Source organism: Anolis sagrei, chromosome 5 (assembly GCF_037176765.1).
Source record: "Anolis sagrei isolate rAnoSag1 chromosome 5, rAnoSag1.mat, whole genome shotgun sequence".
NCBI lineage: Eukaryota > Metazoa > Chordata > Lepidosauria > Squamata > Dactyloidae > Anolis > Anolis sagrei.
Window position 1 is genome coordinate 101940811 of NC_090025.1, and position 72089 is coordinate 102012899.

The following is a 72089-nucleotide window of genomic DNA, read 5'->3' on the forward strand; positions in this document are numbered from 1 at the left end:
GAATTTGATTCAAATGAGAATAAAACAAGGATCACAATGTAAGTTTATAAAGACTGGCAAAGTAAGGATAACACCGAGGACCAGGCAGGGAAGTAGTTTTCTTTTGACCATTGACTCATGCCGTGATGTGTCGCAGTGAAATTAATGAGGTTCTGTATGAAGCAACAGAACCAACCCCCTTTTGCAGCAGAAGCATTCCCCCTTTGGTTAAGGAGCAGACATACACAACTTGTCTTTGTAGTAGATAAGACTTTATACAAGGAATATTTACAGTATAGCAGAAGACCAGGACTCTTCTCACACCTTTCTTCCAGACACTCCCAGGTAGTTGAAAACTTCTTACTTGCAAAAAGCTCTCACTGGTCTTGTTCTCCAATTCTTCTGTATCTTTGCAGGTTTCTCTCTAATAGCAACTCTTCATCAACACAACTCCTTCAACACCAATCCTCAACAACAGAGAAGCTTTGTGCTCCTTTAGTATCTTTACAGCTACTTCACCCTAGGTGTAAATTACACAAGGCTAACCAGGGGGCTTGATTCTTCATGCTTACAGAATGGTTGGGCTTGGTCCTTACACTTACTTACATTTTCTTATTGTTATTTAAAAATGACATACTGAAAAACTAACAAAAGTATGGGCTAATTTGGGGGGGGGGGGAGTGTAAATAATAGGGTTCTTTTTAAGATGTGATTTTTTTTAGTATGTCTATGTTTTATGGAGTCCCCGGTGGTGCAGTGGGTTAAAGTGCTTAGCTGCTGAGCTTGTTGACCGAAAGGTCAGTGGTCAGAATCCGGGAAGTGGTGTGAGCTTCCGCTGTCAGCCCCAGCTTCTACCAACCTAGAAGTTCAAAAACATGCAAATGTGAGTAGATCAATAGATACTGCTCTGACAGGAAGGTAACGACGCTCCATGCAGTGACAGACTTTGTATTTCTAGGTGCAAAGATTACTGCAGACACAGACTGCAGCCAGGAAATCGGGAGACGCTTACTTCTTGGGAGGAGAGCAATGTCTATGGGAGCCCCTGGTGGCACAGTAGGATAATGCGCTGAGCTGCTGAGCTTGTTGACCAAAACGGGGAGTGGCGTGAGCTTCTGCTGTCAACCCTAGCTTCTGCCAACCTAGCAGTTCAAAAACATGCAAATGTGAGTAGATCAATAGATACTGCTCTGACGGGAAGGTAACGACGCTCCATGCAGTCATGCCGGCCACATGACCTTGGAGTTGTCTACGGACAATGCTAGCTCTTCGGCTTAGAAATGGAGATGAGCACTACACCCCAGAGTCGGACATGACTGGACTTAATGTCAGGGGAAAACCTTTACCTTTACCTTTACCTATGACTATGTTTAAAATGGGTGTGTGCCTTCAAGTCAATTCTGATTTATGGCAAGATTTCTTAGAGTTTTGCCATTGCTTTCTCTAAGGATCAGAGGGTGAAACTCTCTCAAAGTCACGAAGTGCATTTCCATGACTGAACAGGGATTTGAACCATAGTGTCTTGAAGGCCTAGTTCAAAATGCAAATTGTTACACCATGCTGGTAATCATATTGAAAGTACAGGTCGCATCCAAAATGCATGGGGCCAAGTTTTGGATTTTGGAATATCTGCATATATATAATAATGCATTTTGGATATGTGACCGAAGTCTAAACATGACATTCATTTATCTTTCATGTACACTTTGTACACATGGCCTAAAGGCAATTTTATACACAATACTTTTAACAATTTTATGCATGAAACATGTCTGTGTACACTGAACCATCAGAAAGCAAAGGCCACCCACGTGAACAATTTGGATTTTGGAGCATGACAGATTTTGGAATTCCAGCTATAGGATGCTCAACCTGTATAGAATATCAGTCAAAGCTCCTTCCTTGGAGACTTTTAAACAGAGGCTTGATATCCATTTGTCAGGGGTGTTTTGATTGTGCTTTCCCTGCATGGCAGAAGGCTGAACTAGATGGCCCATGTGGTCTCTTCCAATTCTATGATTCTATGATTTACCTACTCTCTGGGCCCTTCCAAGACAGCCCTATATCGCAGAATATCAAGGCAGAAAATCCCACAAGATCTGCTCTGAACTGGGTCATCTAAGTCCACACTCAGATAATGTGGGATTTTCTGCATTGATATAAGGTTGTGTGGTAGGGTCCTGAGTCTCTCTTTCCCTGCTTGGATTTCTTCCCTGTCCCCCAAGTCCTCTCTGGCTTTACCCCCCCCCCCCCACCATCCGCACATCCCTTGGGCTTATTCCCCACCTCTCAAGTCCTCTCAGTTTCACCCCTGTTCCTGAAGTAGCTTCCCATTTTGAATTACATTATTACACAAATGTAATGCACATCCTAATTTTGGCAACATAATTTAGCCAAAAAAGGTGCACATTACACTTAAGTAAATATGGTAAGTCTGTAATCCAACAGAATTCCCTATGGAAAAACAGCAGCACAGAAGCAGCACTTCTTGGGCCAAGCCTACATAAACATAAGAAGCACCTACTAACCCTGCTTAAATAAGCTTGAGTCTATTGGGAATGAATAACATGGAGTTCTGTCTTGTTAAACTGAGGTAACTAAAAGCACAATCAACAACATGTCATATCACTATGGCCACATCTTCCACATTGCCATAAAATCCAGACTATCAAAGCAGATAATCCAGGTTATCTGCTTTGAACTGGATTATATGAGTTTATACTGCCAAAAAATCAAGTTTGAAGCAGATAATCTGAATTTTATATAGCCATGTACACTGCAAGTGGGAAGTCACATTCACCTACAGGAGAAAAACATAGGAAAAAAGCAAGCCAGACAAAATACCATTAGATCCTTTCTCCTTTAAATACTATTTTTCTATGTATAGGGAACTGTTTATATAGGAATCTGTTCAGGCTTATAATTACCAGCAATATGAAGTCATAGAAGTGCATATTCCTGCTGATATCATAATTAGCATGATGTAAAGTCTAACTCTATATGCAAAAAAAACATAAAATGCAAAATTGTGGGAATTTTTAAACAACCAAATTAAGGATACAGTATGCCAACTTAATTTTAAAAACACGATAATCACCCTAAAATGAAAGCATTGGTATTAAATACATGAAAAGACAATATGCAACAACACATAATGGCACTCACAATCTGTTCGTACGCAGTATGTTGAATGTTTAATCTTATACTGAACAATATCCACTGAGATGTCCCTGGCCCCTTCTTCACTGCCATATAATCCAGATTATCAAAGCAGATAATCCATGTTATTTGATTTGAACTGGATTATATGAGTCTACACTGCCATATAATCCAGTTAAAAGCAGATAATCTGGATTTTACATGGCAGTTTAGAAAGGGTCCCTCTACAAATAGCTGTGCTTTTTCTAGACCTTTCACTTTTTAAAGATATGAGGTTATTTGGTTTAATTTTGCTCTAATAAGAATTTTCACTGTTCTAAAAAAATTAATCAGATTATATTTTCTGTGACATTCCCTCCTCAAGGACACCTCATCATAGTTGTTCTATGAATACCCATTTCAAAAATGTTCTATAAGCTTGGACAATCCTTTTTCAAAACAGTGAGATTTGGACCCATTGCATGATGCTCCTTTCTTCAATGTGATTTTCTTTACTGGAGTTTTCATGTCCATTCTGATCTTCTTGGTTGCACAATAATCTGGTAAAATTAAATAATAACATGAATAATTAGAAAGTACACAGCAATATTCTCAGGCCAACCATACAAAAGAAAGGAGTTGTTAGATTTTTGGGCAACATTGCTTTAGACTGCATTCATAAAATTAAACATTTTTCAATCTGACGCCCCCCCCCCCCCCCCAATTTAAGAAAACCTCTAATTATATGAAACACAAGAATAGCATAGAGAAAACTAAAACACCTTTTCTTGGTGCTTTAGCTTACTCCCTGCAGGAAACTGATCTGGGGGAAGATTTAGCAATATGAAACGATTTGCAGAGCAATGGAATAATATTCAGAATTCCATCACCTTATAAAATCATAGTTGGAGAAGGCTCATGGGTCAAACTACAAATCCTAGGATTCCATAGCACTGAGCCATTGAAGTTAAAGTGATGTCAAGCTGCATTAATTATACAGTTTAGATGCATGCTGAGTAACAAACTCCAAGAAGAAACAAAGCTTCAGCAACTACTACTAATGTCTAATAATACAATTGTGGAATTTGCTGTACAGTACTTTAAAAAGTGTAGCCTCTGGTGGCACAGTGGGTTAAACTGCTGAGCTGCTGAACTTGCTGATCAAAAGGTCAGTGGTCCAAATCTGGGGAGCGGGTGAGCTCCCACTGTTAGCCCCAGCTTCTGCCAACCTAGCAGTTAGAAAACATGCAAATGCGAGTAGATCAATAGGTACTGCTCCAGTGGGAAGATCACCAAAGAATTGTATATATAGTTTTGTGTGTGTGTGTGTGTGGGGGGTGCTTTTTCTTTTTCTTCTCCCCCCCCCTCTTTTTGGCGATTTTATTGTATTGTAGTTTGTGTTTATTGGAAAAGTTAATAAAATTTCTATATAAAAAAAATATGTACCGCTCCGGTGAAAAAATAATGGCACTCCATGCAGTCTTGCCAGCCACATGACTTTGGACACATCTACGGACAACGCTTAGAAATGAAGATGTGCACCACCCTCAGAGTAGGACACGACTAGACTTAATGTCAAGGGGAAACCTTTGCCTTACTTTAAAAAAAAATCTCTAGTAAGAAAGGTGCAAATGTTTTGCTTCCTATAATTTATGAAACTAATCTGCTTAGCAATGCAAATCATTTTGGAAGCTAATTCATTATTTGGATCTAGGCAAAGCACTGAACTCCTCTGCCGTTAAAAACCGTTATCAAACCATCTTGCTGGCATCACAGATGTCGTGTGCCATTTTTCAATCTGAATCCCTGGCACAGACAGTCCATGCGATATCTACAAAACCAGGAAAAACTTGAACTGATTTGTGGAGGAAGAAAATGCCCATGCTCATTTCTTTTAGCCCTTAATATGAAAAACATCTGCAACTGTGTATTGCCATATAAACAGCAACAACACATTTTTCTACTGCTGCTTAACGTCTATAAAACTTATGCCAAGTTCTGAGGTTCTTGATACCTATTTTTACCTCATCTCTATTAGTATTGCAGGTAAAAGGATTTAAATGGAGAGCTGAGGCTGTTTCCTCCCTTCCTCATCTCCCACATTGAAACAAAAAGAGTCTGCTTTCTTATGCTAATATTGCATGCAGGCCTGTAGCGAGAGGGTGGTTTTAGGGGTTCAACCCCCCCCCCAAATGTTTCAGATTTTTTTTTTAAAAAAACTGGTTTACTCATTAATTTTAACTGGTTAACCAAATCCCCATGCTAAGTCTATGAGATGCAAAAAATTAAGAGTCCCTCCAGAACTGCAAGCACTATCTCAAGCAAATATTGACAATGTATTCACACTGTCATTACTTGCAGCAATAGCTGATGTAGTGAAGCAACCAAGTTGGGGGTGTGTTTGTTGAATGCTCTCATTAAGGAGTCCAGACTTGGTGGAGGTGATTGACAGCGGCAGAGCTGCAGGCTATTGAAGGTTGCTCTGCCCCCTGCTGTGCTCTTTGCTTCAGTGTGAGCTAGGAGGCAGGTTTCAACCCCCCCCCAAAATTGTCAACCCTCCCCGAAATTTTCAACCTCCCCCCCGAAATTGTCAACCCTCCCCAAAAATTTTTCTGCCTACGGCCCTGATTTCATGTGCATGGAAGCTGGCATAAAAAGGACAAACACCATCTCCTCGATAATTATGAGGTTTCTCTATCTCAGGAAAAGTGCAGGAGCAAGTAGAATTATTTCCACATTGTTAAAACCAGATAGATAAATAAGTCTTGAGTTTGGTGTATCAAAACCCTAACACACTGGACAGCTCTTTTCATCATGTCAGAAGCAAATTGAGAAACTGCAAGTCGCTTCTGGTGTGAGAGAATTGGCTGTCTGCAAGGATGTTGCCCTGAAGATGCCCGGATGGTTTACCATCCTGTGGGAGGCTTCTCTCATGTCCCCACATGGGAAGCTGGAGCTAACAGATGGGAGCTCACCCCATCTTGTGGATTCAAACTGCCGACCTTAAGGTCAGCAGTTCAGCCAGCACAAGGGTTTAACCCATTGCACCACTGCACAGCAGAAAATAACATGGTAGCATTTGGGAGGGACTGAAGTGCATTCTATAAATGCCAAGAAGGGCTTTGCTGGCAATGAAATCATCCTTGCCACCACAAACAACATAGACATTTTTTTTTATACAGGACTGCCTTGTTACAAATCAATAGAAATGAAAACATGTAGTCAAATAATGGCAAATTGTCAAAGTAGCAAAATAGTTCTAAAAAGGAACAGAGATGGAAGCTTTTCCCATGATTATTTAGCCACCAGTATCCCAAGCAACTCTATTGGCAATGAATTAATTCAGCATTCCTTTGGCAGCTGAAGACTTGCATTTGCTCCAAGGAAACATGTTATTGGCAGGTGCCCCAGAACTCTACGAGATTTGCAATGTCTATTTAATTAAGTTCACTCCATCACCAATTTGTGATGGGGGATAAGGTGTACACTGGTGACCCATGTATTGCTGAGAAGCAAAACAAACATGCCCTGTAGTTAACATGAGCATTCATCATGAGGTCTCTAGAAGGCAAAAAAGAGGAAGAAGAGAAAGAGGGAACAAAACAATATTTTTAAAGGGATCTCACATCTCAATCCACTGTTATTTTGTGTGGGCTCAAGAATGCTAGTGATTGAGAGGGAGAGGAAGATGTATGATTTTCATACATGCTGCATAACAGATGGTGTTACTGTAGGAAGAGGTTCAGCACTACTCCCTGGTATCCACTAGTTCATCACACAAGGCAAGCAAATTGCAATTACAGCAAGACAATAGCATCTTTTCCTTGGACTTATTACATAATGCTGTTCCTTTCCTCCACTCTCCCAGTGGGAAACAGCTTGGAAGTGTTTCTTTTACAACCACAAATCTTTCCTCGACAACCTTCTATTGTAAAAGAAACACTTTTCCAATGGTTTCCCATTGGGAGAGTGGCTGGAAAAGAACAGTGTCATGTGATAAATCCAAGGAAAAAAATGCTGTTATCCTGCTGTAAATGTGGTGTCTCTGCCTCATATGATAAATTTTTAAGAAGAAACTCTTAGGCCTGTGCTACACTGCCATATAAAATCCAGATTATCTGCTTTATTATTATTATTATATTATAACTTTATTTGTACCCCGCTAGCATCTCCCAAAGGATTCGATGCGGCTTACAGTAGGTCGAAGCCCAAACAATACAACAATACAACAATACAATACCTAGCAAACAAAAACAGTTAAGCAAAAAGCAACCAAATAGCAATATACATTATTAAAACATTATTAAAAAACTGAGCCGGCCAGAGTGGGGTACAGGGTTAAAAGTGCTGATGTGTCGGAGGGATATGGGATTATAGTATATAAGTGCGGTGTGCAAAGTGCGGTGATCTTGGTTCTGCTAAAGTGCTTCTGGTATTTGGTAGTGGGGTTCCTAATCTGAAAAGGCACATTGGAACAGCCAGGTTTTCAATTTCTTTCTGAAGACTGCCAATATAGGGGCTTGTCTGAGGTCTTTCGGGAGGGTGTTCCAGAGGCGGGGGGCCACCACAGAGAAGGCCCTGTCTCACGTCCCAACCAAACGCGCTTGTGACGCGGGCGGGATCACGAGATGGGTCTCTCCCGATGATCGAAGTGAGCGTTTGGGTTCGTAGACAGCGATACGGTCACGCAGGTAGGATGGTCCCAAACCGTTCAGGGCTTTGTAGGTAAGCACCTGCACCTTAAATTGGGCTCGGAAGACAAACGGCAGCCAGTGGAGCTCCTTGAACAGGAGGGTTGACCTCTCTCTGTAATGGGCCCCAGTTAACATCCTGGCTGCTGCCCGTTGGACTAATTGGAATTTCCGAGCCGTTTTTAAGGGCAGCTCCACGTAGAGTGCATTGCAGTAATCCAGTCTAGAGGCTTTGAACTGGATTATATGACAGTGTAGACTAATATAATCTAGTTCAAATCAAATAATGTGGATTATCTGATTTGATAATTTGAATTACAGGACAATGATTTGTTTATTTATTTATATGCCACTCTTCTCACCCTGAAGGGGACTCAGAGCGGCTTACAAGTAATATGTAAATACAATATATTATTACCATAGCACAATATAAGTATTACATTTTACTATATTGTATGATACCATTATACTATAATATTATTAGTAATATTACATGTAATATAAAATATAATTATAACATATAATATATATATTATAATATAAAATATATAATTATAAAATATATATTATATAATATAATAAATATAATATATTATTATTAGTAGTATTATATTGTATTATATTATAAAATTATCAATATTATATGTATATACAATATATATTATGTTATATTATTAGCATAGTGTAGAAGGGCCTCGGGATTTGTTTATTCGTGCAGTTGCTTCCAACTCTTCATGACCTGGACCAATCCATACCAGAGCTCTCTGTCAGCCGTGGCCACCCCCAGCTCCTTCAAGGTCAAGCCAATCACTTCAAGGATGCCATCCATCCATCTTGCCCTTGGTCAGCCCCTCTTCCTTTTTCCTTCCATTTTCCAAGGCATCATTGTCTTCTCCAAGCTTTCCTGCCTTCTCAATATGTGGCCAAAGTAAAAAGGGCTTTGAGATCACATTCTCAGAATCAACTACAACCAGTCATCTCCTTCCCACACTGTTCCTGGGAACATGGCTGTTCCTGCCTTAACAGTCACCTAAAGTACAAGATACTTTACCTACCAGTCAAAGATGTCTGCCTTCGTTTCTTTCCTACGAAACACTTTTTCTTTGCCACATTTTTGATATGCCTCTGTTTCTCCAACACTTCACCACTGTGATGCATTTTCAATTTCTTTCCAAGATCCCGTTTCACAGGCTGGTAAGTCTGTCCAACCCTACAAGTGTGATAAAAAGTGGGGACCTCATGGTTTGGTAGTTTTTCCCACTGAAGAAGACCTTCTGCTGGAGTATCTTGCAAGAAGTCGAAGTTCCACCTCCACGTGGCTCTTTCCATGCCAGCATTCAACATGCTCTGGAAGTCCTGCTGGAGACCATCATGATTCACAGGACCAAAAAGATTCTTCCTAGCATGGTTTGTTTTTCTTGGCCTCATCTCCATTCTTCTTCCATTCAACTTCCCCCCTATGACAAAAGAAAGCAGTAATTCCCTGGCAAGCGCAGAAGTACACAGAAGTATTTTATCACATGAGCAAAAATACAAAGACAGGCAGCCACAGGAGTATGTGAAGCATTAAACCAGGAGTGTCTAACTGTTTTTCATCAAGGGCCACATCAGCATTCTGGTTGCCTTCAAAGGGCCGTTGAATCCATGGTTGGAGAATTATTTTATATAGTGGTAAGTACCTACTCTTTAGTCTTTACAGAGTTTGGGTCCCCAAAAGTTATTGAATGACAACTTCCACTGCTTTTGATTATCCACCATGTAGGCTGGGGATAATGGGAATTGCAACAGCACAGGCATGTAGCCGGGGGGGGGGGGGCCTCGGGGGGCTTCAGCCCCCCCCCCCCCCGAAATTTTCATGGTGGTTCGCGAAAAGGCCTTATTGGTGCATTATTTAAACTGTTATGTTTATTCATATCATGATCTGATCACCATACTCAATATATCCCATATGCATGGGGGTATTGGGGTAATGATACAAAAGGTTGCTAGGCTAGATCCTCTTTCACTCAGACTCAGCCCCCCCCCCCGAAACTCAGCCCCCCCCGAAACCCCCCCCTGAAAAAAAATTCAGCCCCCCCCCCCGAAACGAAATCCTGGCTACGGGCCTGCAACAGCACTTGTGGCTCTGAGGTTGAGGAAAGGTTAAACGATATTTTAAAGTCACACACAATCTTCCCAAGCCTTGTATCTAACTTCAAACCCCACTCCCCTGACTAAACAGAACAAACTGCAGCCTTCTAGATTTTATTGCGTTACAATGTAATGTATTTTTTGTGTTTTGGCTTTTTAAATCCCTTCTGTGTTTTTCAGTGTTTTTATGAGTGATGGCCACTCATTGGCCTGATAGGTGTATTGTGTCCAAATTTGGTGTCAATTCGTCCAGTGGTTTCTAAGTTTTGTTAATCCCACAAACGAACATTACATTTTTAATTTATATAGATTTATTTTAATCTGTTGTTTGCTGTATGTTGTTTTAGACTTTATCATGAGCATTGAATCCTTGCTGTTAGCCGGTCTGAGTCCCTCTACGGAGGTAGAGAAGATCGGGATATAAAAGTTTTTAATAAATAAATAAATAAATAATACAGGGTGAGGCGGCATAACTTCCTTTTTAAAAATGCGCACCATTCAGTCGGTTGAAGACGTAGTGGAGCGCTAGTGGTCTCGTTCAAGAGGCGGGAATATAACATTTTGTCCTGACACAGTTCAGTCGCCATCATGCGTTGGAACAGTGAGGAGCGTGCTTTTGCCATTGAGGCCTACTTTTCGAGTGGATTTGGAGTGGCTGGCCCGCTCTCTAGATTTGGCCCCTTGTGATTTTTTCTATGGGGTTTTTTGAAATCCCGTGTTTATGTGAACTACAAGATTTGAAGACCAACATCCAGGAAGAAATTGCCAACATAATGCCTGCTATGCTGGCAAGAGTCATGACAAACGCCAGACATCGGTTTACTCAGTGTATGGAGAATGGGGGACTTCACCTACCCAAATAGATCTTCAAAACTACGTAAAACAAAACTTTAGGTATGCGCCTACATTATAAAAAAAATTCTTATTCATATAATGGGTTTTATTAAGTTTTGAAAAAAAGAAGTTATGCTGCTTCACCCTGTAGAAAGTCTGGGGTGGGAGAAAGAACTCTTGTCTGTTGGAGCTAGGTGGGAACAACCTCTGAGGCTGTCTGCCATAGATGCACGTGAAACGTCAGGAGAGAATGCTTCTAGAACATGGCCATATAGCCCGAATATCCTACAACAACCCAAAGAGAAGATTGACTCAAGTGAGTTTTTATCTCTTCTCAGGGAGATCATTATTAATAAAAGGTTACAATTGCTAACAAGGTCATGTTTTTCCAAAGATTGATTATTCCAGATAGTGTGAATGCCAATTAATCTCCAAAAGGGTCATGCTTCCAAAATCCCGTAGCCAGGATTTTGATTCGGGGGGGCGGGCACCTCAGGATCTACCCTAGCAAGCCCCTCAAGCCCCCCCTGGCTATGGGCCTGGCCCGTGGAGATTTCTGGTTTTCCCAGTCATCTACAGCAGTGGTTCTCAATCTGTGGGTCCCAGGCCCGTAGCCAGGATTTTGCCTTTGAAGACTGTTCGGAAACTCCAACTAGTCCAGCGGGAGGCAGCCAGAGTACTTACAGGAGCGTCATACAGGGAGCATACCACCCCCCTGTTGTGTCAGCTCCACTGGCTGCCGATCCAATTCCGAGCTCAATTCAAAGTGCTGGTTTTGACCTACAAAACCCTATACGGTTCCGGCCCAGTGTATCTGTCCGAACGGATCTCCCTCTACATTCCTCCTTGGAGTCTAAGATTGTCTGGGGAGGCCCTGCTCTCGACTCCGCCTCTATCACAAGTGAGACTGGCGGGGACGAGGAGCAGGGCCTTCTCAGTGGTGACCCCTCACCTGTGGAATCCACTCCCCGGGGAAATTAGATCAGCGACATCCCTCCTTGCCTTTAGAAAAAAATTGAAAACATGGATTTGGGACCAGGAATTCGGACAATCTGGCAGATCAAGAAAGGACCTTGACGATGGACAGGAATTGACTAAGTGGAATGGAATTATGGAACTCTGAAAGACCAACGCTGACCATGAGATTAGTTTTATTGATTGTGTTGTATACTGACTATTTTAACTGTGATAATTGTTTTTAACTGCTGTTTTGTATGTATATGTATTTTGTGTAGGCATCAAATTGTGCCTTTTTGTAAGCCGCCCTGAGTCCCCCCTCGGGGGTTGAGAAGGGGGGGGGTAGAAGCACTCGAAATAAATAATAATAAATAATAAATTTGTTTCGGGGGGGCTGAGTTTGGTTCGGGGGAGCTGAGTCTGAGTGAAAGAGGGTCTACCCTAGCAAACCTTTTGTATCATTACCTCAATACCCCCATGCATATGGGATATATTGAGTATAGTGATCAGATCATATGAATAAACATAACCGTTTAAATAATGCACCAGTATGGCCTTCTTGCGGACCACCATCAGAATTTGCATGGTGGGTCCCCAGATGTTTTGGCCTTCAACTCCCAGAAATCCTAACAGCTAGTAAACTAGCTGGGATTTTGGGGAATTGTAGGCCAAAACCACCACTCCTACACTGACAATTTAATGTGTTTTCCAACTGGTATGGAAGAAGGTGGATGTGAGAATAGGAAAGGGGAGAAATATACTCTTGTGTGTGTGTATGTCTTCAAGTTGTATGTCCACCTACAAGGAGCTCATGTATTCCAGTGTTTTCTTAGGCAAGAGAGACTCAGAGGCGGTTTTACCAATTCCTTCCCTGAAATTGGCGGCCTCCCACCCAGGCCCTAACCAGGGCTGACCCTGCTCACCTTTCCAAGCCAATGAGGCGATCTGGTGCTTGTAACCAAGGTGACATGACATGCCCTGTTCAAAGGCGCGCTCCAGGGTGCTGAAAGGAACGCTGAATGGGGCAGAAGTGGAGCTAGTGAGTGCATCAACGCTATGGGATGCTGGGCCTTGTCCCTTGGCCAACTGCACCACCCAGGATTCCCACTGCCATCATGATGCCGTGAGGAAAGCAGCCTTCCTCTTTAGGCGTCTGGGAATGTTGACGTTAAGGCAGGTTTCCTTCCTAGTATTGTTTTCAACAGGCCGCCCGCTTTCCCGTTGAGGACCACAGGGCCCACGGCAAGCACTTACGGTTCAGCGGGTTTCAAACTTGGCGGGCCTCTCGTGGTGTCCCACTCCCCTCCTCCCGCCCGGCGCTTCTGAACTGCCGCCTTCAGGGAGAGGCCACGCCCCCGGGGAGAGGCCACGCCCCCTCATCCCGCTGCCAAGTCCGTTGCTTCGCTCCCCGCCCGCTTCACCCTCGCGCGCCGGGCTCTCCTCTGGCACGTGGATTTGCAACGTGACTTTCTTCCCCTCTTCGAAACTTTTGCCCAAACACGCAAAAGGGAGGGGGGAGGGGGAGCAGCAGCAGACAAGCACGCGCATGCGCACAGGCGTCCGCAGCGCTTCTCAAACCTCGTCAGGCAAGGAAGTCAAGAAGGCCAGGTGAAAACAAGAGTGGAAGGGTCCCTCCAGCAGTCTCATTCAGGGGTCCTCAAACTTTTTAAACAGAGGCCCAGGTCACAGTACCTCAAACTGTTGGAGGGCCAGATTATAATTTGGAAAAAAAAAACCATGAATGAATTCTTATGCACACTGCACATATCTTATTTGTAGTGCAAAGTACAGTACACTTAAAAACAATACAATAAATATCTCCCTAAGTATTTCAATGGGAAGTGTGGGCTAGCTTTTGGCTGATGCGATAGGGTTCTTGTGTGCTTTCAAGTCATTTCAGACTTAGGTTGACTCTGAGTGAGGGCCAGGTAAATGACCTTGGAAGGCTGTATTCGATCCCCAGGCCTTAGTTTGGGGGTCTAATTAGCAGGCCTGTAGCGAGGGGGTGGTTTTAGGGGTTCAACCCCCCCCCCCTGAAATGTTTCAGATTTTTTTAAAAAACCTGGTTTACTCATGAATTTTAACTGGTTAACCAAATCCCCATGCTAAGTCTATGAGATGCAAACAATTAAGAGTCCCTCCAGAACTGTAAGCACTATCTCAAGCAAATATTGACAATTTATTCACACTGTCATTACTTGCAGCAATAGCCGATGTAGTGAAGCAACCAAATTGTGTGTGTGTGTGTTGAATGCTCTCATTAAGGAGGCCAAACTTGGTGGAGGTGGTTGACAGGGGCGGAGCTGCAGGCTATTGAAGGTTGCTCTGCCCCCTGCTGTGCTCTTTGCTTCAGCGTGAGCTAGGAGGTAGGTTTCAACCCCCCCCTTCGCTGAAATTTTCAACTCACCCCGAAATTTTCAAACCCCCCCCCCCAAATTGTCAACCCTCCCCAAAAAAATTTTCTGGCTACGGCCCTGCTAATTAGTAGTTGCTGAACATGGGTCCATAGAACAATGTTTCTCAACCTTCCTAATGCCATGACCCCTTAATACAGTTCCAACCAGTCCATACATCAGGAAATAAAGCTTGACTGCTCATTGGAGGGAAGGATATTAGAGGCAAAGATGAAGTACTTTGGCCACATCATGAGAAGACGGGAAAGCTTAGAGAAGAGTATGATGCTGGGGAAAATGGAAGGAAAAAGGAAGAGGGGCCGACCAAGAACAAGATGGATGGATGGGAAGTGACTGGCTTGACTCTGAAGGAGCTGGGGGTGGTGACGGCTTACAGAGAGCTCTGGCGTGGGCTGGTCCATGAGATCAGAAAGAGTTGGAAGCGACTGAATGAATAAACAACAAAACACATAAACTACCATGTCCATCTTCCCAGGTCCATCCCCCCCAAACACTACCAGTAAAGTTGATCATGATGGGTATATGTACAAACTGTAGTGCAGATTCATCATCGTTGGGGTTCACAGTAGTCTCTGGATGTGGGTGAACCGCATCTCCCATCATCCGGGTTCAGTCCCTGTCTCCAAATCCCTCCAGTACTTCAAGTTGGCCATGAGGGGTATATGTGCCAAGTTTGGTCCAGATCCTTCATCAGCGGGGTTCACAGTGCTCCCTGGAATTTCTCCCTGGATGTGCGGTGAACAGTAGTTAACATCATCCAGGAACAATGTGTTGTGGGATGTATTGTTTTCCTCCAGTCCAGAATCTTTTCATGAAATGACATTAGTTATATTGTGTATTCAATCTTGAAGAGAAAGAAAAGCAAATATATCCCAACTGAATTTCCCATCTAGAGAAAAATAAAGGGGGAAAGATGGAAGAGCTTTCCCACTGAAAAATCTCCCAGACTTTATCATAATTTAAATATGAGTAAGCACTTTAGAAAAAGGGACTATTCCAAGTGCTCAAGCTAAGTCTGTATTCCCTGCCCTGGGAAAGACCGTGCCATTGTAAGCATGCGGGCCTGCGACTCTGGTCAGGAATGGACTTGATCTCAGAAGGCTTTGCTCCTGGAGGAAATGTTTGTGAAGGACGTCATTGTTCGTGGAAAAGGTCTAGGGGGATGCATTCCATCCCTGACAATGAAGGATGCTCTCCTGAACTCCAGGGAGTAATCCTCAGCCTTAGTGGGCTTTGAAGGTAGAAAAGTGGAATGCAACTCAAAGGACTTCTAGCAGGAAGAAACTGGTTTCATATGTAGAAGCTGACTGAGGCCTGTTGCTAGAGGATTGATGTGTATTTGCCAATTGCCTCAATTCCTGTTACCCTACCACGTGTGATTACTACAGTGAGCACTTTCCCAGGTTGGTACCTGTCAAACTTTCATAAGCTCTGGAACTGAGCTTGTAAGGTTTTAAGCTCTTGCAAGCACCTTAAACATTTCAGGTTTGCCCCTCCATGCCTGCTATAAACTATGTTTTTTTGAGCCGCACTCATCTGAAGAAGTTTATGGTTATGAAAAAACCTACGTAACTACCATCTTGTCAATTGGAAAATTTCTGCCCTGTTTGTTTTACTCTCCATGCTAGACAATCTAGCAATCTTTGGCTGCCGTCCCATTTCTTCCCGGGCTTTTTTCCCCCAATTCAAATGGAGCAATGATATAATCCCATTTTAGAAAATGTAGGTCAGAGAAACTGAAACAAATATTTGGCAACTGTTTAGAGTGGGAGGAGAAGCACCAACTCACACTAGAAACAGTGCCTTTGAATGGGATGTCCTCTCCTGAGCTAACCGCTTTGGTAAGAGCATCCAAAAAACCTGAAGCCAAAAATAACAAGAGGATCTCAGAATGGAAAGAAGGGAGGGTGGGCCAAGCTCAGTCACACTCCTAAGACCTTCCTTCTCTTGAGGAGTCTGAAGGTGAGGATTTAAAAAATATATTTCCTCTGGTCCTAGTCCTCCCTCCTGTGATGCTGAGCCAAAAACTTTCTGGAGAATCTGAGTCATTTGCAAAGGCTGCAGATGGAGAAAAAAGAGGAAGAGAACAGATTTCAAGCTGTATCTGTTGCTGCCTTTGAACCAGTGGTGGAAAATGGCAGGTATCAACAGAAGTGGAGTAGCAGCATGCAGTTTAGACTTATTAAGACTATCACCATAAGATATAATGCCTGAAAATTCAAAAGACAGTTTTTTAACTGTACAGAACATCACTATGGTTTGCTTAGGCGTACTGCAACTTAAATTCAAAATTTAGTCATGAAGTGCAGTCATTACTCCTTCTGCATAAAGCATTCTGGTGTTGGATATTAGCCTACCCATCCGTGACAATAAATTGAATTGGTTTACTGGTTGTTGGCTTCAATGGCCTTTTATACAGTGTTATAATGTGTTTTATTTTGTTATATTGTTGTTTTGCATATTAATGTGTTACATTTTAACTGTGTTTTTTGAGCTTGGGCCCATGTAAGCTGCCCTGAGTCCCCTCGGGGAGATGGAGGTAGGGTATAAAAGTAAAATAATAATAATTATTTTACTGACACAAAAACACAGTATGTCACAGCAAACAAGATCTATGTGCTGGATTTCGTACCACAAAATCACAAGCCGAACACTTCCCAAGGACCCATTTTGATTAGTTTGTTATGGCTTTATTATAGTTAGATTAAGACCCATGCTTTTAAGAGCACTAATAAAATCACCGGCTAATTCAAATGATTTGCAAGAATGGATCTTGTAGCCCAGAACTTTTTCTTACTTTGAAAGGCATGTGTTACTGAAATAAGTAAATCTGTTTGTCTCTTTGGATGTTTTCTTTTCCTGTACTTTGCAATTTAGAGTGACATCTAGTGTTTACACTATGCAAATGATCTCGTTTTCTAGTAGTATGACTAAATAGATCTCTTTCATCAACACCTTTTTTTGGTCTGAGTTAGATGGAAATGCTCATTGTAGAAATACTTATCATGTTTTGTTGAAGGCTTTCATAGCCAGAATCACTGGGTTGTTGTAGGTTTTTTCGGGCTATATGGCCATGTTCTAGAGGCATTCTCTCCTGATGTTTCGCCTGCAGCTATGACAAGCATCCTCACTACCTCTGAGGATGCTTGCCATAGATGCAGGCGAAACGTCAGGAGGGAATGCCTCTAGAACATGGCCATATAGCCCAAAAAAACCTACAACAACCCACTTACCGTGTTTCTTTATGAACTTTAAGCAAAATGTTCTAAACAAATATTACTAGTACAAATTAGATAAGTCAATAGGTCATTAGTCAGGGAAGCAATCAAGAGAAAAGAAGTAAATAAAGGAGTAGGGAAGATAGCATATGAGAAGGGAGATACTGTACAGTAGACAACTAGGGAGGGTGATGATTTTGGATTTCCACAAAGCTGGGCTTTATGGAAGACTGGCAAGAAGAGAGTCATTGCAGAAATATAACAATATTGCTAAAAGGTGTGTGGGACACATAGCAAACCAGCAGGAAAAGGTTCTCTGTTTCAAGTGAGACCAAAATTGATCATGTTGGTCTTGTCTCAAAACACTCTGTGTGATACAAAACCAACAGTGCTCACTGTTGAGAACATCCCATGATAAAACGTGACGGGAAACCGATCAGGATTGCAGGCAGTTTTGAGGGAACCACATATTGGGCTATTCTAGAGGGAAACCTATTTTATTCTGCAGTCTTTGAAGAACATTTTAAAAGTTCATTTCTTTTCTGTGTATTTTTGTCTGTTTCCTCCAGAATCTACAAGAGGAAACATCTTTTGCCTTTTTAAAAGAAGCACTACTACATAGACTGTAGTATTATCATATCATTGCTTTATTCATATCCCAAACCATCCAAATATCTGTACCTTTAGCCAGCTTGTCATTTTTGTCAATGTCATTTTTTCACATTTCATAACTATCTTTTTGGTCTGCAAACAACAACAAGAACAACAACAACAAGTTGATTTCCTACCCTATGCCCTATCTCCCCAAGGGGACTCAGGGCGGTTGCCTAAAAAATAGTCTCTTTAAAGCTCCATCTTAAATGATCTCTAAATGAATGCTACTAGATCTGAAAATATCTTTGGTAGTTCATCTTTTTTTTTTTTTACCCTTGATAGCAAGGTTTTCAACATCCAATCCATATATATATTCTTGAGAAAACTCTATGCTTTTTAGAAAAATAAGTATAATTCCTTGTGTTCCCATTTTTATATCTCCATGGGTCCTTTGACTCCAACTTTTCCATTAGTTTAAAAAGAAATTTGACAGTTTACCCAGAACATAAACCTCCACCACAAAGTTATTTACCCTTTGCAAATCAAACTGAATTCTAGACCCCAAACCACCCCATTTTTTCTTCTACCTAGCAGAGATGAATTCTTTCAATTTTTAACAGATCTTTAAAAAAAAATGGATCTGATGAAGACAATTTATGTCCTGCTTTAAGTTTTTTCAAGTAATTAAATCTCTTTTTCCTCTTCTGTGTGAGATTAGCTTTCTTGGCTGCCCGCATAGCATCTGCATCTAACAGACCATCTGAGTTGTTTTGGGTTGTTGGGGAGCTCCTCCACCCACTGAGGTGGGGTAGGTCCTCGAGAACTCGGCAACTTGGTGGTGTGATTTTGCGCACCATTTTGCAGATAAAGACACTCAGATATGCCTCGACTCGGACACCTGCTTAAATGCAATGCCAGAGGAGATAACCAAGGCACCTGTCAATCCGATCTTGTGGGATTCATTTCACCTTGTTAAACCTGATGGTGTGGATGGGATCCTTGGGGCTGTGAGAGAGACCGCTTGTGTTCTGGACGCTTGCCCTTCCTGGCTGGTTAAACTGTCCAGAGGTGGGTTACTAGATTGGTTTGTCTGTATAATTAGTGCTTCATTGGCTGAGAGGAAATTTCTGTCCTGCCTTCAGCAGGTGATAGTACGACCAATTCTGAAGAAGACCTCCCTTGACCTCACTGTTCTGAACAACTAAAGACTGATATCTAGCCTCCCTTTCTTGGGCAAGGTGCTGGAGCGGACGGTTGCCTCTCAACTCCAGGGATTCCTAGATGACACTGATTTTCTAGACCAGTCTCATTCTGGATTCAAGCCTGGTCATGGTACCGAGACAGCTTTGGTTGCCTTAGTGCTTTACCTCCGCAGGGAATTGGACAGGGGGAGTGTAATCCTGCTGGTTCTCTTGGACATCTCAATGGCTTTCGATACCATCGATCATGGTATCCTTATGGGTTGGCTCTCTGGTACGGGACTCGGGGGCATGGCTCTGCTGTGGCTCTGGTCCTTCCTGGAGGGTCATTCCCAATTGGTGAAGCTGGGGGATACCTGCTCGGACCCCTGGTCTTTGACCTGTGGGGTCCCACAAGGTTCCATTCTGTCCCCCATGCTTTTCAAAATCTACATGAAAATACTGGGTGAGGTCATCCGGAGTTTTGGAGTTCGATGCCATTCCTATGCAGATGACACTAACACTACTACTATATTCCACCTAAATCCAAGGAAACCTCTTTGATACTGGATCAGTGTCTGGCTTCTGTGATGGTCTGGATGGGGGTGAACAAGTTGAAGATTAATCCAGACAAGACAGAGGCCCTCCAGGTCAATCACAGGCCGGATCGGGGTATAGAGTGGCAACCTGTGCTTGACGGGGTTTCATTCCCCTTGAAGACACAGGTCCACAGTCTGGAGGTCCTCCTAGACTCAGCGCTAATGCTTGATGTCAGGTGTCAGCGGTGGCTGGAAGGGCTTTTGCACAACTGAAACTTGTGCACCTGCTGCGACTGTACCTCATGAAGTCCAATTTGACCACAGTGGTCCATGCCTTAGTTACCTCTAGATTGGACTATTGCAACGCACTCTACGTGAGACTGCCCTTGAAGAAGGCCCAGAAACTTTAACTGGTGCAACAATCAGCAGCCAGACTGCTAACTGGAGCAAATTACAGGGAGCAGTCTACCCCCCTGTTTAAGGAGCTCCACTGGCTGCCATTTATTTTCCAGGCCCAATTCAAGGTGCAGGTTATCATCTACAAAGCCCTGAATGGTTTGGGACCCACCTACCTTCGTGACTGTATTTCCTTCTATGAACCTACACGACCCTTTTGATCTTCTGGGGAGACCCTCCTCTCACTTCCTTCTCTGTCACAAGCACAATTTGTGGGGATAAGGGAAAGGGCCTTCTTTGTGGTGGCCCTTGACTTTGGAACTCGCTACCTGGAGAGATTAGGCAAGTGCCCACCCTGGCAACCTTCAGGAAGACCCTAAAAACCTGGCTGTTCTGGTGTGCCTTTGAGGAATGAACAACAAATCTCCACACCATGACCAGCTCAGTACAAAATGCCCTTCGATGCATTTTATCTCATCCTTTAGTGAAATTCACCCCATTTCTTGTCCCATCTGAAATTTCCCACCAGACACACTACCCTAGTCATCCATCCCACCCAGGATTTTTATAATTTTATAATTCTATCCTTTGCAATTTGGCCCAGGCCACTCTGTGCAATTTTTATTATTTTATTTCATTACCTGTGTTTGACTTTGACTTTGTATTAACTTGTTATTGTTTACATTTTATTTGATGTTATTATTTGCTGTATGTATTTTATTTTGATCTCTTGTAGTTGTTGGGGTTGGCCTCATGTTAGCTGCCCTGAGCCCCGCTTGGGGAGATGGAGGTGGGGTATAAATAAAGTTTATTATTATTATTAACCCCATTTATTTCCAATGTAAAATACCCTGAAAGGATATAAGATCTCTTTCTGGGATTGTTTGTGTCCTTATATCCTTCATTAAGTACTGGATTAAAAGCATCAGTTAGGATGCACCACTCTTTCTAGATCCTTTACCTTTTGTTTGTAGAGGAGACCAGGTTTAGTGCTTCTTAAAGAGGAGAGGCAAGTGCACCGGCTTTCTCTCAACAGCACCAGAAGCCATGCAGCTTTTCAAGAAGGCCCAGAGAAGAAAGAGCCAATCGACCTGGAGCTCAGTCGAGCTGGGAGCGCCACATGGTCACAAAAGCAGAGGGGGAGCCAGTTATCGTCTCCCGTTTGCTTTCGTGTCAAGCTGATTTCCCATTACATGCTCCCAATGGTAACAAAAGGAAGAAAAGAATGAATGAAACGGGTGAAACAAATTCAATGCACAACTTACCTGCCAGTAGCACTTAATGTTGTGTCTTCTTCACCCCCAACTGACATTATGGTCTTTTGGATCTTTCCCATCTGATGAGGTTCTCTTCTCTTGAAATTGTCTTTCTTCTTATGTTCTACTTGAAATTCCTCAAATTCTCTCTTTTCATTTTTTTCAAAAAAAATTCCCCTGATTCTGAACCAAATGTAATTGGAATTTTTGGTGTTTAAAAGTAAAACTCAGTCTTCCCAAATTTTCCCATTTAAATTAGGTCCTTATTTATTTTAACTCACCTGCCAGGAAATTTTAGTATTTCTTTTATGCAAAATTCTTGTGTGATCTCCTTCAAAGTTGTTACCTCGCTTTCACACAATCTATATAAATAAAAATGTAATGTTTGTTTGTGATACCATCAGAACTCAAAAACCACTGGGGGAATTGACACCAAATTTGGACACTATGTCCCTAACAACCCAATGTATGTTCTCCACTCAAAAAAAAAACAAAACAAAACAAAAAAACAAAAACAAAAACAAAAAGCAGAAAGGACTTCTAAACTGCATGTCCACAAAGGGGAAACTGCATGTCTACAGAGACCCATGGCCACGCCCCCTCCTCCTTGCGGGGGAAAAGCCGGCCGTTAAAGCCAGGTGCACGTGCACGGCCACACACACACACACACAAGCGAGTGGAGTGGAGGTGGAGGCACGCCGCATGCAGCCCCTTCTCTTTCCCTCCTATGTCAGGAGAGCAGTCTCCTCCTCCTCCTTTCCCTGTTAGGAAAGCAGCAGCAATGGCGGCAGCAATGAAGCATCCACGCAAGGAAGAAGAGGAGGAGGAGGAGGGGGAGGGGGGGAGGCGGTCCATGGTGCTTGAATGAAGGACCTTCCTTCTCTCCCTCCCTTCCCTCCTTCTTTCCCTTTCTTCATTTTCTTCCCCTTCATTTCCCTCCCTCCCTCCTTTCTTCACCCCCTCCTTTCTTTCCCTCCTTCCTTCCTTCCTCCTTCCTTCCTCCCTCCCTCCCTTTCTGTCCCTCCTTCTTTCTTTTCCTTCCTTCCTGTCCCTCCTTCCTTCCTTCTTCCTTTCCTGATTTCTAAGATATAAATACAATATTAAATGGAAGGGACAGTCAAGAAGTAATGAGAGAAGGAAAGGAAAAAGATAGAGAAGCAAGGAAGGAGAGAAGGAAATAAAAAAGTTGAAAAGAAAAAGAGAGGGAAGGAAGGAGAGAAGGAACAAAAGATATGGAAGGAAGGAAGGAAGGATGTAACCAAAGAGAAAAGAAAGGGAGGAAAGAAACAGGTAGAGATGGAAGAAAGATGAGAGATAGGGAAAGAAAATGAGGAAAGGAAGGAAAGAGGGAAGGAAGGAGAGAAAAGAGGGAGGGGAGGTTGGCCACAGCAACACGTGACGGGTTCAGCTAATGAATTAATAAATCTATCATTTTTTGATAAAGTGAACAGTAACATCCCTTGGAAATTATGCGCCCTTTCAAATTTGGAGTTGACTTTGTAAATTCCATACATCAGTTATATATATTTTTAAATGCAATCTTTGCATAGCCACTTGATGGCAGTATTTCATATATGTTTTACTTGCAATTCTCCAAGTATCCACAAGATGGTAGCGCTTTGTAATATACCAGTAGCTCTCAATTCATTTCAAGTTTCTTCAACAACAGATCGTGTCAGCAAGCTTCTTATCTATTGGGTTGCTGCAAATTTTTCAGGCTGTATGGCCCATGTTCCAGTAGCATTCTCTCCTAACATTTCATCTGCATCTGTGGCTGGCATCTTCAGAGGTTCTCATGGCAGTGAGGCAAGTGGCGTGTGTATATACCTGTGAAATGTCCAGGGTGGGAGAAAGAACCCTGGTCTGTTCAAAGAAAGTATAAATGTTGTAATTAATGTGTGAATTTGCATTTGAGTAGCCATGAAGTTGACAAAGTCAATCACTGAATAGAGGTAGCCTGGCCTTCGTTGCCTAGAGGCATCCTCTGCTTAGGAAGTTATTAGCTGACCCTTGATTGCTTGCTGTCTGGAGTTCTCCTGTTAATGAGTGATGTCCATTATTTACTGTCTTGATTCTGGTGTTTTTTAAATAGTAGTAGCCAGATTTTGTTCATTTTCATGGTTTCCTCCTTTCTGATGAAATTGTCCACGTGCTTGTGGATTTTAATGATTTCGTGTTCTTATCTATTGTTATTCTTGGAAACATCAACAGCTAACTTTTTCCATGGTAGGAAGTTTTTAATTAAATAAACTGAGAAGGCATGTTAGGAGACATAATGTCAGTTTAGAGGTGTTGCCGAAACAGTGTTTGGACACATTGGTAATCCTTCTTTTGTTCCTATTTCGACAACTGCACTGGTTCTAGCAGTCCTGGAGACTCAGAGTGGCGTATAACGTACATCTAGGCAAAAATTCAATGCCTCATTATACAAACGAAATAAAACAACATAAAATCACTAGAAACAATAGAAATATAAATACAATTTAAAACAATTAAACATTAAAACATAATAACCCCATACACAAATAATGCATTGCATCAATCCCTTAATCATAATTCGTCTGCTTCATTTCTAACTGCGGCGTGATAGGATGTTAGACTACATTTCTGTTACTCATCAAACTTGCATAGCGGTGTTTCTCAAGTCTCTTAGTTGAGTAGCAGCATCACAGTCCATCACTATTATAGCAGCATAATGAGTGTGGGGAGACAAATACAGTTTTCTTGATGTTAGTGATGTTAGTGTCTCTCTACTCAGTAACACCAGGTTCAAGTTCACCCTCTTCCCTCACCTCTCATTCTGCAGAATAACAGGTGCACTAACCTGCCAGGGTGGAGAACATGGGTGTGGAGATCCGTCTTGCCCCATTTCTCTTCATCAAAATAAAAATGAGCCTAAAGGAATTTAAAACCTGTTGGTTTTGTTCTGTTAATACATACCAATTGCAAACTGGTTTTTCCTGGTTATTTTTTAAGGTGCGGGAAGAAGGGTGGTAGTGCATTAGACTATTAGAAGATAGAAAATGAGGGATGAAAACATTTTGCATCACAAACTGTGTACAGGAGATAATCTAAGAATGTCAAAAACAAAAATTAACATTATTGTTATTAACAATTCTCATTATAGGGATGTCATTCTTTTTTAAGTTTATGAGATGTGACCATACATATTTGTTGCTTATATTTAAAGGCATACAGAAGAAAGCCTTATACTTATATGTTTCCTTAACTAGATGAAGAATCAAAGCTGCAAATGTGTCTCATTAGAGACATCCCACTATCGCATAAGAGCAGTAAGGGATCTAATGTTCATCCCGAATAGACTACTGCAACGCACTATAAGTAGGGTTGCCTTTGAAGACTGTTTGGGGACTCCAACTAGTCCAACGGGCAGCAGCCAGATTACTCACTGGAGTGCCATACAGGGAGCACACCACCCCACTGTTATGTCAGTTCCACTGGCTGCTGGTCCACCTCCGAGCACAATTCAAAAACATTTAGGTAAAGGTAAAGGTTTTCCCCTGACAATAAATCCAGTCGTGTCCGACTTTGGAGTGTGGTGCTCATCTCCATTTCTAAGCTGAAGAGCCAGTGTTGTCTGTAGACACCTCCAAGGTTATGTGGCCAGCATGACTGCATGGAGTTCTGTTATCTTCCCACTGGGGCAGTACCTATTGATCTACTCACATTTGCATGTTTTCGAACTGTTAGGTTGGCAGAAGTTGGGTCTGACAGCGGAAGCTTACGCAGCTCCCCGGATTCGAACCTGCGACCTTTCGGTCAACAAGTTAAGCAGCTCAGTGGTTTAACCCACTGCGCCACTGGGGGCTCCTCAAAAATATTTACCCTCCCATAAAACATCTTGTTTCTATATCATGCTTTCAAGAGACAAAAATAAAGTAGACTTGGTTAAAAGTAACATATTTGATTTACTCACGACCTTCATGTATTCAGCATACAGGTACATCACTTGTCAATCCAGTTACAGATAGGTTTGAAGTAGTTTCTCTGTGCAGATAACACGGGGCATCTTTCTTAAAATCAACAGCAACACAAGTTTGCTTTTAACAGTCCAAAGTAATGGAGTCTGAGGTCTGAACTGTCTCAGATCTGATAATGTGGTCTGCAGCCCCTCCCACAACTTCTCAAGAAACACAGAGTAAAGGGAAAGCTGCATACCAAAACATACATATACAATGCAGTAAGCAAACAGAATCATATACAAACAAATTACTAGTTGAGGGTTGAAAAAGGTTGCTATTTCCAACAGCCTTGCACATCAGGGCAGCAACATGATATACGGCATGAGTACACCAACTGAAAAGGAAACAACAATGCAATAAATCACTGAAATTACAAGATTGCGAAAATGCATTGTAGGTAGAAAGCAGGGAAAGAACAAAGCCAAGAAGTAGAAATTTCCTAACCAACTTCGGACAGCTGATGGGAAGGTGTGGGTGTTCATGTGTTTAACTTTTTTTTCTTTGCCAGAAACAGCTTCTTTCACCCAGAAAAGAGGAAGTTCTGACCTGGAGGTTTTGTTGCTGAACAGTAGTCTGCCTTTCCCTGACAGAACCATACATAAAAACTTTCAGGTGTAATTTCCCCCCCAGAACCTATAGTGGAAGTTGTGTTGAATACAGCAAGGATATTTTCAAACCAATGCTACTGCTTCATACGTTATAGTCCTCTTGACCCAAAAAATGTGTTTTGTTGTAAGAAAAACATTTAAATTCCTGCTTTTTAACTCACAAAGAAAACTATAACAGCCTTCTCAAAAAGTGTTCCTTTTGTAAAAACTATTTTTTACTTCTTAAAAAAAATATTTGCAGGCTGGCCCCATCTGATGTCATGCACTAAAGACTTTAAACATTTTAGTGAAGTATAATATATGACACTAGGTATTTTTTATTGAATAACTGATTCTCAAAAACAAGCCCAATGTCCCTTTCAGAGACATGCCACTTGTGCCAAAAAGGCATTGCTTTCGGAACATGTCATCACTTGGGAACCTCAAGAATTGTACTTTGGAAAACACTGGCAGAAAATCACTCCCCTTCCCAGAAAGGTTCCAAGTTCGAACGCGGTCGAAAAAACAAACGCCGAGTCATCCTGGCTGGATGTAATCTAGCCCTCGGAGAAACTTGTTTACCAGGACTGTGCTGCAAGGCAACTGTTTGACTCCATTGTGCGGTTGTAAGCGTCCCTTTTTGCACAAGTTGCAGTGTAGCTCTGCACAAAACCAATTCTGATTTTAAAAGGTGAGCTCCTCCTTAAGAGCATTTGTCTCCCAGAACTTGAAAGGGAACAGCCAGCTAACACACTCAAAAATGTGACCCCGGGTTGAAATCATATACCCATTACACTGGGAGCAAATAATCTTGAACTCCATTTTTATTTATTAAATGTTGTACCCCCAGTGGCGCAGTGGGTTAAAGTACTGAGCTGCTGAGCTTGTTGATCGAAAGGTCGCAGGTTCGATTCCGGGGAGCGGCGTGAGCTTCCGCTGTCAGCCCTAGCTTCTGCCAACCTAGCAGTTCGAAAACATGCAAATGTGAGTAGATCGATAGGTACCGCTCCGGCGGGAAGGTAACGGCGCTCCATGCAGTCATGCCGGCCACATGACCTTGGAGGTGTCTACGGACAACGCTGGCTCTTCGGCTTAGAAATGGAGATGAGCACCACACCCCAGAGTCAGACATGACTGGATTTAATGTCAGGGGACTACTTTTACCTTTACCTTTACCCTAACTTATACCAAAGGATCTCAGAACAATATACAACAAAATCAATTTGAAGAATTCATTTTTAAAGTTAATATGAATAGTCTAAGGGTGCATGTAGATTTTGTGCAGATCGACACTGCTTTAACTGCCATGGCTCAATGCTATGGAATTATGGGAGTTGAAGTTTTACAAGGTCTTTTTAGCCTTCTCTGCCAAAGAGGGCTTGTGCCTTACCGAATTACAAATCCCATAATTTCATAGCATTGAGCCATGGCAGTTAAAATGGTGTTGAACTGCATTAATTCTACAGTGTATGTTCTGGTAAAGTCGCACCAGGGGCTCCAGCTTATCTTGCTATTTGTTGATTGCTGCATGTATTTTAAAGTTCTACGCCTTTGCAGTTAGATGGCTTTCCTTACTTTGCAGCTATTGGGTCAATTGCTTGTCAATTATTATTAGGTTCCCTAGTCCCGCCCCCCTTTTGGGCTTTGGAGGGAAGTGAGCCATTTTGTTAGTTAGTCTAAGCTAGATTAGCCAATGTGTAGGATGTGTGTAACTTCCCCTGTACAAAGGCTTCAACCTTTAAGAATCTCCAGGGAAAGAACGCCAGGGAAGCATTCCCACAGCTTTAAGCAATCCAGGGGAGAACAGCTTTAAGAACTCCAGGAAAACAGCCTTAAAGACTAAAGAACTCCAGCTGGAGAACATCCACTGCCTTGCTGGTGGGTCCACTCGGTGTCCGAGAAGCAGTTCGGCCCGGTACCGGAGCACACATCAGCGAGAGTTGGATTTTACTCAGCCGAGGAGAAGTTAAAAAGGAGAATTTTCCTTTAAAGAAAAGTTATTGAAGATAGTGCCTGTCTCCTGTGGACAAGATTGAGAGAACCAATACTTTATCAAGAAAACCTTGCAGTTCCTGTTTGATTTCATTAATAAAGGACTTTGTTGTATTTCTCAAGCCATCTGAAGATTCTTTTGTAAAGGAAGCCCCTGAGAACTTCTCCTTGGGCCCCCTGTCTTCCTGCTGGGCAAAGGTTACACATCCTATTTTAAAGCCAACCAAATACAGGCCCAGTGGCAACAGAACAGTGTAAGTTCACCCTCTTTAAGCCTCCACTTGTTATTTGTTATGTATATAATTCAGATTGCTTACTGGATTGTATATGTATGTATTGGCATGCAATTTTACCTTAACACTTTGCTGTGGGAGGGGTTGCAGACCATATGATCAGAACTGGGATTGTTCAGGACTCAGGCTCCATTTTAGAAACAGTATGCTTAGAGACTTCAGTATAAACAGATGCATGCTTTAGATCAGAGGTCCTCAAACTTTTTAAACAGAGGGCCAGGTCACAGTCCCTCAAACTGTTGGAGGGCCAGATTATAATTTGGGGGAAAAAAACCCATGAATGAATTCCTATGCACACTGCACATATCTTATTTGTAGTGCAAAAAACACTTAAAAACAATACAATAATTAGAATGAAGAACAATTTTAACAAATATAAACTTATTAGTATTGCAGTGGGAAGTGTGGGCCCGCTTTTTTGGCAAGATGCCAACTTGAAAAGATAGGATTGTTCTTGTTGTGTGCTTTCAAATCATTTCAGACTTAGGTTGACCCCGAGCAAGGGCCGGGTAAATGGAGGGCCGTATCTGGCTCCTGGGCCTTAGTCTGAGGATCCCTGCTTTAGACTTCAGTATGCACAGTATGCTTAGAGACTCCATTAGACTTTCAGACTAGACAGAGACTCTATTAGACTCTCAGAACAGAGGGATGTTTTGGACTGTGGACTATTGATTTTAATAATAATGCCCAGTGTTACCTACACAGAGAAAGCACTTCAAATCTATTTGTAACTGGATTAATAAGCAAAGTACCTGTATGCCAGGCATGTAGCCGGGGGGGAGGGGGGCTTGAGGGGCTTCATCCCCCCCGAAATTCTCAGGGTGGTCCGCGAGAAGGCCTTACTGGTACATTATTTAAACTGTTGTTGTTGTTCATTCATTCAGTTGTCTCCGACACTTCGTGACCTCATGGACCAGCCCACGCCAGAGCTCCCTGTCGGCCATCACCACCCCCAGCTCCTTCAAGGTCAGTCCAGTCACTTCAAGGATGCTATCCATCCAGCTTGCCCTTGGTCGGCCCCTCTTCCTTTTACCTTCCACTTTCCCCAGCATCATTGTCTTCTCTAGGCTTTGCTGTCTCCTCATGATGTGGCCAAAGTACTTCAACTTTGTCTCTAGTATCCTTCCCTCCAATGAGCAGTCGGGCTTTATTTCCTGGAGGATGGACTGGTTGGATCTTCTCGGAGTCCAAGGCACTCTCAGCACTTTCCTCCAACACCACAGCTCAAAAGCATCTATCTTCCTTCGCTCAGCCTTCCCTAAGGTCCAGCTCTCACATCCGTAGGTGACTACAGGGAATACCATGGCTTTGACTATGCAGATCTTTGTTGCCAGTCTGATGGCTCTACTCTTTACGATTTTATCGAGATTGGACATTGCTCTCCTCCCAAGAAGTAAGCGTCTCCTGATTTCCTGGCTGCAGTCTGCGTCTGCAGTAATCTTTGCACCTAGAAATACAAAGTCTGTCACGGCCTCCACATTTTCTCCCTCTATTTCCCAGTTGTCAATCATTCTTGTTGCCATAATCTTGGGTTTTTTTTATGTTTAGCTGCAACCCAGCTTTTGCGCTTGATTAGAAGGTTCCTCAGCTTCTCCTCGCTTTCAGCCATCAGAGTGGTGTCATCTGCATATCTGAGGTTGTTAATGTTTCTTCCAGCAATTTTCACCCCAGCTTTGCATTCATCAAGCCCCGCACATCGCATGATTTAAACTGTTATGTTTATTCATATCATGATTTGATCACCATGCTCAATATATCCCATATGCATGGGGGTATTGGGGTAACGATACAAAAGGTTTGCTAGGGTAGACCCCCCCCCCCAATCAAACTCAGCTCCCCCCGAATCAAAATCATGGCTACGGGCCTGCTGTATGCTGAATATATGAAGTTTGTGAGTAAATCAACTATAGTACTTTTAAAGAAGTCAGCTTATTTTTGTCTCTTGAGAGCATGATTTAAAGGCAAATGTATTTTAAGGGAGGGTCAATGTTTTTGGGCAACTAAAAGAAAACTTCTGAAACTCCACCATATGTGTGTGTGTGTTCTTGTGCACTGGCATATCTTTGTCCCTAACAGTTCAAAGACATACCTAAGGACATTAGTTTAACAGTTGAGAAACCTAATTGCCTTGCATGAATGCCATTTCCCAAAAGGTTATGACTCATAGGTCATGCTTTTATCATTTTTTCAAAAGGTTATGACCTCTAACAAGGCCATGCCTTTCCAAAGATCACAAAATCTCCAAAAGGTGATGGAGATTTCTATTTTCCAAAAGAGACGCTATAGTAACTTACATTGTAAGTTTGATTTTATTTGGTTTACTATAATCTAATGTCTTGATTCCACGGTAAGTGTAGCAAGTATCCCCGCAGAAACATGGGTCATGCTCTAGTGCAAGGGGTCCTCAAACGTTTTAAACAGAGGGCCAGGTCATAGTCCCTCAAACTGTTGAAGGGCCAGATTATAATTTGGAAAAAAAAACCCCAGGAATGAATTCCTATGCTCACTGTACATATCTTATTTGTGCAAAAAACACTTTAAAACAATACAATAATTAAAATGAAGAAAATTTAACAAATATAAACTTATTAGTATTTCAATGGGAAGTGTGTGCCTGCTTTTGGCTGATGAGATAGAATTGTTGTTGTGGTTGTGTGCTTTCAAGTCGTTTTAGACTTAGGTGGACCCTGAGCGAGGGCCGAGTAAATGATCTTGGTGGGCCGTATTTGGTCCTTGGGCCTTAGTTCGAGGACCCCTGAGTTAGAGGGATTGATTTTGTCATTTGAGAGTTGTAGTTGCTGGGATTTACCCGGTGTGCTGCCGTCAATGTATTACTATTCAGTATTTTTGTCAGCAGCATTGATTTTTTAAAGTCAATATTATGTAATCCTTCATAAGTGGAATGGATAACAATATATATTGGAAACATATTTAGGAGTAGATATGTTGGCCATGCTGCAAAATACATCAAATTACAAAATCCACAAAACGGTGCTACCATTATTGGCCAACCAAAATATATAGCACCAAAATATATAATCTAATTTCTTGATTCCATGGTAAGTGTAGGAAGTATCCTTGCATATACATGGGTCATGCTCTAGTGCAAGGGTCCTCAAACTTTTTAAACAGAGGGCCAGGTCACAGTCCCTCAAACTGTTGGAGGGCCAGATTATAATTTGGAAAAAAAAACCCCATGAATGAATTCCTATGCACACTGCACATGTCTTATTCGTAGTGCAAAAAAACACTTTAAAACAATACAATAATTAAAATGAAGATCAGTTTTAACAAATATAAGCTTATTAGTATTTCAATGGGAAGTGTGGGCCTGCCTTTGGCTGATGAGATAGGATTGTTGTTGTTGCTGTTGTTGTTGTTGTTGTTGTGTGCTTTCAAATAGTTTGAGACTTAGGTTGACCCTGAGTGAGGGCCAGGTAAATGACCTTGGAGGGCCGTATTCAGCCCCTGGGCCTTAGTTTGAGAACCCCTCTTCAAGTAGTTAGAAACACATCTCCAGATAATATGGAGGTCTTTGGGATGGGAAAAAATACTCCCATGGTTTTTTACAATCATTTTGCCAGAAACCTGCCAAAATATGCCAGTTATTTGTCCTAACAACGGCTAGGTGATTTGTTATGTAAACAACCATGACTGAAAATGACAAGGTTGGCTTGTCTCTTTTAACTATTAAAAGATGCATCTATCCCTAATCTGAAACCTAAGCAACTAGGACTGTCCTCAGGGAACCTCGTGGTGTTCCCAGACGGTATAAAAAGAGAACTACAATAAGCGTTTTTCAAGGTGCAATGGCTCTGAAATCCAAGCATTTTAATTTCATGAGGTTGCCGTTTAGATTATTTATTTCTCTTCTATTCATTTTCTCCTTCAAAGGAAACAGAAATAGCAAGGGAGAAAAATAAACGAGGAAAGAAAATTCCAAAAGCTTGACTCGCAGAAGGGAAAAACAGCAGGAGCAGTAAACGATAGATTTGATCACAGGTTATTTCCAGCCAGGGTTTATAACAACGTCAAGCTGGATTATAAAAGTACATCATGTCTCCTTCAAATTCTTTAGCTCAGGGGTTGTCTACGAAATCTTACTTAGCTGCCATATCCCCAACGTGCAAGAGGATGGCGCTGTGACATTTGGAGAGCTTTGCATACGGGCAGGGGTTGTGTCACCACCCCCACTGCCTTTGCCTTTGTCTCAGCAGGCAGCAGCCTTCTCCTCCCACTCTATGGGCTCCAGTGATCTGGCAGGGTTGACAGTAAACAAAACACTTTTGATCACTGCAAGGTCAGACAGCTTCCCCCAGTTCACTTAAGGTGGAATGGCTGGTTGGTTATTCTTTCCAAGATTTTTAAAAATCCACTATACTTCAAAGAAAGCAAGGGTAAGGGAGGACACATCCTAATGCAACTTGGAACTTTTCCTGGGCAGATAATATGCATTAATGTTTGCTGGAAGAAGAGATTAAACTATAATATGTTAGTACACCACCAGAACTCCAGTCACATTGCGCTGGTGTTTATTACATTTGTTTACAGATGTTAAAGATATATATTCAATAGAATCAAGCAGCAGAGCAGACCTTAACTTACATCTTTGCAGCCTTTGCAAGCTAAGAATGATCCTTCTCAATGATACCTTGCAAGGCAAAAATGAGCAATTCTTGCTGATGGTGGCGGTGGTGGATATGGCGGTTTGTCCTTAGTATGGGTTGGTCAATTGCTAAATATTCCAATTAGCAAATAAGTAACAGATTACAGTGAAACCTTGACTTAAGAGTATCCCAACTTAAGAACATTTTGAGTTAAGAGATTCACTTTGTCATAAGAGCAACATTTTGTGTTAAGAGTTAGTGCAAGGGCTTTAGGACTTCAGGGGAGCGGCCTCCATGCCTCGTGCTCTACTCTGCTTTGAGGAACTTTGGGTTAGTCAATTTTGTGTGGTTTTTATATACCTGGCATATTTGATTTCAGGAAGAGAGAGCAAGAAAAAGAGGCAGTCTGGAATGAGTGCGGTATGACAAAATGATGTGTTTGTCTCTTCATTTTGTGCTTTGTGCTTTCTTGCCAGAACTTTGTGCTTCTACCATTTTGAAGTTGATCTCTCTTTTTTATTGTTCCATGTGAATGGACGTTTATGTAATATTTGTTATTTATAAAGTACATTTTCTTATTTAAAAACAAGTAACAAAAATGGGGGGGGTACATGATGGATTAATAACATTTCAATGGGAAAATTGACTTCAGATAAGAGTGTTTTGAGTTAAGAGATCCATCATGGAACAAATTAAGCTCTTAATTCAAGGTATTTCTGTATTAATATGTTATTATCTCTCTGGGCAGAGCAGCTCGCGTTGGGAGGGGACTCTTGTTGCCCTTGTAGCTCAGTTCCACCAACAGAAAACTCTGTAGTTGGCATAGTACTGGAGTTGCTAAGGGCCAGAGATTTTCATACACACTCTGCTGAACCTACTGTGATGGAGTTTGGCAGCCACATGAGCCCAAGCAGATGAAGCAGAGAGTGTTTGAGAACCAGGACATCCGTAGGGATACCAAGGTGCTTGTTTATAAAGCCATTGTCCTCCCAACCCTGCTATATGCCTGCAAAACATGTGCTGTCTACAGACGTCATACACAACTCCTGGAACGATTCCATCAGTGCTGTTTCCGAAAAATCCTGCTAATCTCTTGGGAAGACAGGTGGACAAAAGCCAGCATGCTGGAAGAAGCAAAGATCACCAGCATTGAAATGATGCTCCTCCACCATCAACTCCGCTGAAATGGCCACGTTGTCCGAATGCCCGATCACTGTCTTACAAAGCAGTTACTCTACTCTGAACTCAAGAACAGAAAACGTAATGTTGGTGGACAGGGTTAAGAGATTTAAAGATGGCCTTTAAGTCAACCCAAAAAACTCTGGCATAGACACTGAGAACTGGGAAGCCCTGGCCCTTGAGTGCTCTAACTGGAGGTCAGCTGTGACCAGCAGTGCTGCAGTAGTCAAGGAGGCATGAATGAAGGATGAAAGGGAGAAACGTGCCAAGAGGAAGGCATGTCAAGCCAACCCTGACCTGGACTGCCTTCCATCTGGAAATTAGTTTGCCCTCTCTTTCCCTGTACAAGGGAAGAGAGAATCAGCTTCATCCTCAGGGAACATAAGAAGTAAGGCAAAACATTGTGAGGGCTGGAGGTGACGCAAGGGAGGGTGTTGGAAGGCGAGGGAGTGAGTGGTGAAAGGGAGAGTAAGACAGGAGAGGGTGAGGGAAAAGAAACGGAGTGGTATGAGCAGTAAAAGTGCAACAAGCAAGTGGGAAGTTTTGCTGAGAGATAGTGGTGGTCTAACGTCATATGGTTATTCCATCAGGCAGAGATTTGAACTTGGGTCCTCCCGTTACAAGTCCAGCCCTTTCAATATCAGACCCAAAGTGGTCCATATGTAAAAAAGCTAAGTAGTTAAAATGTACAACTATGAAAATGAAATTAATTGCTTTCCTACTCCTTCCTGGTCAACTGACAGCTCTACATATTTTTGCTATTTTTGTAAAAATGGCACAAGAAGTCACATTGAAATTGTGAACATTACATTAGGAATATTGTTAATGGGGATCAGACTTCATGTGTGAGTAAGCAGTAGATGTTATTGCTTATGTTTTGGTTTTATTTTTGCTGTAATATGTTGTCTGGGCTTGGCCCCATGTAAGCCACTCCGAGTCCCCATTGGGGAGATAGTGGCGGGGTATAAAGTATATTATTATTATTATTATTATTATTATTATTATTATTATTAGAGTTGGGAGATGGCAAACTCTGGAGTTGTGGAGTTCTATCCATGGCACCTTCTGAACTTAGCTAACCGGCCTTATCTTTCAATCTAGGCCACTGTGGTTTTATGCAATAAGGGACTTCCCCTTAACGTAAGAGTTAGCTGGTTTTATGTAAATTAGCTCTGGAAGGCAGGCGAATTTGCAAAATATGCAAGACTCTGACATTCACTTTCAGGCTGTCCAGACAATGTTATTTAAAGGGATACTTCTGACCAGGCACCTACCACACAGTTTTATTAAATGTATTTATGGAACATTTAACCCCATGTGATAGTCAGTGCCTGCCAAGGCTCCTGCAGCAGAATCTGGCAACACCAATAGTAGAGCTTGATGGTACAGGAAGGCATAGGGGTGTCCTCCAGCACTAGGGACCAACATGAAGCAACCCATCTCCTTCTGGAAGGACTGGGGCAAAGGCCCACATTTAGTGACACTGTTCAATTTCTGTGTAGGCTTATTTGGGGCTGCGGTGATGCAATGGGTTGAACCCTTGTGCTGCTGAACTGCTGACCTGAAAGTTGGCAGTTCAAATCCACAGGATGGGGTGAGTTCCTGCTGTTAGTTCTAGCTTCCTGTCAACCTAGCAGTTCAAAAACATGCAAATGTGATTTTTATTATTCTTATTTTACTGACACAAAAGCACAGCAAATGAGATCTATATGCTGGATTTCATATCATAAAATCACAAGTTGAACACTTCCCAAAGCATCTAGGACTGTGATGTATTTTCGAATGATGCGCACAGGTTCAAGTAAGGTGGCCTTTTGCAGTTTACAGATCATAATTTTCTCAATGTTTATTGTTTCCAAATGCCGGCTGAGATCTTTTGGCATGGCACCCCAGTGTGCCAATGACCACCTGGACTACTTGTACTGGTTTATTCCAGAGCCTTTGCAGTTCAATTTTGAGGTCCTGATAATGGTTGAGTTTTTCCTGTTATTTTTCCTCAATGCGACTGTCACATGGTATGGTATGGTATTATTATTATTATTTGGGTGACAGCTGGCAACAAATAGCAATATGGACATATGCTTTGCTTGTTTTTTTTCTGGCAGCAACAAGTGTAGTAGCAGGCTGCCAAAACAGTCCTGGGGCAGGGCTGCAGGTGGGCCTTGCATTTCCCGAGCAGATAAGGAATAACGGGATAACCATGTTCATTATCCCCGCTCTCCAAATAATCCTGCAAGATGGCTAGCCCTTCCAATTTCAGCCTACCTTACATCCCCATGGACTTGGTTCTCAAACCATATGCAAGTTCAGGAAATCCAAAATACTCCAAAATCCAAAACTATCCACATGAGTGGCTGAGACAGCACCACCTTTGCTTTCTGATGATCGAAAGTTTGTTTGATGCACAAAATTATCTTCAGGCTATGTACAAAATTATCTTCAGTTTGTTTGATGCACAAAATTATCTTCAGTGTATAGGTAAAGCTTTCCCCTTGACATTAAATCTAGTCAGGTCTGACTCTGGGGAGTGGTGTTCATCTCCATTTCTAAGCCAAAGAGCCAGCATTGTCCATAGACATCTCCTAGGTCATGTGGCTGGCATGATTGCATGGAGTGATGTTACCTTCCTGCCAGAGCAGTACCTATTGATCTACTCACATTTGCATGTTTTTGAACTGCTAGGTTGGCAGAAGATGAGGCTAACAGTGGGAGCTCACCCCACTCCCTGGATTCAAACCGCTGACCTATCGGCCTGCAAATTCACCAGCTCAGTGGTTTAATCTGCTTTGCCACTGGTGGCTCGGGTGTATATAAAGTGTATATGAAACATGAATTTCATGTTCAAACTTGGGATCTCATCTCCAGGATATCTCATTATGTAGCAGGCGTTCGGTTAACTCAGTGCAATAAGTGTAATGATTGAAGGACTGGCAATTTGGACGACGAAACTGGATCGCGATTTTAGTCAAGAGATGAATTGGATTGTTTATTGATATATGTATTGTGGATCGTGTTTTTATGCTTTTAAACTGTATACTGTTGTTTGTTATAAGTTGTTGTAAACCGCGTTGAGTCGCCAGCTAGGCTGAGAAACGGCGGTATACAAGTATAGCAAATAAATAAATAATAAATAAATAAATACATATATGCAAAACGGGTAATCCCAATTTTTTAAAATGGGAGATTAACAATAGTGTTAAACAGGACTTTAGGCAGGGAACACTGCAGTAGAAGTTAAAGATGCTGTGAGGATGAATGAGGACCAATCCACATGAGAAGTCCACTTCTCCGGTAGTACTTTGCTTCTCCATAACTGAGACACAGACACCACATTTCAAATGAAGGGGTGCTGGCTACTACATTATACATAATTACATGCTTCCAGCTTTCCCACAGAAGATATCACAAAATCAGTTTTACACTCCCTATCTGTTCAGACTTGTTGGACTTAGATTCACAACATAATTTAGTTCTTAAAGTACAATATTGACTCACCAAAGTGAAAAAAATACCCTGAAAAGTCTTGATTGGTACCCAGAAAAGTTTGTTGCAGAATAGATCCAGAATGGGAAAATGATACAATACCACTTGTTGTCATTGTTGAAATTGCCCATAATGTATCTTTAAGGAGCTACAGACTATCCTGTACAATGGCACCTACCTCCCTAAGAGCTTGAGTAACTAACTTGACTTAGCTACGTGGAGCAAGTTTTTACATGGAACACTTTGAAAAACGAGCCCTGGAAACAGCACAAAAATGCCCACTATATGGTTCTGATATGTGGAGGATGCTTTCACAATTTGGAATCATGGAGAAGAAGAACTAAACAAGCTCCTGGACCACATCAACAACATTCACCTAAACATCCAATTTACCATGGAAAAAGAAAACAAAGGAAAACTACAATTTCTAGATGTCCTGGTCATCTGCAAACTAAATCAACAACTGGACATAGTTTTCAGAAAACCTACGCACACTGATAGATACCTACATAAAAACTCCAACCGTCACCCAGGTCAAAAAAGAAGCACAACCAAAGCCCAGGCCAACTGTGCAAACAGTATCTGCAAACTCCATCTCCTCCAAGGTGAACTGAACCAACTAAATCAAGCTCTACAAGCTAATAATAAATGGTTCTGGCCCAGCTTACCTGTCCGAATGCATCTTTCCCTATAAACCATATAGGTCTCTAAGATCGTCTGGGAAGTCCCTGCTCTTGGTCCCACCACCTTCACAGATGTGACTGGTGGGGACGAGAGACAGGGCCTTCTCAGAGGCTATGAAATGGCCTCCCTAGGGATATTAGATCGGCCCTCTCCCTCATAACATTTCGAAAAAGAGTCAACGCGTGGCAGAGGATGGCTAGTCTATATAAATAAAAATGTAATGTTCGTTTGTGGGATTAACAGAACTCAAAAACCACTGGGGGAATTGACACCAAATTTGGACAGCATACACCTAACCATCCAATGTATGTCCTTCACTCAAAAAAATTGAGTTTGTCATTTGGGAGTTGTAGTTGCTGGGATTTATAGTTCAGCTACAATCAAAGAGCATTTTGAACTCCACCAACGATGGAATTGAACCAACCTTGGTAGATAGGACTTCCATGACCAACAGAAAACACTAGAAGGGTTTGGTGGGCATTGACCTTGAGTTTGGGAGTTGTAGTTCACCTACATCCAGAGAGCACTGTGGACTCAAACAATGATGGATCTGGACCAAACTTGGCACGAATATTCCATATGCCCAAATATTAACACAGATGGGGGGAAATAGACCTTGACATTTGGGAGTTGTAGTTACTGGGATTTATAGTTCACCTACAATCAAAGAGCATTCTGAACCCCACGAACGATAGAATTGGGGCAAACTTTCCACACAGAACCCCCATCACCAACAGAAAAGACTTAAGGCCATCCAACTCCCTTCACGAGGGCAAGAAAACGTAATCAAAGCCCTCCTGACAAAGAGCCATCCAGCCATAGATTAGATGATTCACACACAGAGAAATATAGTATAGATTTGAAAGGGACCCCTAAAGAAGGACAATTTCCATGTCGCATGTTCCAGAGTAGGCAAACCAGACAGTCTCCACATCAACACTGACAAAGAAACAGCAAGAAAGACTGTTGACCCACAAGCATAAAGACATTACATATATTAGAAACCAGCACTTTTTCATTACTTGATTTTCCAGGTCACCAGATTGGGCTACAGCAACGTGTGGCAGGGGACGACTAGTAATAAATAAATATTTACAGGTCTAATGTTGCTTTCTCTCTGGTGCTCTCTGGTTTGGGCCCTGCCTATCTCCACAATTGCATCTCCTTCTATGAACCCGCGCAAGCACTAAGATCTTCTGGGGAGGCCCTCCTCTCGGTCCCACTACCGTCTCAAGTGCGGTTAGTGGGACGAGAGAGTGGGCCTTCTCAGTGCTGGCCTCCGTCTCTGGAACGCCCTTCCAAAGGCCCTATCCCTCCCCTCCTTTCGTAAGAGCTTGAAGACCTGGTGGTTTCAACAAGCCTTTGAAAATGACCAGTTCTAACTCAGCCCCAAACATTGTCTAATACGGCCTTATTCTTCCTACCAGTTACCCAGATTCTTTCCTGTAATTGGCCCCGGAATGAACAGCCACAGACCCGTACCTAATATTATTGTTGCCTGCCATAGCATTGCACTCAATTCCCGGACCCCCCTAGAATTTTTGGGGTTGCAAAATCTTGGCCCGCCCTTTTAAATTGTTAAATTGCCTTGAACAGGCAGGATTACTTTTAATATATGTGTGTTATGGTGACAATTTTTATGTTTATATTTTTGTTTGTTAATCTTATGGTTATGTTGTTTTTACTCTGTATGTTTTGTGATATTACTTGGGAACCGCTCTGTGTCCCCTCGGGGAGATGGAGCGGTATATAAATAAAATTTTATTTTATTTTTATTATTTCTGAAGAATGGCATGTTGTGACAAAGGATAAAATAGGCCAGACCGATATAAGCATAAACAAAGGCTTCAAATGTTTTAAAGCATTAAACATTTTAAGGACAGACTTGCTTTGTAATAAATCTATTTGAATATACTGTCTCTTAATTAGAACTAAGCTTCACTTAACACACTGCAACAGTGTTCAAATATGTGTATATAGGCAGGAATGCAAACTACTATGACTTATTAGATTGAAAAAAAAAAGATAACCACAGACCAGGGGAAAAAAACTTTTCAAAAGCAACACAGGGTGTCAGTTTTCTTCCCACCCCTTGAAGCAAAGGCAGCAAACTGGCTAAAACTGGCTCCACAGATGGAAACGGTGGTGGGGGAAGGAGTGTTAATTAATATCTCATGGTGGGTTTTAATTTCATGGACAATCTTATGTGCCTCCAGGACACAAAAAAACAGGCTTGGGTAGTTAATATCCACAACAGCTCTCCAAGTCCCTTCTTGATTATTTTCTGTGTCAGTCGAAGCCCCTGGATGATGAATATGTCCACATTCCTCATTTCTTCATTGTCTCATCTCTTTTCACTTTTGCATTCTGTAGGTCTTCCACTTTACACATTTTAAGTGTGATGGGCATGTGTCTATGATGTTAGTGGACAGCAAAAAAAGATTTAAAGATGGTATAAACACCAAAAACTGGGAAGCCTTGGCACTCGAGTGTTGTAACATGAAGTCAGCTGTTACCAACAGTGCTGTGGATTTTGGAGAGGCGCCAATAGCAAAAGGGAGAAATAGGCGAATTTATTTATTTATTTATTTCTCGCACTTCTACCCCGCCCTTCTCAACCCCTGAGGAGGGACTCAGGGCGGCTTACAAAAAGGCACAATTCGATGCCGGCACAACAACAAGGTAAAAAATAAAACATATAAACAGTAATTAAAACAATTAAAACAATCCATTATACATCACAATTCCTAAAAACAATCTAGTGCTTAACGTTTATCAGCTCAGAGTCCGTAAATTCAAATTCCACATTGTCCAATTCATCAATTCTAGTCATTGCTTGTGCCTTATCTATCCACCAGATTACCCGAAGGCCTGGTCCCAAATCCATGTTTTTAATTTCCTTTTAAAGGAGAGGAGGGATGTCGATGACCTAATTTCCCCGGGGAGTGAGTTCCACAGGTGAGGGGCCACCACCGAGAAGGCCCTGCTCCTCATCCCCACCAATCTCACTTGTGATAGAGGTGGGGCCGAGAGCAGGGCCTTCCCAGAAGATCTTAAACTCCGAGGTGGGACGTAGAAGGAGATGCATTCGAACAGATACGCTGGGCCAGAACCCAGGGTTTTGTAGGTCAAAACCAGCACTTTGAATTGTGCTCAGAACTGGATCGGCAGCCAGTGGAGCTGACAACAGAGGGGTTGTATGCTCTCTGTATGATGCTCCGGTGAGTAATCTAGTTGCCGTTCGCTGGACTAATTGAAGTTTCCGAACGGTCTTCCAAGGCAACCCCACGTAGAGTGCGTTGCAGTAATCTATTTAGGATGTAATGAGAGCGTGGACCACTGTGGCCAGATCAGACTTCGCAAGGTACGGGCGCAACTGGCGCACAAGTTTTAATTGTGCAAAAGCTCTCCCGGCCACTGCGGAGACCTGGGGTTCTAGGCTCAGCGATGAGTCCAGGATCACTCCCAAGCTGCGAACCTGCGTCTTCAGGGGAAGTGTAACCCCGTCTAACACAGGCTGTAACCCTATGCCCTGTTCGGCCTTACGACTGACCAGTAGGACCTCTGTCTTGTCTGGATTCAGTTTCAATTTGTTAGCTCTCATCCAGTCCGACACAGCTGCCAAGCACTGGTTCAAGGTTTGGACAGCTGCCTTGGTGACAGGTGAGAAGGAGTGACAGATTTGGACATCATCTGCATAGAGACAACACCTCATTCCGAAACTCCGAATGATCTCCCCCAGCGGCTTCATGTAGATGTTAAACAACATTGGGGAAAGAAAAAGAAGTCATGTCAAGCAAACCCTTGTCGGGACCACCTTCTATCTGGAAATGTATGTCCTCACTGTGAAAGACCACGCAGATTCAGAACTGTTGGATTTCACAACCTTCTCAAGGCTCCACTAGTTGTTTGTTATGTATATAATTGCTTACTGTATTGTAAATGTGTGTATTGGTTTGCAGTTTTCTTTTGATACTTTGTTGTGGATGGGACTGTAGACCATGTGATCAGGTCTGGGCTTCTTCAGGACTCAGACTCCATTTTAGAAACAGTTCAGTTTAGACTTCAGTGGAAACAGATCTATGCTTTTAGAAGTTAGTTGAAATAGACTACAGAGACTCTATTAGACTCTCAGAACAGAGAGATGCTTTGGACTATGATTCTAAGAAAGATGCTTTGTGTTACCTACGCAGAGACACTGCTTCAAATCTTTTCCTGGTTTGAAAGTATTATTTCCTGTTTAATTGTGTGGCACTTACTTTGAAAGTAGTTGCTATATTCAAGAAACTTCATTTTTGTGGCTGCCACAAACTATGTTGAATTGGTTGAGACTTGAGATATTAAAGGGAAAACTACAGCAAAGGGTGCTGCAGGCTGTCTTTTTCCATGTTTATAGGCTAAGAACCAATGAGCTGGTCATTGACCAATAAAGTGAACTTATTTAATATTATTTATTTATTTACAGCATTTATATTCTGCCCTTCTCACCCTGCAGGGGACTCAGGGTGGATCACAATGCACACATACATGGCAAACATTCAATGCCATAGACACACATATATAGAGACACAGAGGCTATTTAACTTTCCAGCTTCATGAGGGTATGCTTTTTTAATTCTGGCCACTGGGGGAGCTGTTGCTTCACCATCCACTTGTGACACCGATGGAGTACTTCCTCATTCTTTGCACGCTGCTGGAGAGTTTTATGGCTTCATAAATTAGTTAAATTAGCCTCGCCTACATTTCCTACTTGACAGATACAACTGTCTTTTGGGCTGCAAAGGTCGACAGCAAGCTAGGCAAATGGCCAGAAGCTCACTCCGACCCAGGCTGGCTTCGAACTCATGACTCATGGTCAGTAGTGATTTTAATGCAGCTGACTCCTGACCAGCTGTGCCACAACCTGCCACAACTTGAACTTGAATTATGCTGGAACCAATTAGGAAACTACATTTATAACCCAGGAACAAAATTAGTGTTACATAGGGTAGTAATAGAAAAGTTTCAAGAACTGATTGGTGAACAGCTCGTGAGTGCTTAGAAAAGAAGGCTGAGCTGATTTTTAAAGTCTGCGTGGGTTTCTTTAAAATGTGGATGCTGCCAATGTGGCATATCTTCCCTTCAGAAAGTGTTCCGACTAAGGGCTTTATCAGACAAGTGCTTAAAGCAGGCAGCCCCACATTTCTGGCATCTTCTGCCGCATGCAGAGTTCTGGGAAATGTAGTTTGAGAAGGCACTTCTGTATCTGAGAATTCCAAAGGCCCACTACATTTCCCAGAATTCTGCAGGTGACTGATGACTCCAGCACTGAGAGTGCCTTGGACTGCGAGAAGATCCAACCAGTCCATCCTCCAGGAAATAAAGCCCGGCTGCTCATTGGAGGGAAGGATACTAGAGACAAAGCTGAAGTACTTTGGCCACATCATGAGGAGACAGCAAAGCCTAGAGAAGACAATTATGCCGGGGAAAATGGAAGGCAAAAGGAAGAGGGGCCGACCAAGGGCAAGATGGATGGATGGCATCCTTGAAGTGACTGGACTGACCTTGAAGGAGCTGGGGGTGGTGACTGCCGACAGGGAGCTCTGGCGTGGGCTGGTTCATGAGGTCACGAAGAGTCGGAGACAACTGAACGAATGAACAAGTAAGTAAGTAAGTAAATAAATAAATGCCTTCAGGCCCGTAGCTAGGATTTCGTTTCGGGGGGGGGGGGGGGCTGAGTTTTGGGGGGGGGGGGTTGAGTCTGAGTGAAAGAGGGTCTACCCTAGCAAACCTTTTGTATCATTACCCCAATACCCCCATGCATATGGGATATATTGAGTATGGTGATCAGATCATGATATGAATAAACATAACAGTTTAAATAATGCACCAATAAGGCCTTTTCGCGAACCACCATTAAAATTTGGGGGGGGGGGGCTGAAGCCCCCCGAGCCCCCCCCCCCCGGCTACATGCCTGAATGCTTTCACACTACAAGAAAGGCGATTCCATATGAACATGAGGAAGAACTTCCTGTGAGAGCTGTTCAGCAGTGGAACTCTCTGCCCCAGAGTGTGGTGGAGGCTCCTTCTTTGGAAGCTTTTAAACAGAGGCTGGGTGGCTATCTGTGTGTGTGTGTGTGGGTGCTTTGAACGCAATTTTCCTGCTTCTTGCCAGGGGGTTGGACTGGATGGCCCATGAGATCTCTTCTAACTCTAGGATTCTATGATTCCTGCCATAGATGCAGGCGAAAGGTCAGAAGATAATGCTGCTGTTGGAACATGACCATACAACCCGAAAGATTCACAGTGATTCCGGCGACGAATGCTTGAATGGACAACACATTGTCTCCTCATTGTTTGGCTGAATGGAACAGAAGGGTTGTTGCTTTTCTTGTAGATTTTTTCAGGCTATAGGGCCATGTTCTAGAGGCATTTCTCCTGACGTTTCGCCTGCATCTATGGCAAGCATCCTCAGAGGTAGTGAGGTCTGTTGGAACTAGGAAAAGGGGTTTATATATCTGTGGAACGACTGGGGTGGGGCAAAGAGCTCTCTGCTGAAGCTAGGTGTGAATGTTTCAGCTGACCACCTTCATTAGCATTTGAAGGCCTGGCTGAGCCTGGGAAAATGTTCTGTTGAGAGGTGTTAAGATGTGCCTGGTTGTTTCCTCTCTGTTGTTTTGCTGTTGTAATTTTAGAGTTTTTTTAATACTGGTAGCCAGATTTTGTTCATTTTCATGGTCTCCTCCTTTCTGTTGAAATTGTCCACATGCTTGTGGATTTCAATGGCTTCTCTGTGTAGTCTGACATGATGGTTGTTGGAGTGATCCAGCATTTCTATGTTCTCAAATAATATGCTGTGTCCAGGCTGGTTCATCAGGTGCTCTGCTATGGCTGACTTCTCTGGTTGAAGTAGTCTGCAGAGCCTTTCATGTTCCTTGATGCGTGTCTGGGCGCTGCGTTTGGTGGTCCCTATGTAGACTTGTCCACAGCTGCATGGTATCCGGTAGACTCCTGCAGAAGTGAGAGGATCCCTCTTGTCCTTTGCTGAACGAAGCATTTGTTGGATTTTCTTGGTGGGTTTGTAGATTGTTTGTATGTTATGTTTCCTCATCAGCTTCCCTATGGGGTCAGTGGTTCCCTTGAACACCTAGCTTCAGCAGAGAGCTCTTTGCCCCACCCTGGTCATTCCACAGATATATAAACCCATTTTCCTATTTCCAACAGACCTCACTACCTCTGAGGATGCTTGCCATAGATGCAGGCGAAACGTCAGGAGAAATGCCTCTAGAACATGGCTCTATAGCCCGAAAAAAACTACAAGAACCTAGTGATTCCAGCCTTGAAAGCCTTCGACAATACATTGTTGCTTTTTCCCCTGCAAAAACCTGACTAGAGAGCTGCACTCGGTTGTGCTGTTGTGGGTTCATAGCTTGACAAACACGATTGGGCACAAACAGACTGGGAGGGGGAGAGGGAGGCCAGGTCGGGTGACGTCACGCCTGTGTTTGCACCAATGGGGCGGCGCCTCCCTTTAAAGCGAGGGCCCTTGTGTCAATCATCGCCTCCCGGGCCAGCCTCCCTTCCATCGCCATATTGGGCCACTGGGGGGGAAAGAGGCTCGTCCTGCGCCCGCCCCTCGCGGCTTCCCCGCCTTGTTTTTCTCCTTCGGAGGAGCGTTGACATCGGGCGCGGCGGGGCAGGAGCCTTTGGGCTTCCCCGCGTTGGTCTTCCTTCTTCTGCCCGGGGCGGGGGGAGGCTCGGCTTATGCGCGGCGCGGCGCAGGGAGCGCCCCGGCTCCGCGGCGATGTCGACGGTGCGCGTCTCGAGCGGGAGCCCGACGCTGGAGCGGATGGAGGCGCGGCAGGCGGAGGGGGCGCCCAAGCCCTCGGCCTGCCGGAGCCTCTTCGGCCCCGTGGACCACGCCGAGCTGGCCCGCGAGCTGCGACGGCACCGCCGCCAGGCCGAGGAGGCCGCCCAAGCCCGGTGGGAGTTTGACTTCCTCCGCGAGCAGCCCCTCCGAGGGCCCGAGCCGCGCTTCGAGTGGCGCGCCCTGCGCAAGGACGCCCTGCCCGACTTCTACAGCCGACCGCCGCGGCTCGCCCGACGCCCCGCAGCCAGCCCGCCCCGCAGGCACCACTGCAAGGGACTCTCTGCGCACAACCAGGAGGAGGAGGAAGAAGAGGAGGAGGAGGAGGACGGGGTCCCCGAGGCAGCACGAGCGGAGGAGGGCCAAGGCCCGCCCAGTTCGAGGAAGCGGCCCGTCTCGGACGGTAAGCGCCCAGCCTCCATTCTCTCCTGCTCCCCGAGCACATCCGGGCCTTTTCTGCTCCAGGGTTACCAAAGCCCTTCCTTCTCCTTCAAACAACAACTGGCAGGTAGCAGAGGAAGCAGGTCTCTGCTCTTTGGATCCCACTTGGGTTGTCGAAAGCTTTCACGGCCAGAATCACTGGTGTGTGTGTGTGTGTGTTTGTGTTTTCCGGGCTGGAGGGCGGTGTTCTAGGAGCATCTGTGGCTGGCATCTTGAGAGGATCTGATCCTAGAATCCTAGACTTGGAAGAGACCTCAGTCCAACCCCCTGTCAAAAAGCAAGAAAATTGCATTCAAAGCACCCCCGAGAGATGGCCATCCAGCCTCTGATTAAAAGCTTCCAAAGATTGAGCCTCCACCACACACTGGGGCAGAGAGTTCCACTGCTGAACAGCTCTTACAGTCAGGAAGTTCTGACTAATGTTCAGGTGGAATCTCCTTTCTTGTAGTTTGAAGCCATTGTTCTGTGTCCTAGTCTCCAGGGCAGCAGAAAATAAGCTTGCTCCCTCCTCCCTGTGGCTTCCTCTCACGTATTTATACATGGCTGTCATGTCTCCTCTCAGCCTTTTCTTCAGGCTAAACATGCCCAGCTCTTTAAGCTGCTCCTTATAGGGCTTGTTCCCCAGACCCTTGATCATTTTAGTCACCCTCCTCTGGACACAGGTATGTAGCCAGGGGAGGCTTGGGGGGCTGAAGCCCCCCCCCCCCCAAATTCTCATGGTGGTCTGCGAAAAGGCCTTACTAGTACATTCTTTAAGCTGTTATGTTTATTCATATCATGATCTGATCACCATGCTCAATATATCCCATATGCATGAGGGTATTGGGGTAACGATAGAGAAGGTTTGCCAGGGTAGACCCCCCCAGACTCTGCCCCCCCTCAGACTCAGCCCCCCTCAGACTCAGCCCCCCTCAGACTCAGCCCCCCCAGACTCAGCCCCCCTCAGACTCAGCCCCCCCAGACTCAGCCCCCCTCAGACTCAGCCCCCCAGACTCTGCCCCCCCAGACTCAGCCCCCCCAGACTCAGCCCCCCTCAGACTCAGCCTCCCCCAGACTCAGCCTCCCCCAGACTCAGCCTCCCACAGACTCAGCCTCCCCCAGACTCAGCCCCCCTCAGACTCAGCCCCCACCCAGACTCAGCCCCCCTCAGACTCAGCCCCCCCCCAGACTCAGCCCCCCCAGACTCAGCCTCCCCCAGACTCAGCCTCCCCCAGACTCAGCCCCCCTCAGACTCAGCCCCCCTCAGACTCAGCCTCCCCCAGACTCAGCCCCCCCCAGACTCAGCCCCCCCCCCCAGACTCAGCCCCCCTCAGACTCAGCCCCCACCCAGACTCAGCCCCCGTGAACCAAACTCAGCCCCCCCCCCCCAATCAAAATCCTGGCTACAGGCCTGTCTGGACACATTCCAGCTTGTCAATATCTCTCTTCAGTTGTGGTGCCCAGAATTGGACACAATATTCCAGGTGTGTTCTAACCAAGGCAGAATAAAGGGGTAATAATAATAATAAACTTTATTTCTGTACCACCCTATCTCCCCGAGGGGACTCAGGGTGGTTTACAACAGAAAATTGGCAAACATTCAATGCCGGCATAACATAACAAACAAATCAAATCATAAACAATAAAATAAATAACATCAGGTGTACTTATAGAACAACTCAAAAATAACAAACTTAGACATTTAAATATATAAATCAAACATTTAGAACATGTTTACTACTAGATCTAATGATAGCAACCACTCAAAACATTAAAAGTAAAAAGGCATTTACAAGTCAACAGGGCTGAGGTGGTGTCCAAGTCAGAGTGATTAAGGTGCCGACCGAATAAAATTATTATAGGACCTATAGAGGTCTAGTTACCATCCCCCACCCACACCCGCCTCCCCATAATATCCACCCCTATTCTTTATGCCCTCCCAGAGGTTCCCAGATCCTCACAATTAAGGAGTCCTCTGAATACTGTTTAAGGACAGGAATGCAACCCAGCTCTTCATGAGGGGTATAAACTGTGGTATGAGGTCTTTTGGGAGGCAGGTGTTTTTTCTTGTGATGGTGAGGTCTCTCTATCCATGTTGGTAGAAGTCTTATAGTGCCAAGATCTTATTGATTGGCTTAACATAGTTGGATTGCAAAGCAGACTCTGGGTCTAGTGCTGGGTATCATGACCTCCCTGGACCTAGACACTATACTCCTATTGATGCAGACCAAAATCCCATTGGCTTTTTTTTGCCGCCGCATCACATTGTTGGATCATATTTAACTTGTTGTCCACAAGGATCCCAAGATCTTTTTCACATGTACTGCTCTTGATCCACACATCCTCCATTCTGTATCTTTGCATTTCATTTTTTCTGCCTAAGTGGAGTATCTTGCATTTGTCCCCGTTGAACTTCATTTTGTTAGTTTTGGCCTATCATCTCTGTAATCTGTCAAGATAGTTTTGAATTCTGCTCTTGTCTTCTGGAGTATTGGCTATCCCTTCCTAATTTGGTGTTGTCTGCAAACTTGATGATCATGCCTTCTAACCCAGGTGGACCACAAGATCTTTTACACACATACTGCTCTCGAACCACACAATGGTAGTCAAGCAACGGGAGTATAGATCCCTAAACAGAAAATGGTTCTTTCTCCCACCTTGGACAACCCACAGGTTGATACTCCACTTGCTTGACTACCATCAGATCCTCTGCAGATGCCAGCCACAGATGTAGCTGGCGAAAGGTCAGGAGAAAATGCTGCTGGAACAGGGCCATACACCCCAGAAACTGGATGTATGTGAAATGTCATCATTTCAAATTGAAAAAGAAAGTGGAATTAATGGGGTGTTGTGTAGTTTCTGGTAGGAGTGTGAGAAATGACAGAAATCTGTTTGATTTTCATTCTGTTTTCGAATCACTTTCCCCTCCCCCATTCTGTGTTTGGGAAGATTCTTCTAGAATGAAAACTCAGGATCCCAAATTACGAATCCAAAGGGCCCTCTTCCTGATTTCCCCGAATCTTCCCACAATTAGAAGGGTGAGGGGGAAGAGATTTGAAAACACAAAAACAGAACGGATTTCTGACATTTTGCACACCCCTGCCAGAAACGACACAACACCCCATTAATCCACTTGCTTTTTTGTAACAGTTGAACTATGGGTTGTTGTAGGTTTTTCGGGTTATATGGCCATGTTCTAGAGCGGTGGTTCTTAACCTTCCTAATGCCTTGACTCCTTAATACAGTTCCTCATGTTGTGGTGACCCCCCAACCATAAACTTATTTTAGTTGCTACTTCATAACTGTCATTTTGCTACTGTTATGAATCGTAATGTAAATATCTGATATGCAGGATGCATTTTCATTCACTGGACCAAATTTGGTGCAAGTACCCGATAAGCCCAAATTTGAATACTGGTGGGGTGGGGTGGGGTATTGATTTTGTCTTTTGGGAGTTGTAGTTGCTGGGATTTATAGTTCACCTACAATCAAAGAGCATTCTGAACTCCACCAATGATGGTTCAGAACTCTAACAGAAATGACCAACAGAAAATACTGGGAGGGTTTGGTGGGCATTGACCTTGGGTTTAGGAGTTGTAGTTCACCTACATCTAGAGAGCACTGTGGACTCAAACGATGATAGCTCTAGACGAGACTTGGCATGAATACTCAATATGCCCAAATCTGAACACAGGTGGAGTTTGCGGAAATTAGACCCTGACATTTGGGAGCTGTCGTTGCTGGGATTTCTAGTTCACCTATAATCAAAGAGCATTCTGAACCGCACCAATGATGGAATTAGGCCAAACTTCCCACACAGAACCCCTATGAGCAACAGAAAACACTATGTATTGTCGAAGGCTTTCATGACTGGAATCACTCAGTTCTTGTGGGTTTTTTTCGGGCTATATGGCCATGTTCTAGAGGCATTTCTCCTGACGTTTCGCCTGCATCTATGGCAAGCATCCTCAGAGGTGACCTCACCTCTGAGGATGCTTGCCATAGATGCAGGCGAAACGTCAGGAGAAATGCCTCTAGAACATGGCCATATAGCCCGAAAAAAACCCACAAGAACTGAGAAAACACTATGTTTTCTAATAGTCTTTGGTGACTCCTCTGACACCCCCTCACGACCGACTCCCAGGTTGAGAAATGCTGTTCTAGAGGCATTCTTTCCTGACATTTCACCTGCATATATGCCAAGCATCCTCAGAGGTTGTGAGGTCTGACTCAGAGGTTGGACTATGCTTTTAGAGACCAGCATCCCAGTCCCTGCTGAGCCGTGAAACTCACTGGGTGACTTTGGGTGCGTCATACTCTCTCAGCCTCAAAGGAAAGCAATGGCTGACTCTTTAGGAGCCAAGAAATCCCAGCAGTAGATGCACCGGAGGGTCACTTGAGGTCAGGAAATGACTTGGGAGGCACACAAGAACGCAACTTGGGAGCAGCAGGGATCGTATTTGCAAGGACTAGCCCTTCCCTCCCAGGTCTTCATTTGAAGGCCCCAGACTTCAAAATAACAACACGAATACGATTTTTGTTCCTGGGTTATAAGTGTCATTTCGTAATAAACACACGGAAAAAAGTGTATTAAACTGCAAAAATATTGTTTTGTCAGACATCCTTTGCTACAGTTTTTTTCAATGACTATGTCAAAGAGTCTCAACCAATTCAACATACTTTCAACAAATTTCTGGAGTATAACAACTACTTTCAAAGTAAGGATCACACAATTAAACAAGAAACGATACTTTAAAACCAGGAACATAATTCTTTTCAAATTTTGTTACATAGTGTAATTGATGATCCCTGAGGAGTGAAACCCAACGCTGTTGGGCAAATGTGGTTCTTCCATCCAAATAAGTAACGTTGTTATTTTTGACAATGTCCCTCTTGAGCAGTGTTTCTCAACCTTCCTAATGCCACGACCCCTTAATACAGTTCCTTATGTTGTGGTGACCCCGCAAACATGAAATCATTGTTGTTGCTACTTCATAACTGTAATTTTGCTACTGTTATCAATTGTAAAGTAAATATCTGGTGTATTTTTATTGACTGGACTAAATTTGACACAAATACATGATACACCTGAGTTGGAATATTACTGGGGTTGGGAGGTGGATTGATTTTGTCATTTGGAAGTTGTAGTTACTGGGATTTATAGTTCACCTACAATCAAAGAGCATTTTGAACCCCACCAACAATGGAATTGAACCAAACTTGGCGCACAGAATAGAAAATACTGGAAGGGTTTGGTGGGCATTGATCTTGAGTTTTGGAGTTGAAGTTCAGCTACGTCCAGAGAGCACTGTGGACTCAAACAATGATGGATCAGGACCAAACTTGGCACAAATACTCAATATGCCCAAATGTGAATAGTGGTGGTGTTTGGGAGGAAATAAACCTTGACATTTGGGAGTTGTAGTTGCTGGGATTTATAGTTCACCTACAATCAAAGAGTATTCTGAGCCTAACAATAGAACTGGGCCAAACTTCCCACATAGAAACCCCACGACCAACAGAAAATACTGTGTTTTCTTATGGTCTTTGGCGACCCCTCTGACACCCCCTTGCAACCCCTCCAGGGTTCCCGACCCCCAGGTTGAGAAATACTGCTCTTGAGGAATGCAAAAGGGAGTTTTTCTTTGTTCTTACGAAGACAAAATTAAACTAGTGGCAACAGTGTTAGAAGAAATAGTTTGAAAATTGTTGCTGGCTGCTCTGCAGAATAAGGAAGGGGAAGGATTAATGCCAAAGACTCAGCTGCTATCCAGTTTCGTAGCCAAATGACCTGGTGCTCCCTCTGCCACCAGTCTTTACTCTTTGAAAAAATATATTTCTGATGCAATAACAGTGATCCTAACGTTAGCTGTGCGGCCTCTCTTTCCATGCAGATGCTTAAATGATTCAGGGACTGCATTCTGCAATGTGTTTTCTGCTTTATTGGATTGCCTTTGCTCTTCATATTTTGCACAGACCGTGCTTTGAGTTTCTTTGCTGCCCTCCCCACAGATTCCTGCCTGCCAAACAAAAGAGCCAACATGACAGAAGAGGCAATTTCAGAGGGCTCTCCCAGTGCCAGCTCAGTGGAACAAACGCCCAAGAAATCAAGCCCAAGGCATCGTCAAACGTAAATTGCTCATGAGGTGAGATTCCTCTCCCAGTATTCAGTAAAATTTATGTAGATGACAGAAAGGGATTTCTTTGAGGTTACTTTAATATCTGTGTTAAATAATTTTGTTGATTAGCTGGGAAGACTATTTATTTATTTACGACATTTATATGCCGCCCTTCTCACCCCGAAGGGGACTCAGAGCGGCTTACAAGATATATACATACAATATATTATATTATTAGCATAGTACAATATCAGTATTATATATTACTATATTGTACTATACCATTATATTGTAATATTATTAGTAATATTACATGCAATATAAAATATATAATTATAATATTGTATTATTATATTGTATTACATTATAATATTATAAATATTATATGTATATACAATATATTAAATTATTTTTCAGAAAGGGACTCATCTAAGCACATCTGTAGGCAGACCCACATAAACGCAGCAGGAAATTCCACTGATTTCATGCAAGGTAGTTTAATCTGAGAATCTAATTCTACCTTAATCCGTAGCAAAATGATTAAGTTTCACTTTGGCGTAAACTCCATTGAACTTTATGAAAAGATTCAAACTTCCTTAGGACTAGTGACACAAAGCTGTGTGAAAAGTAGCAATTCTTATGTTAAAGGCAGGGAATAAGAGCCTCTGGTATACAAGGCTCGATCATGCTCTTGCAGTGCTATGATTTGGCTTCAACTGCCATTGCATTATCTTATGGAATTTTGGGGTTTGTAGTTTCTGTGAGAATTCTAGATGCCTCTCCCTAAATTACAAATCCCAGGATTTCATATGATTTTATTTTTTGGTTGTGTCAGGAGCTACTTGAGAAACTCCAAGTCGCTTCTGATGTGGGAGAATTGGTGTCTGCAAGGATGTTGCCCAGGGAATGCCCGGATGTTTTGATATTTTACCATCCTTGTGGAAGGCTTTTCTCATGTCCCCTCAATGAGGAGCTGGAGCTGATAGAGGGAGCTCATCCACGATCTCCCCAGATTCGAACCTGCAACCTTCAGTCTTGCCGGCACAGGGGTTTAACCCACTGTGACAGCAGGGGCTTCTATTTCATATGATGTTTTCCATGGCAGTTAAAGTGGAATAATTGTACTGTAAACAAATAGGGACTGCAATTTTGATAGCAGGCCCCTACAAGAAAGTTGACAGTTGTTATTAACCACTGAATAGGAGATATTAAGTTAGAAACTAGGACCATCATCACACTAGAGAATGAATTATGGGGTTTGTGGTTTAGTGAGGCTGTTAAAGCCTCCTCCTTAAACTACAAACCCCAAAATTCTGCAGGAGACAGAAACCGGATTTGAAGGGGATTCATTCTCTAGTGTGATGAAGTACTAGATCAGGGGTCCTCAAACTAAGGCCCGGGGGCTGGATGCGGGCCTCCAAGGTCATTTACCTATCCCTTGCTCAGGGTCAACCTAAGTCTAAAATGACTTGAAAGCACACAACAACAACAACAACAACAACAACAACAACAATCATATCTCATCAGCCAAAAGCAAGCCCACACTTCTAATTTAAATACTAATAAGTTTATATATGTTAAAATTGTTCTCCATTTTAATTATTTTATAGTTTTAAAGTGTTTTTGCACTATAAATAAGGTATTGCAGTGTGTATAGGAATTCATGTTTTTTTTTCTTCAAATTCTAATCCGGCCCTCCAACATTTTGAGGGACTGTGACCTGGCCCTCTGTTTAAAAAGTTTGAGGATCCCTGTACTAGATGCTTAGAACAAGTGCAGGTTCTTGGAGGAAGTAAGAACAGGTTTGCAAGTTCATCTACCATGGACTTGTTTCCTTGGGGATTTGAGAGGAAAAGAAAAGCTTCTGTGTGGAGCACTTGCTGTAGGGAGGGAAATTGGGTAGTGTTTGCCATCACTTTGTTTTCAGTGCCTTCTCTAGAAATGTATAGTGTGATTTATACTAAACATAACACTGTTTTAGCAAAATGTAAAAACAGGTTCTGCCTGCAAATAGTTTTGCCAAGTATTTCATTTAGAAAATAATAATAATAATAATAATAATTATTATTATTATTATTTATAACTCGCCACCATCTCTCTAAAGGGGACTCGGAGCGGCTAATATGAGGCCAAGCCCAAAAATAATACAGCATAATTAGACACAAAACAACAGAAAAATTGCATCACAACAAAATACATAAAATAACAATATAAAATAAACAGTGCAAAACAACATACCGTATATACTCGAGTATAAGCCAACCCAAATATAAGCCGAGGCACCTCATTTTACAACAAAAAACTGGGAAAACGGATTGAATCGAGTATAAGCCGAGGGTGGGAAATGCAGCAGCTATTGGTAAATTCCAAAATAAAAATAGATACCAATAAAATTACATTAATTGAGGCATTGGTAGGTTAAATGTTTTTGAATAAATAAGATAAGACTGTCTTCTGATTAAAGCATTATTCTAACCTTCTTCGGTGTAAATGTGTTTACATATCCTTCCGATAATAATAGAGTAAAATACTAAAGGTAATAATAACAGTAATAAAGAATAAAATAATAAATGTAATAATAATAATAATAATAATAGAGTAAAATGATTAATGTAATAATAACAATAATAAAGAATAAAATAATAAATGTAATAACAGTAATAAAGAATAAAATAATAAATGTAATAACAATAATAATAATAGAGTAAAATGATTAATGTAATAATAATAATAATAATAATAGAGTAAAATAATAAAAAAACCTTGACTCGAGTATAAGCTGAGGGAGACTTTTTCAGCTTAAAAAAAGGACTGAAAAACTAGGCTTATACTCGAGTATATACAGAAAAAAAAAGTCAAACGCAAGGGCGGGCCAAATGCACGAGATAACAGGTGATAACATGTATAACAGGTCTGGTGTTATATATAAATTACTGGAGGCCTGGCTGGCAGTGAACAGAGCCAAGAGTACACTGAATAAGTGGTGGAAACAGCCTGGCAAAATCTGAAAGCCTTTGAAAAGCCAGAATCCAGTTACAATCCAGTTTTTCTGCACAACACAATTCTATCAAAAACAAAAACACTGCTAGCAAAGGGAAGCTTATGATAAGCAACAATGTCTGTTTAGTGTATGCAACATTCTACCTAGTAGTTACTGATTTGACTGGACACATCATTTGTGGCGCCACGCCCTGAGTGGAAACCTATTTGGCTTGTTGGGTATGTTGGTAGCAGTTGGCGATTCTTTGTAGTCTAACAATGAAACAAGGTATTGTTGTTCTCGGCAACTGACTCCTGATCTCTTCCTTCATTTCAGAATAAAGAACATTTGTTTCCTTGTTCTTTGGCGGCATTGGGTTTATGAAGCAAGGAAGATGCAGAGTTTATATACGGAAGAAAAAAAACGTATCACTGCTTCTCCATGGAATGGAGAACTTATCAAAGCACTGAAAGAAATCTGTCTTTGAATAACACTAAAGTCAGGCACTCTTAAAAGATCTGCCTCTTAAAGCATTGGATGTAGCATTCTGCAATTAGGTTTTTCCTCATTTGCTTCATTGTACTACCTGTGTATATAGTTTTTACATTATGTAGCACATAAACCTGCATCTCTCCCTCCCATCTTTCGGTTGGTTTGTTTTGGGGAGGGGTGGATGTCATAAAAGGAGATGGGTTCAAAATTTGCTTCCAAAACCTAGCAGGCAAAGAGTTTTATGGAGAGAAGCAGCACATGTCTATTTCTTAAAGATGTCTTATCCCATTTAATGGAGTCCAAGAAAAGCAAATACATGTTAACACTGGCTACAGCAGATTGAGGTAATTTGCTGGAGAAATTTCTAGCAATTTTTATATTTGCTAAATTCCACTAAAATGAATGAGATATGTGGAAAAGCAGATTCATTTTAGGGGACCTTATGCAAGAGGGCGATTGTGTCCTAAATGTTTTTGAGGAACTTTGTTTCCATTATGTAGCAGCATCAAGGTCTTCCTACTTGGAACCCTTTACATATTCTTTCCTAATAATTTTGGTATCTCTGTTACTTTAGATATTTTTTTGAGAAATAATTTAAAATCCCTGCTCTGCATAGAATGGAGAGGAGAACAGGAAAACCCTGAACTTCAGCCTCTCTTCATCTCACTCACTTCTCTGATGTTCATGGGTGGGTTAAAAAAAAGGAAAACGACATCTTTAAACAGTATTTTTATAATGCCTTGTTTTTTTTAAAAAAAATAAATTTTTGAAATGTACCTGTGTACATAACTTTGTAAAAACACTGAAAAATTATACTAACTTATTTATGTTAAAAAGATTTTTTTAATCTAGAAGATGTTTTCCCATAAAGCCAAAGTGGCATGCGTTTTTTGTGCATTTGTAAATGCTCTCCTTGGTAGGGTTTTTTAGATTATATTTGGGGGGGGTTGTTTTGTAATTAATATGGCTGTGCTTAAATGATTGCAGACTGAGCCAATTTAATTTTTGTGTGTGTGAAGACATTTGCCAATTGATATTGTTCCACATCAAGCAATCAATAAATAAAACTGCCATATATAAATAAAGAAATATCTATCTATATGTATATACAGTTATTTATGTGTATGTTTTATAAGTCAAGGGACACAGAGGAACTTTGACCATTTCCCAGCGAGATTAATAGACACACAATCGTTTTCTCTTCTTCTGTGGTCAAGGGCATACACAGCAGTCTCATCTTGCACACAAATAGCACCAGGAGAAGAAGATGGGTTGCAAGTCTCACTGGGAAAAATGGTGCAAAGGAAAGTGGTCGGCCTGTTTCCTAGTTCAGTAAATGCATATGTACACTAATTTATAGGTAAATTTAAACTGAAACAAACCAAAACAGGATTATTATAATAATGGGTAATGCTAAGTGCATTTTCTCAGAAGAACGTCCTGTTAAAGCTCTCATTAGGTGTTTTCTTGAACACAGCACACATGTCCTTTGAATGTCTGAAGGGGGTGCATAGGCTTTTCTGGGTAAACTTGCTCATATGTTGCCACGTGATTGGGGACCCTGATAAGCTAGAGTTCTCTGCCATACAAACTCTTTCAACTAAGCTTATTCAGAAACATTCTTTGGATCTTTGCAATCAACTCATAAAGTTCTGAGGAATAGTATCTCCAAGAATTGTAGGAATGGGACTCATGCATGCACCCACATCCCCAACTCAAAGTCAAGGCAAAGATGTGAAGTAGGTCCCCTGCACCTGATAGCCTGGAAATGAAACGACATAGTTATTCATGTGCACACTAAAAATGAAGCTACAACATTTACTACTTGGGGTGCAGACCCAAAATTAGTAAGAACGTCAGCCCTAGCCTTGTCTTACTCAACTGCTGGGTATGCCTGCCCTGTTTGGCATAGGTCTGCCCATACAAAGCAGGTGAACATAGCATTGAATGAAACATGCAGAATAATCACAGGATGTCTTAAACCTACATCTGTTGATAAACTCTACAAGCTGGTTGGCATTGCTCCTCCCCCTCCCCCCCAATGTGTGATGGGAAGTTGCTGCTAAATGTGAGAGAAATAAGACTGAACACTGTGAAAACCATCCACTCTCCTCCTAGTAGACTCAAATCAAGGAAAAGCTTTATGAGAACTACCACTCCTCATGGCATCCCCCAAGCAACAGCAACGGTATCCCTCTGGGCAGCTAAACCAGGAATCCCCAACTGGATGGCCCCCCATGAGGGTCTTCCTCCGAGGCAAACCAAGAATGGGCAACTTGGAAGTCCCTGAACAGACTCAGAAGTGGAGTGGGCAGAACAAAAGACAACCTGGCAAAATGGCACTACCTAAAAGCATCCCACACCTTATGTGACTGTGAAGCAGAACAGACAATTCCGCATCTGTATGCTTGTCCACTATGCCCTGCCTCGTGTACAGAGAAAGAATTGTTGGAGGCTACAGAAAATGTCATTGCTGTTGCCCGTTTCTGGTCAAAATATATTTAACCACCTGTGCTCCTTCTATTTTTATCGGTTTTATACTAATTTATGCAATGCTTTTGATACAAAATAAACTTTAGTCAATGTTCAGTTAATCTGTTCCCGGGACTGGTTTTGATGAAATAGGCACACACAGACCTCACATATTTGACCAAGATGATGAGCATGTGAAAGGGTAAGAATGAGAACAGAGCTTGAAAAATTTGTTTGAACCACAACTGCCACAATCCTGCAACTGGCAAATGCTGAAGATAGTTAAATTAAGCAATATTTGCACATGTTGCAGCAATAGGTCAAGCACCACAATAACTCCTTCGTGTGTGATCCTGTTTTAATGTCAGGATGCATCGTGCCCTTTTTACTGGTTTGAAAAGCAGACATTTTTGTGCAACTGTTTAGAGTGCTAAGTTTGCCACTTTATTTCATGGGTCTTACACATAACATCTTTTGGCCTTATGTGGTATTGCCTGAAGCAGAGGTCAGAAGTTGCTGGACTACAATTCCCAGGATTCCTCACAATTGGCTAGAACTGCTGAGAGTTGTCGTCCCACAACTTCTAGAGAACTGCGTGGATCTTGCTTCAGACCAAACCTAGACAGATGTGACCTACCCACTAAAACAATCTCCAGCAAGACAGCCTCATGGAAAGTCGCACAAGGGCTATAGCCAAACTCTTTCATCAGAATGTATACAAACAAGCCAACCTGATAATTTTGCTCCATGTTAGTAGTGTCTTCCGGTACAGAATACAATTATAAAGAGACTATAAGGGTCATTCAATCCAACCTCATAATGCAGGAAAATACAATCAAAGCACTGATAGATGGCCATCCAACCTCTACTTAAAAGTCTCCAGAGAAAGAGATCCATCATGCTCCAAAGCAGCATATTCCACTGCTGAACGGCTCTTTCCATCAGGAAGTTCTTCCTAATGTTTAAGGAGAATCTCTTTTCCTGAAATTTGAATCAATTGCTCCATGTTCTAGTCTTCTAGAGCGCTGCTTCTTAAACTAAGTGAAGCATATCCAGTTCCCTAAGGCACTCCTCATAGGACTTGGCTTCCAAAGCTTTGATTAATTTAGTGGCCCTTCTTTGGATGTATTCCAGCTTGTCAACATCTTTCTTGAATTCTGCTGCCCAGAAGTGGACACAGTATTCTAAGTGATGTTTGACCAAAGCAAACATCTTAAATTAACATTTAATTAAAGTTGAAAACAGATAAAAAAACAAGCAAATAAACTATGGCCTGAACAATAAATAATGAAAAAATCCACACAGTAAGCAGCTAAAAAGATAGAGGTGAAACCAGGGGGATGGAACATAATTCCTGTCTCTATTGATCCATAAAATATAATTTCACAGAAGAAATCATAAATCCGTAAATACTTTTACAACCATAACAGAATCAATGTGTTGTCGAAGGCTTTCAAGGCCAGAATCACTGGGTTGTTGTAAGTTTTTCGGGCTGTGTGGCCATATTCCAGAACCATTCTCTCCTGATGTTTCGCCTGAAACTATGGCGGGCATCCTCTGAGGTTGTGAGGTCTGTTGGAAACTAGGAAAGGTCTAGTTTCCAACAGACCTTACAACCTCTGAGGATGCCTGCCATAAATGCAGGCAAAATGTCAGGAGGGAATGTTTCTGGAACATGGCCACACAGCCCAAAAACCTTACAACAACCCATAACAGTATCTCTGCAATGAAAATAGTTGCAGCTTTATAATCCAAGTTGCTTCTTTGTGTCTTTCAATTCTAACACGGATAGAATCATGAAATGTGTTGTCAAAGGCTTTCATGGTTGGAATCACTGCGTGGCTGTGAGTTTTTCAGGCTGTATGGCCATGTTTCAGTAGCATTCTTTCCTGATGTTTCATCTGCACCTGTGGCAAGCATGCTCAGAGGTTTGTTCAGAGGTCTGTTGGAAATGAGGCAAGTGGGATGTGTGTGTGTATGTGTGTGTGTGTGTGTGTGTGTGGACTGTCCAGGGTGAGGGAAAGAACAGTTCACAGTCACATATATACCCCACTTGCCTCATTTCCAAAATTTGAACAAAATTCTGGGGAGGCTTGCCATAGGTGCAGGCAAAATGTTGGGAAAGAATGCTACTGGAAGGTGGTGATACAGCCCAAAACATTCACAGCAACCCAATCATGAAATTATTACCTATCCGAAAGTATCTCTCCTTATGAACCGTCTAGGACTTTAAGATCATCTGGGGAGGCCCTGCTCTCGATTCCGCCTTCCTTGCAGATGTGTTTGGCGGGGACGAGAGACAGGGCTTTCTCAGTGGTGGCCCCTTGGTATGGAACACCCATCCCAGGGACATAGGATCATCTCTCTCCCTTCTAACATTCCACAAAATGGTTAAGACCTGGCTCTTCGAGCAAGCTTTTACTACTGGAACATAATTAGACGAAAACGAATATATGGAACCACCGACAACGCAATTGGACAACAATTTTAGTAAGGAGATGCTGAGGATTTTGTTTTACAGACATTATTGTTTCTTTTATATTACATTTTAAATGTTTAATTGTTTAAACTGTATTTTGATAATTGTTATGGCATTGAATCGCTGCTGATTGTGAACCGGCTTGAGTCGCCTCTGGCTGAGAAAGGCGGTATACAAATGCGGTAAATAAATAAAATAAATAAAATAAAATAACTACAGGTTGAGGACCTTAGGCCAAGTTCTTGCAGACAGTTCGCACATAAAATAGAACGAGGTATCAAGAGCCTTGAGGTGATAACTTGAGGCATTAATGCTACATGGCACATACCCAAATGGTTGGGAGACTAGCCAATTTTTTGTTCCTTGGCTCCCACTTCTTTGCCTTAATAGCAGCAGAAGATGTAGAGATTGGCAGGTGGAAAACAAAATACTTGTCTCCATTCCCATGGAGAGCTCCACATGCTCCAAACCTGCAGACCAACCTGCTCTTAAAGTTTCCTTGGGAGAGCCCCATTATCTTTCCTCTGACTTCCTCTCACAGAGTTGGAAAGAGGCAAGAGATTGCATTGTTGAAATGAAGGGAAAGGGGAATGTGTGACAAATGACTCCTTCATATATTTTATTTCCGGTATTTCTATCCCGTTCCTTCTCAATCCCCGAAGGGGGACTCAGGACTGCTTACATTTGGCAGCAATTCAATGCCACTACATATAACAGAGCAATATAATAACAATTAAAACAATTAATAAAACATTCATTAAAACAGTAAAAAACAGTATTAAAAGCCATATCACCATCCATATCCAATTCCATGTCCAAAGTGCTGTCTGTTGTCTAAAAGCCTGGTCCCAGAACCATGACTTCAGTTACTTCCTAAATGACAGGAGGGACGGAGCCGATCTTATCTCAGTGGGAAGTGAGTTCCACAGGTGTGGGGCCACAGCCAAGAAGGCCCTGTCTCTCGTCCCCGCCAGATGTATTTGCGACGCTGGCGAGAGCGAGAGCATGGCCTCCCTGGATGATCTTAAATTGTGAGCTGGGACATAGAGGGAGATGCGTTCGGACAAGTAAGCTGGGCCAGAACCGTATAGGGCAGTGGTTCTTAACCTTTCTAATGCCACGACCCCTTAATATGCTTCCTCATGTTATGGTGACCCCCAACCATAAAATTAGTTTCGTTGCTACTTCATAACTGCCATTTTGCTGCTGTTATGAATAGTAAATATCTGATATGCAGGATGTATTTTCATTCACTGGACCAAATTTGACACAAATACCCAATACACTCAAATTTGAATACTGGTGGGATTGGGGGAGGGTACTGATTTTGTTCTGTGGGAGTTGTAGTTGTTGGGATTTATAGTTCACCTACAATCAAAGAGCCTCCCGAACTCCACCAACAATGGAATTGAGTCAAATTTGGCACCCAGAACTCCCATGACCAACAGAAAATACTGGAAGGGTTTGGTGGGCACTGACCTTGAGTTTTGGAGTTGTAGTTTACCTACATCCAGAGAGCACTGTGGACTCAAACAATGATGGATCAGGACCAAACTTGGCACAAATTCTCAATATGCCCAAATGTGAACACTGATGGGGAAAATAGATCTTGACATTTGGGAGTTGTAGTTGCTGGGATTTATAGTTCACCTACAATCAAAGAGCATTCTGAACCCTGCCAACGATTGAATTGGACCAAACTTCCCACACAGAACCTCCATGACCAACAGAAAATACTGTTTTCTGGTGGTCTTTGGCGACCCCTCCGACACCCCCTTGCGACCCCTCCAGGGGTCCCAACTCCCAGGTTGAGAAACACTGGTATAGGGCTTTATAGGTCAAAACCAGCACTTTGAATTGAGCTACGTAGACCGGCAGCCAGTGGAACTGGCATAACAAGGGAGTGGTACGCTCCCTGTATGTCACTCCAGTTAGCAATCTGGCTGCCGCCCATTGGACTAGTTGCAATATCCGAACAGTCTTCAAAGGCAGCCCCACGTAGAGTGTGTTGTAGTAATCTATACAGGATGTAACAAGAGCGTGGACCACCGTAGCCAGATCAGACTTCCCAAGGTACAGGCACAGCTAGCGCTCTGCTAGTCCTACCAGGGGCGGCTTGTCCATTACGCGAAGTAAGCAGTCGCAGAACACTTTTTTTTTGTCAGGGGCGCAGAGGCGCCTCTGTAAATGCCCCTCGACCACCACTTGAGGAGCACCCCCTCAGCTCACAACAGCCCTAGCAGTCCGGGGGGAGCCTCAGCTTTCTTGCCTCGTTGCTGGGCGATCCTCTTCCCAAAGGGGCCGAGCCCTTGAGCCTCGCCTAGCCCCTCTCGTTCCTGCTCCACCTGGCCACCGGGTGCGTGAGCAGAGTCAGCACTCAATCGTTCTCCGTGTTTGATCCCTTCCCCATGACCAGCTCCCTTTCCCGATCCCCTGGCGCTCCACCCGCCTCCTTTCCTCTCCCCAATCCATGGGTGGGCCAAGGGGTGGAGCCGCCGTGCCTGGCCTGCTTCGGGTCCGGAGGCATGTCTGAAGACCCCAGCGGCGGCACCAAAAGTCGCCTCTTCTCCTGACTTTCTCTTCAGTCATTGGGACAGAGAGAGAGAGAGAGAGAGAGAGAGAGCCCCTCCGGCTGGAGGTATCTCCCACCTCCGCTCCCTCCTTTGTTTTTGCGCCTACCTTCAGGAAAGGTGGGCATCTCCACCTCTCTCTCTCTCAGTCCCAATGGCTGAGGAGAAAGTCAGGAGAAGAGGTGACTTTTGGTGCACACGCCGGGGTCTTCAGACACGCCTCTGGACCCAAAGCAGGCCAGGCAAGAGAGCAGGTGCGGCAAGTGTAGTTACTGGGATGTATAGTTCACCTACAATCAAAGAGCATTCTGAACTCCACCAATGATGGAATTGAACCAAATATGGCACACAGAACTCCCACGACGAACAGAAAATATATATCAATGGTTGGGGGGGGGGGGGGGAGGCGCCAAAATACTGTTTGCTCACCGTTGAAAATTACCTAGGGTCGCCTCTGAGTCCTACCTAGAGTATTCGACTGCTAGTCCTACCTAGAGTAGATCCACTGAATGAATTGTATTTTTTCTTAACCAACCAATGCATGAATTCACTCCAGCTGGAATTCACCAATAGGATTCTGGGCCTGTTGTGAGTCGCCTCGCCTGTGCAGAAGGTGGTCAAGAAAGGCCCCTGAGGCCTGTTATTTTCGTGTTCTACTCCCAAGCAAGCCCTCACCGGAAGTGTGGCTGCACATAGCGACACAACTAACTGGCTCTTGGGTGTGAGGAGGCCACTGGCTAGTGGCTTCTCCTGTTGAAAAGTGGCGAGTGGGGAGTATAGTCTCGCCTCCCTTGACTTGAAGGGGAGCTCCAGCCCCTCCAAAGGTACCCACAGCAAGGAGGAAGCCGTCGAGAATGGGCGACACTGAGCGTCACAAGGATGTGTCCTAACACGAAGCAGCACTTCCGCTTCTCCGCCATCCTTCCTCTCAACTACAGGACGGTCTGAGAGACGAGCGGGCCCGCCTCCGTAACCAAGGGCAACCGCCCCGCCCCCTCGTTTGGCTTAAGGCGAATCCAGCGGCGCAGAGAAGGGGCGGGGCTCTCGTCTCACGCGGCGGGTGTCTAATCGCTCATTGGTCGAGCGTCCTCTTTGAATGGATGCCTTTAGAGCTTCGCTGCCTTTGCGCCCTTTGTGAGAGCGCCGTCTCCATTGGCCGTTTAACTGGTTCCAAGACTGACGCTGTAATCATCTGCGCCGCAGACATTTACGTCAGTACCGGTTTGAAACTGCATTAAATCGTCGGTGTAGATGGATATAAGTAAAAAATGGATATAAGTATTTTTTATTATAATGAACACATTTGCTAAAAGCATTACAATCAATATTTCCAATGTTTACAGTACTTGCAACGTCTAAAATTTTTATCATTAAAGTTACAGGTCCAGTTTCAGTTTCATTTACCATAGAAAATCCAGATTATGTGATTGAACTGGATTATATCACAGTGTAGACTTATATGCATCCAGTTTAAAGCAGTTAACGTAGATTATTTGCTTTGATAATCTGGATTATATGACAGTGTAGACACATACATACATTTTAAAGCAGTTAACGTAGATTATTTGCTTTGATAATCTGGATTATATGGCAGTGTAGACACATACATCCAGTTTGAAGCAGTTAACATAGATTATTTGCTTTGATAATCTGGATTATATGACAGTGTAGACGCATACATACAGTTTAAAGCAGTTAATGTAGATTATTTGCTTTGATAATCTGGATTATATGAGAGTGGAGATGCATACATCCAGTTTAAAGCGGTTAACGTAGATTATTTGCTTTGATAATCTGGATTATATGACAGTGTAGACACATACATACATTTTAAAGCAGTTAACGTAGATTATTTGCTTTGATAATCTGGATTATATGGCGGTGTAGATGCATACATCCAGTTTAAAGCAGTTAACCTAGATTATTTGCTTTGATAATCTGGATTTTATGGCAGTGTACACACATACATCCAGTTTGAAGCAGTTAACGTCGATTATTTGCTTTGATAATCTGGATTATATGGCAGTGTAGACACATACATCCAGTTTAAAGCAGTTAACGTAGATTATTTGCTTTAATAATCTGGATTATAGACAGTGTAGATGCATACATCCATACGTGTCTCCCCTCAGAAGTAATTATTGTTCCTCCTATTTATTTTAAGAGACATCTAACCCAACTTTCTTTCTTCTAAAGAATAGCAAGGAAAATGGATGTGCAATGTGTAATGCAACTCTGAACCCAGTTCCAGGCCACAGGTTCAGTTTGTCTTGCCCAGCATTATCCCATCCCCCACCCACATTGGCAGTAGTGGGTTAAACCCCTGTGCGGCCGGACTGAAGACCGACAGGTCGCAGGTTTGAATCCGGAGAGAGTGCAGATGAGCTCCCTCTATCAATTCTAGCTCCTCATGCGGTTTTGCCTTCCTTGCGGATGCGTTTGGCGGGAATGAGAGACAGGGCCTTCTCAGCAGTGGCCCCTTAACTGTGGATTGCCCTGCCTAAAGGTATAAGATCAGCTCCCTCCCTCTTGACTTTTCAAAGAAAAGTGAAACCTGGGTTTTTGAGCAGGCCTTCCCAAATACGGCATAGTTATATGAAATAATGGAACTACTTGATGATGTAATTGAATACTGACTTGATATAGAGACGCTCACGACAATGTTTTAAGGCTTGTATGGTTTTATATTTTTATATTGTATGTTAATGTTTTTAATAGTATTTATGATTGTTATATTTTAATTCTTTTGACTGTTGAGGCATCGAATTGTTGCCATTTGTAAACTGCTCTGAGTCACCTCTGAGCTGAGAGGGGCGGTATATAAATATGGTAAATAAATAAATGTGGGGACATGAGGGAAACCTCCCACAAGGATGATAAAATATCAAAAACATCCGGGCGTCCCCTGGGCAACATCCCTGCAGACGGCCAATTCTCTCACACCAGAAACAACTTGCAGTTTCTCAAGTCACTCCTGACACGGCCAAAAATAAATAAAAAATGGCAGTAGCTCTTCAAGGCCTTTAAATCGTTAATTTCAGAGATCTTCCAGCCAGAAACCGCATACAAGAGGTAGACCGAGTAATATTTATAAAGAACTAGCTGTGCCCTGCCACGCGTTGCTGTGGCCTATAGTAAAACTTATCAAAGTTGAGGTAGATATCTGGACTATTATGAAAGAGAGGTCCCTACCTATTCCTTCCCCCTTTTCCTCCCCCTTTCTCTCCTTTCTTCCTTCTCTACCTCTTTCTTTCTTTCCTTCTTTCACTACTTGGTTTCATCCTTCTCTCTTTCCTTCATTCCCTCCCCCTTTCTTCCTTTGCCTTTCTTCCCTCCCTGTTTGCTTCCTTCTTTCACTTTTTATTTCCTTTTATTTCACCACCATCATAACAATAACAATAATGCAATGCATTGCCTCTGGGACCTGACACCTCTCCCATTCCCCCTAAAAGGGTCTCAGAGGAACAATAGCATAATAATAATAATAATAGAAATAACAACCTTTACCCACCACGTGTTGCTGTGGCCAATCTTCCCTCTTTCTCTCCTTCTTTCCCTCCCTCCCTCCCTCCCTCCCTCCCTCCCTCCTTCCTTCCTTCCTTCCTTCCTTCCCATCTTTCCTTCTCCTCTTCTTTCTCTATCTCTTTCCTTCCTTCCCCCTTTTTCTTTCTCTTCTGCTGTTTCTCTTTTCTTTCCTTCCATCTTTCCTTTTCTTTCCTTTTCTTCTTCCTCTAACTTTCCTTCCTTCCCCCTTTTTCTTTACCTCCCTTTCTCTTTCTTCCTTCTTTCCTTCCTTCCTGTCTTTCCTAGATTTTGACAGGGCGGGAAGGGGCAGGATGGGGTTTGGATGTGGCGTGAAGTAAAAGGAGGTAAGATTGGGGCAGGGGAGTGATGGAGCGTGGGGTTGCGTGTGTGTGTGCGGCAGCGAGGGGAGTGATGGAGCGTGGGGTTGCGTGTGTGTGTGCGGCGGCGGGGGAGTGGGGTTGCGTGTGTGTGCAGCGGTGGGGGGAGTGATGGAGCTTGGGGTTGCATGTGTGTGTGTGGCGGCGGGGGGATTGGGGTTGCGTGTGTGTATGCGGCGGCGGGGGAGTGATGGAGCGTGGGGTTGCGTGTGTGTGTGTGGCAGGGTGTGTGTGTGTGCAGGAAGCGGCGCAGCGGGGCTTGGAGTGGGCATGGTTTCCGCAGAGGGAACGTTGGCCGGAAGGCCATGTGCGCGCGCCAGGGAACTTGCGGCTGGGCGCCAATGCGCATGCTCAGTTGTTTTGCCGTTTTGTGAGTGTGTTGTTGTGTTGTTTTTCATTTTGAGTAGATATGTTTGTACCTTGTGGGTTGTGTTATGGGCATGGGAATTTTGGTTAAGTTTCGTTGGGGTTTTTTTGAGTTTTGTTTTTTTTGCCGTTTTGTGAGTGTGTTGCTGTGTTGTTTTTCATTTTGAGTAGATATGTTTGTAACTTGTGGGTTGTGTTATGGGCACGGGGATTTTAGTTAAGTTTCGTTGGGGGATTTTTGAGTTTTGTTGTTTTGCCGTTTTGTGAGTGTGTTGTTGTGTTGTTTTTCATTTTGAGTAGATATGTTTGTACCTTGGGGGTTGTGTTATGGGCACGGGGATTTTAGTTAAGTTTCATTGGGGGATTTTTGAGTTTTGTTGTTTTGCCGTTTTGTGAGTGTGTTGTTGTGTTGTTTTTCATTTTGAGTGGGTATGTTTGTACCTTGTGGGTTGTGTTATGGGCACGGGGATTTTGGTTAAGTTTCGTTGGGGGATTTTTGAGTTTTGTTGTTTTGGCGTTTTGTGAGTGTGTTGTTGTGTTGCTTTTCATTTTGAGTAGATATGTTTGTACCTTGTGGGTTGTGTTATGGGCACGGGGATTTTGGTTAAGTTTCGTTGGGGTTTTTTGAGTTTTGTTGTTTTGCCGTTTTGTGAGTGTGTTGTTGTGTTGTTTTTCATTTTGAGTAGATATGTTTGTACCTTGTGGGTTGTGTTATGGGCATGGGAATTTTGGTTAAGTTTCGTTGGGGGGGTTTTGAGTTTTGTTTCCTTGTTGGATGCCCCTAACAAATTTATATATATACTAGCTGTGCCCTGCCACGCGTTGCTGTGGCCTATAGTAAAACTTATCAAAGTTGAGGTAGATATCTGGACTATTATGAAAGAGAGGTCCCTACCTATTCCTTCCCCTTTTTCCTCCCCCTTTCTCTCCTTTCTTCCTTCTCTACCTCTTTCTTTCTTTCCTTCTTTCACTACTTGGTTTCATCCTTCTCTCTTTCCTTCATTCCCTCCCCCTTTCTTCCTTTGCCTTTCTTCCCTCCCTGTTTGCTTCCTTCTTTAACTTTTTATTTCCTTTTATTTCACCACCATCATAACAATAACAATAATGCAATGCATTGCCTCTGGGACCTGACACCTCTCCCATTCCCCCTAAAAGGGTCTCATAGGAACAATAGCATAATAATAATAATAGAAATAACAACCTTTACCCGCCACGTGTTGCTGTGGCCAATCTTCCCTCTTTCTCTCCTTCTTTCCCTCCCTCCCTCCTTCCTTCCTTCCTTCCTTCCTTCCTTCCTTCCTTCCTTCCTTCCTTCCTCCCTTCCTTCCCATCTTTCCTTCTCCTCTTCTTTCTCTATCTCTTTCCTTCCTTCCCCCTTTTTCTTTCTCTTCTGCTGTCTCTCTTTTCTTTCCTTCCATCTTTCCTTTTCTTTCCTTTTCTTCTTCCTCTAACTTTCCTTCCTTCCCCCTTTTTCTTTACCTCCCTTTCTCTTTCTTCCTTCTTTCCTTCCTTCCTGTCTTTCCTAGATTTTGACAGGGCGGGAAGGGGCGGGGTGGCGTTTGGAGGTGGCGTGAAGTAAAAGGAGATAAGATTGGGGCAGGGGAGTGATGGAGCGTGGGGTTGCGTGTGTGTGTGTGGCAGCGGGGGAAGTGATGGAGTGTGGGGTTGCGTGTGTGTGTGCGGCGGCGAGGGGAGTGGGGTTGCGTGTGTGTGTGCGGCGGCGGGGGGAGTGGGGTTGCGTGTGTGTGCGGCGGTGGGGGGAGTGATGGAGCGTGGGGTTGCATGTGTATGTGTGGCGGCGGGGGGAGTGGGGTTACGTGTGTGTATGCGGCGGCGGGGGGAGTGATGGAGCGTGGGGTTGCGTGTGTGTGTGCAGCAGGGTGTGTGTGTGTGTGGGAAGCGGCGCGGCGGGGCTTGGAGTGGGCATGGTTTCCGCAGAGGGAACGTTGGCCGGAAGGCCATGTGCGCGCGCCAGGGAACTTGCGGCTGGGCGCCAATGTGCATGCTCAGTTGTTTTGCCGTTTTGTGAGTGTGTTGTTGTGTTGTTTTTCATTTTGAGTAGATATGTTTGTACCTTGTGGGTTGTGTTATGGGCACAGGGATTTTGGTTAAGTTTCTTTGGGGAATTTTTGAGTTTTGTTGTTTTGCCGTTTTGTGAGTGTGTTGTTGTGTTGTTTTTCATTTTGAGTAGATATGTTTGTACCTTGCGGGTTGTGTTATGGGCACGGGGATTTTGGTTAAGTTTCGTTGGGAGATTTTTGAGTTTTGCTGTTTTGCCGTTTTGTGAGTGTGTTGTTGTGTTGTTTTTCATTTTGAGTAGATATGTTTGTACCTTGTGGGTTGTGTTATGGGCATGGGAATTTTGGTTAAGTTTCGTTGGGGGGTTCTTGAGTTTTGTTTCCTCGTTGGATGCCCCTAACAAATTTATATATATAGATAGAAACCGTCTTTTTTTAAACAGCTGGTTAACATTGAAAGGTTAGGTTTTGATCTAAAGCAATTGTGTAGGGCAGTGGTTCTCAACCTTCCTAATGCCGCGACCCCTTAGTACAGGTCCTCATGTGGTGGTGGCCCCCAACCAAAACGATATTTTCGTTGCTACTTCATAACTGTAATTTTGCTACTGTTACTAATTGTAATGTAAATTTCTGATACGCAGGATGTATTTTCATTCACTGGACCAAATTTGGCACAAATACCCAATATGCCCAAAATTTGAGTACTGTGGGGTTGGGGGTGATTGATTTTGTCATTTGGTAATGCTGGAGTTGCTGGGATTTATAGTTCACCTTAAATCAAAGAGCCTTCTGAACTCCATCAATGATGGAATTGAATCAAACATGGCACACAGAATTCCCATGACCAAGAGAAAATACTGGGAAGGTCTGGTGGACATTGACCTTGAGTTTTTGGAGTTGTAGTTCACCTATATCCAGACTGTGGACTCAAGCAATGATGGATCTGGATCTTGGCACAAATACCCAATATGCCCAAATGTGAAGACTGGTAGAGTTTGGAGAAAATAGACCTTGCCATTTGGGAGTTGTAGTTCTTGGGATTTATAGTTCACCCACAATGAAATAGCATTCTGAACCCCACCAATGATAGAATTGGACCAAACTTTCCACACAGAACCCCCATGGCCAACAGAAAATACTATGTTTTCTGATGGTATTTGGCGACCCCTCTGACACCCCCTCGCGACCCCCACAGGGGTCCCAACCCCCAGGTTGAGAAACACTGGTGTAGGGCATAGCTTTAGTGTTTTCCACCCACTCAACTCTGCTACTGAGTTGTGAGTTTTCCTCCCACGCTTGTCTTCCTCAATCCTTTCAAGTTTCCCTTCCCTTCGTTCCCAGTTTGGAGTGTACATGCCTCCCCTTTTCGCTCCCCAGGCAGAATGTTTTTTTTCTTCTCCAGCCTTCAAAAAGACTCGTTGTGTTCTGGAATAAGGGGCAGGGTTTACATAAATAAATAAAGATGACATCTGGCTTGCAATCTAGATCCAGACAGATGCAATGTTATTCCCCTGCAGGTGTTGTATAAATAGTCGATTGTGATGCATGTGAATTTCTTTGATGCCAGGCAGAGGCATTTAACAACATCTAGGTCCAGAGGTAGACTGGAGGCAGAATAGGTGGTGATAGGCTGTCATTTGAAATGGTAGGGATGGTTAACTACAACATCTCTCTGTGTGAAACAGTTTGACATCTACACTTTTCTAACTGGATATGCTCCTCTCCTGTTAATGTTGACAACAGTCAAATATTACAGGATAAATGGAATGGCGCAACAGATTAAACTGTTGAACTGTTGAATCTGCTGACTTAAAGGTTGGCAGTTCGAAGTCGTGGCTTAGGGTGAGTTCCTGCTGTTAGCCCTAGCTCCTGCCAACCTAGCAGTCCGAAAAACAGGCAAATGTGAGTACATCAATAGGTATCACTTTAGTGGGGAGGTAATAAAGGTGTCCATGTAGCCATACTGGTAATATAACCAGCAAGTATCTACACACAACAGGCTCCTCAGCTTGGAAATGGAACAAGAGCACCTCCCCATGGCCAGTCTTGAGCATCACCTCCAGAAAGCCGGAGATGAAAGGGGAAACCTTTACTGTGTATCTGTATACCGGAGGTTTAGCACAGCTGGTAAATCATCAGCAATTATAAGATCTAAGATGGAAGCCCCGGTGGTGCAGTGGGTTAAACCCCTGTGCCGGCAGGACTGAAGATCAACAGGTCGCAGGTTCAAATCTGGGGAGAAGCGGATGAGCTCCCTCTATCAGCTCCAGCTCCTCATACGGGGATGTGAGAG

General features: G+C 43.1%; 2 protein-coding genes across 3 annotated transcripts; one reads left to right on the forward strand and one right to left on the reverse strand.

Moving 5' to 3' along the window:
* Window positions 1-229: 229 nt before the first annotated feature.
* LOC132776448 (cyclin-dependent kinase inhibitor 1-like) lies at window positions 230-13238 on the reverse strand. 2 transcript variants are annotated; one of them, XM_060778114.2, is made up of 3 exons: window positions 12984-13238; window positions 8864-9265; window positions 230-3677 (listed from the first exon to the last, which is right to left on the reverse strand). In XM_060778114.2, the coding sequence occupies exons 2-3, from the start codon at window positions 9240-9242 to the stop codon at window positions 3538-3540; spliced, it is 519 nt and encodes a 172-aa protein (XP_060634097.2). In that variant the 5' UTR covers window positions 9243-9265; window positions 12984-13238; the 3' UTR covers window positions 230-3537. The 2 variants fall into 2 exon arrangements, with proteins under 2 accessions (XP_060634097.2, XP_060634096.2); XM_060778113.2 differs by lacking the exon at window positions 12984-13238 and adding an exon at window positions 12653-12977.
* Window positions 13239-45673: 32435 nt separating this feature from the next.
* Window positions 45674-57094, forward strand: CDKN1B (cyclin dependent kinase inhibitor 1B). Its single transcript, XM_060778111.2, has 3 exons — window positions 45674-46381; window positions 52411-52544; window positions 55834-57094. The coding sequence occupies exons 1-2, from the start codon at window positions 45916-45918 to the stop codon at window positions 52530-52532; spliced, it is 588 nt and encodes a 195-aa protein (XP_060634094.1). The 5' UTR covers window positions 45674-45915; the 3' UTR covers window positions 52533-52544; window positions 55834-57094.
* Window positions 57095-72089: the final 14995 nt, after the last annotated feature.

What these genes read in the sequence shown, in the direction of transcription:
- LOC132776448 (XM_060778113.2), bottom strand. Translation starts at nt 12,704, where the DNA reads ATGTCATGTCACCTTGGTTACAAGCACCAGATCGCCTCATTGGCTTGG. An exon ending in CGCCTCATTGGCTTGGAAAG is followed by an intron (nt 9,266 to 12,652) that starts GTGAGCAGGGTC and finishes CTTTTGTCATAG; the next exon opens with GGGGGAAGTTGAATGGAAGA. An exon ending in AAGGCAGACATCTTTGACTG is followed by an intron (nt 3,678 to 8,863) that starts GTAGGTAAAGTA and finishes TAATTTTACCAG; the next exon opens with ATTATTGTGCAACCAAGAAG.
- CDKN1B (XM_060778111.2), top strand. Translation starts at nt 45,916, where the DNA reads ATGTCGACGGTGCGCGTCTCGAGCGGGAGCCCGACGCTGGAGCGGATG. An exon ending in GAAGCGGCCCGTCTCGGACG is followed by an intron (nt 46,382 to 52,410) that starts GTAAGCGCCCAG and finishes CCCTCCCCACAG; the next exon opens with ATTCCTGCCTGCCAAACAAA.